The 61,461-nt window shown below is 31.0% G+C and overlaps 4 protein-coding genes and 1 pseudogene across 6 annotated transcripts; 2 read left to right on the top strand and 3 right to left on the bottom strand.

Moving 5' to 3' along the window:
• The first annotated feature begins 2,287 nt into the window (after positions 1-2,287).
• On the top strand, positions 2,288-8,522 carry LOC100814840 (phospholipase D beta 1-like; annotated as a pseudogene).
• Positions 8,523-17,912: 9,390 nt separating this feature from the next.
• On the bottom strand, positions 17,913-19,500 carry LOC100814309 (transcription factor TCP9). Its single transcript, XM_006576319.3, has one exon. It carries the CDS (start codon positions 19,245-19,247, stop codon positions 18,237-18,239), a length of 1,011 nt encoding a protein of 336 aa, XP_006576382.1. The 5' UTR covers positions 19,248-19,500; the 3' UTR covers positions 17,913-18,236.
• Positions 19,501-28,543: 9,043 nt separating this feature from the next.
• LOC100793724 (peroxisome biogenesis protein 16) lies at positions 28,544-31,744 on the bottom strand. The gene is made up of 8 exons (XM_003521359.4): positions 31,480-31,744; positions 30,925-30,982; positions 30,361-30,577; positions 29,949-30,244; positions 29,578-29,846; positions 29,348-29,415; positions 29,159-29,220; positions 28,544-29,036 (listed from the first exon to the last, which is right to left on the bottom strand). The coding sequence occupies exons 1-8, from the start codon at positions 31,546-31,548 to the stop codon at positions 28,975-28,977; spliced, it is 1,101 nt and encodes a 366-aa protein (XP_003521407.1). The 5' UTR covers positions 31,549-31,744; the 3' UTR covers positions 28,544-28,974.
• LOC100790551 (ubiquitin-related modifier 1 homolog 2) lies at positions 31,737-35,517 on the top strand. 3 transcript variants are annotated; one of them, XM_041014330.1, is made up of 4 exons: positions 31,737-32,081; positions 34,707-34,782; positions 34,865-34,947; positions 35,304-35,517. In XM_041014330.1, the coding sequence occupies exons 1-4, from the start codon at positions 32,059-32,061 to the stop codon at positions 35,419-35,421; spliced, it is 300 nt and encodes a 99-aa protein (XP_040870264.1). In that variant the 5' UTR covers positions 31,737-32,058; the 3' UTR covers positions 35,422-35,517. The 3 variants fall into 3 exon arrangements, 1 of the variants encoding a protein (XP_040870264.1); XR_005890867.1 differs by lacking the exon at positions 34,865-34,947 and having other exon boundaries at positions 31,892-34,782; positions 35,307-35,517; XR_005890868.1 differs by lacking the exon at positions 34,865-34,947 and having other exon boundaries at positions 31,892-34,782.
• Positions 35,518-39,352: 3,835 nt separating this feature from the next.
• Positions 39,353-45,582, bottom strand: LOC100788968 (ATPase GET3A). Its single transcript, XM_003521350.5, has 7 exons — positions 44,966-45,582; positions 44,637-44,761; positions 42,861-43,011; positions 41,507-41,617; positions 40,169-40,307; positions 39,947-40,062; positions 39,353-39,737 (listed from the first exon to the last, which is right to left on the bottom strand). The coding sequence occupies exons 1-7, from the start codon at positions 45,215-45,217 to the stop codon at positions 39,567-39,569; spliced, it is 1,065 nt and encodes a 354-aa protein (XP_003521398.1). The 5' UTR covers positions 45,218-45,582; the 3' UTR covers positions 39,353-39,566.
• Between the last annotated feature and the right edge of the window lie 15,879 nt (positions 45,583-61,461).

Raw genomic sequence — 61,461 nt, 5'->3', positions numbered from 1 at the left:
TATTTAGATCATAGATAATTTTTACTAAAGATAACCTTAAACTCGAGAGTTCTGGTTAAGATGAATAAAATTATTTACGATGATTCATTATAAAATGAATATTTGTGATAAATAATTATAAAATTGTGATAATAAATAAAAAATTTCATAATCATAAAAATATTTCCATAAAATCTTACCATATTATAGAAAATTAAAATCAATTTAAGGTTTAAAGATTTAATTGATTAATTCTATCAGAGTTGTTATAATCATCTTAATTACTATAATTAAATATAATAATATATTTTTATGAATTAAAAATTAAAAAATAAACTCAAAAATTTTACACAGAAAAACAATGAATATGGTGATTTGCCATAACATCTATCTATTTGATAAAACCTTCTTTTATAATTGATAATTGATTGATTGTATAATAAGATACATTTTAGTCTCAACTAATTAACCTGCCGTGTCCAGTCCTAAACTTGGAATAAAACACGTCTAAGAAGAATCCAATTGAATTTTTTGCCTTGTTGCTTGACAATGGTAAACAAAATTCCATAATTATAAAAATCTTTCCATAAAATTTTACCATATTATAGAAAATGAAAATCAATTTAAGGTTTAACGATTTAATTGATTAATTTTATCAGAATATATGGTTGTTATAATCATCTTAATTACTACACTTAAATATAATAATTGTAACATCTCTAATGGACAATTTCTTATAATTCTTTTTGAGATCTCAACGATAATAATTAAGTTTCACCTGTTTTTAGAATCTTCACTGACATATTTTTTGGAAAATTTTTTAAAAGATTGTTCATCTTATAGTTGTTTCAAATCAAACATGTTCAATTATTTAAGTTCTTAAGTGATGTGTTACAAAAAATAAATACATTTATTGGTTGGTATAAATCATATCAAAAATTAATTTATTAAGTCACAACTTTACATTCTATGAATCTTTGTCTTTCTAGTGTAATTTGTCAAAGTATTACAATAATAATATTTTTATGAATTAAAAATTAAAAAATAAAGTCAATAAATTTAGACAGAAAAATAATAAATATGATGATGTCCCATAACATCTATCTATTTAATAAAACCTTCTTTTATAATTGATAATTGATTAATTGTATAATAAGATAATTTTAGTCTCCACTAATTAACCTGTAACCTGTAGTCCAGTCCTAAACTTGGAATAAAACACGTCTCAGAAGAATCCAATTGAATTATTTGCCTTGTTTGACAATGTTAACAAACGCAGGGAGTTTATGTATCCAATTGTACCAATAAACTATGCAGTATGTAATGCCGTACTAATAAAGAATGGTGTTCATAATTGGTAACGAATTGTGGCAAGTGATTTATTATTCAAATTTTAGTTAATTTTTATATATGAAATGAATAACGTTGAAAATATTCTTTTTGTGCGTTCACGTTTTCAACAAATTAATCATCAATTTTTTACTAGAACTAATTGGTACCATTAGCATTTAAAAAAACTGTTTTGAGCTTTGACTCATACCCCAACAATTAACAAATACATAGAATAAGATATTTTTGTTAGTTCCAACTTCCAACTTTCCCAAAACCCTTTTCCATGTTAAAACAAAAGGCCAATCAAATTCAAATAGTACTTTTTATTTCTGTTCTATATAATCATTTTTTTTTTGTCTTACCAACCGTGTGGTGTGGTGTGCAAATGTTATTGGGTAACCGGATGCGCGGGTAACATTTTAATCCTAACTTGTTTAGAAGTATGAAATTTCTTAAAATATTTTAATTATTTGATTAAAAATTATTGAAAAATAAAATAAAATAAGTTTTAAAAAATTTAGATAAAGGTCTATTTTGTCAAATAAATTTATTTTTAATCAAAATTAAACTTTTTATAATAATTATTATATACTATATACGCATATGTTTTTAATGTCAATTTTATAAAATTTTAAATCTAATTTATCTATGAAATTAAACCTAAACTTGCAATTAAATTTATTTATTTCATAAAATCAATATGAATGAAATAATATAAATTTATTTATATATTTTTATTATATTTTTTATCTTCATTTTATTTAAATTCCTTTTTTTTATAATATGACAATTAAAATAAGACAATTTTTCTCTCACTAAATTCCCATTTTTTTATTTTCAAGATACTAAATTTGTTTGTTTTTTTTTTTCATTTAATACTTAATGTTAAAGACGCGTTGATTCAAGTTGCCAGTGTGTGGGACCAAGCTGACCTGCTATGTGTAATGTGTAATAAAAGAGAAAAAGCGATAGATCCATTCCCATCTCATGCGCTGCAATTGCAATTGCAATTGCAATGCATCTTCACCTTTTTCGTTGAACCTTCCAAATCATAAACCTTTTCCCTCTCTCACCTCTCACAAAAATCTTCTCTTTCACATAAGTTCCTTCTTTCCGTGTATTGGTATTACCATCATCAATCTCAAAAGTTTTCCATCAAATCTATGTTTCATTCTGCCGTGTGCAATCAATATCCTTTGTGTTAATTCCATCTGGGGTGTGACCCTTTTGCATGAAAGATCAAACCTTGAAGTTCAACTGATAAATAATTCAATTCAATTCTGAGTTGTTATTGTTGTTGTTTTGATCAATGGACAATTATGGTTCTTTACAACATCCATATGGGTATCCAAACCCTCCTCATGATCTATATGCACAACCACCATATCCATATCCATATCCACCAAACCCTCCTTATACTAACAACTTTAACTACTCATACCCCCCACCTCCTCCACCACCACACTCCTCATCTCCTTATTCTAGCCACATAGACTATTCCTCATACCCTCCTCCTCCATCTACCTCATCACATGGCTCCTTTGACTATCCTATGCCTCAACCACCTCACACTTATCTTTACCCTAGTGATAGTTATGACCTTCCTCACTCTTCTTCTGCTTACCCTACTTTGGATGATCGCATGAACAATGTTAGCTTGACACATTCCCCTTGACCTTCCTCCCAAGTGCACCTCCCTTGACATATTCCCCTCCAATTCTATATCCTGATAGGAGAGATGAGTTTTATAGTTATTCTAGCAACTCCTCCTCAAGTTTGGACCAGGAGGATCCTTCTAGAGTTTCAGATAATTCTGATGACTCAGTGCATAGTCAGAGTTTGCAGATTGTGCCGGCTCAGCTCAAAGGGTCTCTGAGAGTTATGCTCCTCCATGGGAATTTAGATATTTGGGTTCATGGAGCCACAAACCTTCCTAACATGGACATGTTCCACAAGACGTTGGAAGACATGTTCGGTAGGTTGCCCGGTAATGTTGTGAGCAACAAAATTGAAGAAACGATGAGCCGGAAGATTACTAGCGATCCTTAGGTGACGATTTCTGTGTCGAATGCTGTAATTGGTAGGACTTTTGTGATTAGCAATAGTGAGAATCCTGTGTGGTAGCAACATTTCTATAATGTTCCTGTTGCACATCATGCAGCTGAAGTTCATTTTGTTGTCAAGGACAGTGATGTGGTGGGTTCACAGCTCATTGGCGTTGTGGCAATTCCTGTGGAACAAATATACTCGGGGTAGAAGCTACATGGGACCTACCCTATCCTGAACAGCAATGGTAAGCCTTGTAAGCCAGGTGCTGTTTTGACAGTATCCATTCAGTATATTCCAATGGAGAAACTTACCATGTATCATCAAGGAGTTGACTACATTGGGCACATGTATTTTTCCGTTGAGTAAAGGTGGAACGGTTACTCTATATCAAGATGCTCATGTTCCAAATGGTTGCCTCCCTAATGTTGTGCTTGAAAATGGTATGTATTGTGCTCATGGACAGTGTTGGCTTCACATCTTTGACGCCATAAATGGAGCCCAGGGATTCTGAGGTCTAAATCATCAGAGGAGGGAGTAAGAGTGCTTCTCCTTGTTTGGGACGACCCTACATCAAGAAACATTCTAGGTTACAAAGTGGTTAGTAAATCAATTTTTTTTATATATTTTATTTTACCTATTACTATTACTGCATTTCTGTTTTGGGAAGGATTAGTTGTGTGTTTGGTAATTTATTCTTTTTTGGGAAGGATTAGGAATGTGTTGGATTAACTTGAATGTCAATTTGAGCTCTACCCATGGATATCCAAACACACTGTAGGGCTTGAGTGGCAATTGTCTGCACGTGGACATTTTTGCTGTGTGTTGTTATCATAACTATGTCATTCTATTTCTTTTGAAGGATGGTGTGATGGCAACTCGTGATGAGGAAACTAGACGATTTTTCAAGCACTCTTCTATGCAGGTGCTGCTTTGTCCTCGCATTGCTGGAAAACGAAATAGCTGGGTCAAACAACAGGTTTGGTTTGACAATGATTCTACTCATTGAAATATTTTTATTTATTGCCTCTCTTGATTCATTGCATTATAAGAATTTAAAAGATGTTCTCCTTTTCCCAGTTCGGTATACTTTATGATGCACATATTACTACTGATAGGGTGATCCCATTTGGTAATTTGCCTTCTTTTTTTCTCTCATAAATGTCAGAATTTATGACAAGGTTCAGTTTTAGTAGCTTTTATTATATTTACATGTTTACATTGAATCTCTAAATATGTTTTTGCATAGTTCTACAATTTCAGCTCTGGAACAATATATACACATCATCAGAAAACTGTAATTGTGGATGCTGATGCTGGAAATAACAAAAGAAAAATAGTAGCATTTGTTGGCGGACTTGATTTGTGTGATGGGAGATATGATACTCCCCACCATCCTATGTTTAGGACACTTCAGACACTGCATAAGGATGACTATCACAACCCTACTTTCACGGTAATATATATTACTGTTTGGTTGCATGATCACTATTCAATCATTTGATAAGAAATGAATGAACAAAAGTTAGTGTGTGTAGAATAAAGCCACAAACAACAAAGGTATATAACTTCAATTTTTAGTAGTTCTAGAAGAAACCAAATTACAACAAAGAAATATTTCTGTATTCTTGTACAGGGAAGATTAAAGAGATTATTTTGAAATGCATGCCTTGATCAGTTCAACACACTTTGAACAGTAAAACTAGCATTGCCAGTGATATGTATAACCTATTATGTAAGGTGTTGGTGGCTTGGTGCTACCTAGCTGGCATTTGAATGTGTAAATTTATTTCATATTTGTTGCACAACTAGAATTCTCCTGCTAATTTAGGACAGAGATAATATCCTATTTAGCTTTAGAATGTTGCAACTTAAGTACAATGGAATTATGTAGCTAGGAACCAATAAGTTTCAATTTTAAAACAAAGTTCAAAGCAAGAAGAACAATTTATTCTGATGATGACAGGGTAATACCGGTGGTTGTCCACGGGAGCCATGGCATGACTTGCATTCTAAAATTGATGGTCCAGCAGCTTACGATATTTTGAAAAACTTTGAGGAGCGCTGGTTAAGAGCCGCAAAACCAAAAGGGATTCAAAAGTTGAGGAGTTCATAAGATGATGCATTGCTTAAGCTCGACAGAATCCGAGGTATTATTAGTGCATCTAATGCTCCTAGTGTCGGTGATGATAATCCTGAGTCATGGCATGTTCAGGTATTTATTCAATTAGTACTGAATAGATATTTAGAATTTCTAGAAGCAATTTATTTTCTCATTTACAATAGTTAAAGGTAACCATTAAATATACATGCTTTGGGATACAGATATTCCGTTCAATTGATTCAAATTCTGTCAAGGGGTTTCCAAAGGAGCCAAAAAATGCATCTAGCATGGTGAGTGAAAGATTTTTATGTTTCTAAGTTTTCGTACACATGCTAGATTTCAATTCATCATACTTGAACCATCTTAGGTGTGATGATGGGATATTTAAACATTAATGTTTTTTTGCAGAATCTTGTATGTGGGAAGAATGTGCTGATTGACATGAGCATACATACAGCATATGTAAAGGCCATCCGTGTTGCACAACATTACATTTATATAGAGAATCAATATTTCATTGGGTCTTCATATAATTGGAGTCAACATAAAGACCTTGGTATGGAACTCCTCTTTCTGAACACATGTTGCTTTTTGCTTCAAGAATTCCTTCTTTTAGTGTGCTGAAGATTTTGTAGAACATAAATAGATTATCCCAATATCCCGGTATATCAGCTTCTGTATGGATAAAGCATCCAATGCTAAAATATCTCCTTTCAATGTTAAAATTGCATGTTTTTGCAGGTGCTAATAATTTAATTCCTATGGAAATTGCACTGAAGATTGCTGCAAAGATAAGGGCAAACGAGAGATTTGCAGTGTACATTGTCATTCCAATGTGGCGCCAGAGGGTGTTCCAACTGGTGCTGCCACTCAAAGAATTCTATTTTGGCAGGTATGCTACAACTCACAAGATAAAGGCCAACTTTCTTTCATATTATGCTACTTGAATTCCTGCTAATAAATTGAGATTTTGAATGCCCAGTTGACCTGTTGATTTGTCTACTCATCAGAATATAAGAAATTACTTAAACTTGTGTGAAGCTGGAACAACTTATGAGTGGGTTATAGTTATCTGAATTCTGGCCCCAGAATATACACTAAAAGTATCGTGTCTTCCTCACTTCTCTGACCATTTTAGTCAAAGATGTAATATTGTTTCCAAAAAAACTCAAGTATAATTTTCTATTTTATAGTTTCATACTTCTTACTATGAATTTTATCTTAAAAAAATTCAGCATAAAACAATGCAAATGATGTATGAGACAATTTACAAGGCTTTGGTTGAAGTTGGCCTCGAAGCAGCATTCTCTCCACAAGACTATTTGATCTTTTTCTGTCTTGGCAATAGGGAGGCCATAGATATGTATGAGAATATCACTGTGTCTGGAACTCCTCCGCCAGCAAATAGTCCACAGATATGAATTCTATTCTCTCCATTCCCTTTTCAGTTTCATTTTTCTGCTTGCATAGTGCCATGAAACAGTGTGTTCTTAAAAAGTTATAGATATCTGGAACCAATGAATAAAAAAAGAGTTGCTTCCAAATTGCTTGTTATAAACTGTTGTTTTGTTGTGTAAACGGCGAAAAGCAGTTTATATTCTCTATCCAAATGTCTTAATTTTCTTCTTAATTTGTGAAATGTGTTTTACAAGTAAAACAAATATTCTAGCAGTCATTATAAGCATCTTAATCGTCTGTTTTGTGGCATGCAATCTCCCTTTACGAATGCAATTGTAAACTTGTGTGCTGATGCTCTTTATCCAGGCATTTAGTAGAACCAATCCACGTTTCATGATTTATGTTCATTCAAAAGGCATGATAGTTGATGATGAATATGTCATATTGGGGTCTGCAAACATCAACCAGCGCTCTATTGAGGGAACAAGAGACACCGAGATTGCAATGGGTGCCTACCAACCTCATCATACGTGGGCAAGAAGGCAGTATTATCCTCGTGGGCAGGTAAGCATATTTTAAGTTAGTAGTACTCATGGCTTCTCACGTTTACTTTAAGCCTTTATGACAACAGTTGATTCAAAAATGAATAGTTGAAGTTTAGATAAATTACATGTATAAAAACTTCGTACCCCATTAGGGGAGGTATGAGGGAGGGATGTTGTACGCAGCCTTACCCTTGCATATGCAAAGAGGCTGTTTCCGGATTCGAACCCATGACCAACAAGTCACCAAGACACAACTTTACCGCTGCACCAGGGCTCGCCCTCAGATAAATTACATGTATAACAAATTAAAATTCCACGCTCTAGCTTCTAAAATGCACGTTTCACCTTTAGAGGAGTTAAATCCAAGCAACCAGCCAACCTGGCCTTTATGATCATCAGGCCACAAAACCACCAACTTTGGCTTTATTTTGGTTTCTCTAGTTCTCTCATTCCCTCGAATACCAATACCAATATTCATTTGTAAATGTAACTTTGAAGGAACTAAAGTCTAAAATTTCTTAATTTAATTAGCTTCTGGTTTACTAATATGTTTTTGGTATAGTGAAAGAATATGGGTTGTGAATAGCTACAATAGTGTTTTGCACTGTTATTTTTACATTTTTGTAATATTAATACATTTCCTTTCCTATACCATGCGGTACTATTCAAGAGTGCTTCTTACAACCACAGAGCCTTGAATGCATGTGTTGGATTACAAGTGTGAGGTGAAGTCTCACATCGAGTAGAAGTGGAAAGGTTGAACATCATATAAGTGAGGAGAAGACCCATAGGTGTACCCCTCGAATCTCCCCAACATTAGAAGGGTTAGAATAATGGGTGAGCTGAACTGGTGTCGAAGTCGATCAAAAGGGTAAGGTAAGATCCCTTCCAGGCCATGAAGAGTTCCCGGATGTGGGAGGAAAGATAGTAGGATCATTCATTGCCATTCAGGAGAATCTAACCATTTGATTGTTTCTTTTACATTCACATTGCTGGCCATTAGGATAGGAATAGGATGAATGAATGTAAATTACAAACAATTTTGAAAGGCAATATATATAGTTGAAGAAACACTAAGTCCTGTGTACATTAATAAAAGCTTTTTCATTCTTTTTTCCTTTCTTGTATACATACAAAACCAGTTGCTACTCTGTCAAAAGAAAAAAAAATACAATTGCTACACATTATCACTCACTCCTGGTCTATCAGGCTACATTACGACCGGGAACACCATGTTATGCAAAGTTGTAATTTAAAGAGCTACTAAGTTTGGTATGAAATCAAATCATGATCTGGATTGTGTTCCATTTTCTGATTTCAGCACTTATATGTGGATCTGTTATTTTATTTATCTCTTAACACTTCTTTTTTTCTCTCTGAACAGATGTTTTTACATTATTTAATTCATTTACCTTTTTCTTGATCAATTGCATAATTTCGCAAAACTATAATATGAATTCCACTTAGTTTCTAATAACTAACATCAATGTTTCTGTTTGAAAGGGATAAAGTGAGAGACTTGATTAGAGACACTCAAATGAAAGAGGTAAATTTTCTACCTAAATTTCTTTGATTGATTGATATTTCGCTCCACCTAATAATAAGGAAGCCCTTTTGTTATCTTACCACCAAATTAATAATAACATGTGGCGTGGCGTATTAATGCCTACTTATCCTTATGAATGTGACATTGGCATATATTATTAAGATTTGAGAGCAACTTTATTGCTCAAGCACTTTTTCTTATTGAACATACACATCTTCTCGCAAAATATCATTAAAGAAAGCTAATGACGGGTTCTTAATAAGAACAGATTCCTCATTTAAGGAACCGTTCCTTACATTGAAGAAGGAAGTTGCACTTTTGAGTCTCACTAGTTGTTTATATGTTGAACTTTTATTATCAAAGTAGGAGTTGATATAACACATGCCACCAAAAAAAGGTAAGAGGCAACAACGTTACATTAATGGAAAAAAGGTTGCTAAAACTATATATATACTGTAAGAAAATGATGCTCACAAAAAAGTTACAAAAAATTAAGTTAAGCAACGCATTAATCTTGCATCGTGAAAGATACTCTAAGTCCATCCTCTTGCAATACAATGTTGTCTAACTTTCAATCTTCATTTAGATACAAACTTGGTTTTGCTTTGACTTCTCTGACCCCTTCCTACTAATATACTATCATATGAATTTTTAATTGTGAAAACAAAAATAACTAAAATCCCAGCAGTTCAATCTAATTGGGATTTGAGTGTGTTAACTCTTTGGTCTGTTTGAGGTTCCATTTTGTTTTGTGTCTGGACTTCGTTTAATATTTTATTCAATGCTCTATTACCTTTAGAAGGGTGCTACTATTAGTGAAGATTTCATTAAATTCAATTGAGCTGAGAGCTTTGATTGAATTGAATTGAAAACACAATAAAATAATAAATGCAATTGGGTTGAGAACAGCATTTCAAAGTCAAAAGGTGAAATGAAACTATGAACAAGTTGTAAGAGAAAAGAAAAAAAAAATCCACTGCCCTTTCTTCCATCACTTTATAGTTTTTTTGGTATGTAAACATTAGATTTTTTCTATATAAAAAAAAACAGTTAAGCATTTCGTTATTTTGTTACATAGTTAAAATTTTCCTTTATAACATTATTCAAGATAAAGCAAAATATCTTGTTAGCTATTTTTCACTTCACAATTTTTTTCCTTCATGTTGTAGAGTTTAAAGTATTGGACTAAAGGTTATAGAAATATTTTTTTATAAATAAATATTAATTATTAGTTTTTGTTAATAGGAGGGATCAAACCAATCATCTTTATTTTTTTTTAATCATCCAACTAAACTTAAATCTTGTATGTTATATAGAAATTAGTACCATTAGCATCCGGATGGACCCAAAGTTCATCCACTAAGTTGGGCCACACTAGCTTCTTTAGATTTATGGTCAGTAAAATGACTGCCAGAAAAACCAAAATAAAAAATGGCCTACAGAAAGACACAGCAAAGTTAACAAGCCAAGCTCCAACTCTAAACTATTGCAACTTTATGAGGAAGATAACTAGACCCGTCTAGTGGCAGCAAATTTTCCAGCATATTCTCTGCTACCACATGGGCCATTTTGTTTAATTTTTTGAGAAACAACCCAATTGCAAGACCAATCTTCAAATGCAAGAGTTCTCATTTGATATTGAATAATTGCCTCTATATTCCTGAAGGATTTGTTGTGACACCTTTAGCGTGTGGCAGAGGTTTGCATTATCTTGAATGTTTAGAAAAATAACTTTCTAAAATTGCAAGGACTGTCTGTGTCAGAAGGATGGGCATCTCATGCCACAAAAATTTGAGTTAGCTAAATATTTTCCTGTGTGTTCCACTAATAAAAGGATCATTCATGTGGTCTCTTGTCACCACCGTTATTGCACCCTGACAATGTTTGCTATAGAAAGACATCACAGTTGAGCTTATATGCTCAGTGCTTAAGTGGAGATCAACTTTCTGGTCATACTATAGTTATGAGTGAAAGGATACTATGGTGTCTGCATGTGATATGTTAACCACTAGCCTTACATGGTATTCTGAAAATGGTTGGTATAACTATATATGAGTACTTAGACTATACTTATGTATGAATACCTATCAACATTGTATAGGATGGTTGGCAAATAATCATGCCCTTTAACTATGTGATTAAAGGTTCAATCCTCAAATTTGTGTGTATGAAATAAGTTAAGAAAAGTCAACTTCTTAAATGTATATTAGTATCTCAAATACAAATTATTACCTACCCCGTACTCAATAAATCACTTCATGCAAAACATAAATTTGTTGAGGAATTGTTTACTTTGCTACCAAACGAAACAAAATGTTCTTTCACTCTTTTTCATCTTAGGTGTTTTCTTAAAAAAAAAATACTTTTGTTTACTGAAATTAAAATGTTAATAAAATTTATATTTTGCCATGTGTCCATGTCATATCCATACTGTAGTTTTAAATTTGTTTGTTATACTCCATTCTTGTACATGCATAATGCATTCATGCAATTTAAGTCATTGACCCAACAAACAGAAATTTTGTATTGTTTGCTTTAAGCTCTTCTAGCCAATCAAACGTTTAGGCGCCAAATTCATTTGTGTTCTGGCCCTTTGGTAGCAATTGCAGATCAGAACCGTACTAAAACGGTTCAGTGTAACAACATGTAAGAGTGTGTTCTATTATTCCTAACTCTTTGGTGACAAAATGGTCAACTAGCAAGGACTTTAAAGTTTTAACAACTCTTTAGTTCTTTTTTACAAAGGATAACAATCATAACATCATGACAATGAGAGGGAATTTTCTCATGGTATAATCTAATTCAACTCAGATTAGTCAAATATTCAATAATATGTGTGGTTATAAACTAATACACACCCACGTATATATCGCGAGAGAGAATTTGGATTTGATTACCTAATTATAAGTTAAATCAAATACTACGTCGTTAAATATAGGAAATTATTAACGTATACACTTATTTATTTTAATATGAATATGTTATCTAATTATAATTTATTAACACAATCACTCTAAAATAAAATATGTGTAGTATAGTTAGTCAATCCCATAAACATTTGTTAACATATTTTAGTATGAGTGTCTTAGAAATTACACCATTAAAATATGTGTGTGTAGATTAACAAATTTCATATAAATCCACCCATAAAGAAAAAAGTGATAAAGCACAACAATGGATTTGACAATGTTGAGCTTTTAGATCAACCTGGTGCATAAAGCTCATACACTGACTAGAATATTTTATATATAGAGTACTATACAATTTTATGTTAATATAATTTTTTGCAAAATATAACTTAAATTATAAGAACATTTAATCTAACAGAAGATTTTGAGATAGAATTATTTTGTAGAAAAAATTAAATAAAACAATTGATGAAATGTATTCTTTCTGTCTCTATTTAGAAGATATAATTAATAAAAAAAAATTCTTATTACAAGACTTTATTGGAAGAAGATAAATAAATTCTCAATTAAATTAACAATAAATTTTGAAAAATATTATAATTATAGATAAATTTAATGTTAATAACCAAATGGATTAATTTTTTTCATTAACAAATATTAATTATTAATTTTTTTTTGTTGGCATTAGGATTTGAAGTCACAATGTTTTCTTTCCTTTTCTCCTTTAATATCAAATCAAACTTATAAATACTAAAATTAACTAACTTTTTAACAAACATAAATTAATCAATTATACGTTACAATTAAGGATGAAAAGAGTATAACAGTGAAATTTGATTCCTATTCCATGACTATAGGAGTTGAGTAAAGATACATGACATCTCAAAATGATAAAAAAAAAATATATTTTTTTTTTTTTTTTTTACCTTTAGAATTCCGTTTTGGGTCCACAAGAAACTAGTAGAGGAGAGGAACATGATATGAGGTTGAATGTATTGGACCCTTCTGTCTGCCAGAATAGATTCCTAACACATAATTAACATCCTCAATGAAATGTCAATCATTTCTGTCGAAACTCAAGAGTTGGAGACGATCCAGTCCGTTCATTATCTGCGGCTAACCGAGAGAGAGATGGGGTCCGTCCAGTGGATTGTCTCTCTGAGTTTGCGGGCCCCACCACTTGTTTATTTCCTTTCCTTGTAGGATACTAATTGTATTTTTAACTTTTCAATTTTTCATAACAGAAAATATAGCTTGTGAATAAATATTCGAAAACTATAAAATATTTATTTTATATTATCATTCCATATAATAAGTTAATTTAATTTTAAAATATTATTTTAAAAAAGTACATTAATAATAACTTATAATTTTAATAAGATAAACATATTATGTTAATATGTAACACCTTACCTTTTAATTTTATTTTCAAAAAAATCAAAATGTGATAAATTTTGTTACTGGCATTTGGACCATTTTTTTTTAAAAAAATTGTCATAATAAAGTTCAACTTAACTTATATATTAACTTAATATATATTTTTCATTATAAAAAAATAATTAAAATAAATACTTCAAATACATTAAAATTTATATTTAATTTTTTTACTGAATAAAAATATAAAAAAACTTTATACTGATAATACATAAAAATTAAACTAAAAATAAATAAATTGATTAACCTTACTGAGTCGTCATTATTGTTTTGTGTCTTCATATTGGGTTATTTTTCGGAATCTAAGGATTGGGTTGTTAATGGTGGCAGATTAATTTGGTCATTGCATGTCGTGGGGCATGGGTAGAGGATTTTCATTGCTTCACCTCCACGAGAAGAAGACTAGAGTTACCCTAAGGAAAAACTAACGAACAAACTTTGGAGCTTTTCATGAGAAATTCCATGCATGCATGCTAAGTTAAAGTGAGGTTAAGAAAGTAAGACCACAATGATTCTCCCATAATAAGTGGAGAAGGGAAAGACTTATTTCTCTAGGATGGAAATATTGATTTGATATAGTATATCAAATTTATATTCAAATTCAAAGTGATTGAATTTAAATTATAGTATTTAAAAGAAATAAAAAAAATATAATATGGTTAATATATAAAATATGTGAAAATTAATTTACTAAAAAAGCAAAATGATCTTAAAAATATTTTTATTTGAGAATGGATAATTAAATTTATGTATAATATGAAAATGAACGTGATGTTAAATTAAATTATTTAGTGCACTATAATATCAACGTTGTATTTACTGCATCTAAATCCATCATGAGTGGTGCTTATTCATGCTTATCACTACTTGATTATTATGCTATTTCCTGTCACTGTGAATGAATTTCTTTTTAAAATAAATACTTGGTGTAAAAGAAATCTACTTTTTGAACTTTTTTGAAAGCACTGCAAAAGACCATCCCTTTCTGTGGGTCTAAAGAAAAAGTGTCGATTACGAAAGGTTTGATGCATAGTTAATCATCCTTATATAGAAATTAATTATTTTTAGGGTAAAAATGGACAAGAGATATATATGACATCAAGTTAGAATGCTAAGATCGATATGTGTAGAAGAATGAAAATGTTAATAATGTGGAGAATCAGGGGGCGCAATTCCGAGCTTCTTCACCTTATTGTTGTTATTTTTATGCCTGTTGGCTGTTGCTTAGTGCACAAGCCGTCTTTCCCACTCAAATTGATGAAATAAACAAATGACACTAAAGCTGATACTATGGTATATCTGCGTTAAATATTTAGGAAAATAAATGTTCAGAGTTATTTTACTTTACACATGCACTTGATACTATTTTCTGCATGTAGATAATATTTGGGGTCTCCTATTAAAAAAAATTGAAATTATGATCCATTTACTTGTGAAAAAAACAATTTCAATACTCATATGTTAATTTGTTGTTTTCATAGAAATTAAAGGCAACAAAGAATGTATATCTTCAGATCTTGCTCATCTGAAATTAAATATGTTTAGTTTAGTTTATTTTTAAAATAATAAAAGATTCTCCCCCATTTCTTAAGAAGATTTTAAGAAAATATACAATTTTTTTAGAAAAATTAAAGGATAATATATATTTTTTGTTCCAGCAGAATATTCTATATTTAGTTTTAGTCATCTAAAACAAATTTATCCTATTTTTGTCCCTAAAATTTGAAAATACTCCATTTTTAAAGTGGTTGAAAATTTTTAGAATGGCAAAAAAAAAAAAAACATATTTCACCCAAAATTAAATTATTCCAAATAAACACTAAATATATCAAAATATTAGTCTTTTTAAGAAAGAGTTCAATTTTCATATATTGTTATTGTTAAAAAAAAATAATCATCAACTAAAAAAAATCATTTTTATATGAGTTTTAAAGTAATTATTATAAGTGAAAAAAATTACAATACATAATAACATGTAATTGAATAGCAATATAATTTTTTTTAGACTATCATACTATTCTAGCTAATTAAATTGTTGAAGAAATCGCTATTCTTTTTCTTTGAGAAATTATATTTGCACAATAAAACAGAGAAAAAAAGAAGTATAAAGCATGATTGATATTTCATAATTCTTAGGTGACTGTTATAATTCCTGAGATCGCAAGTGTTATGAGTGGAAGGTCAGTGGTCGGTACTCGACCATCAAGAGATAGATAGAAAAAGTACTTATCAATGACTACTAATAAGGTACATAGTCCCTTAATTAACCTTGAGACCTAACCACAAAGGTAGAAAAAAAAAAACTCAAATTAAAGTTCGATAAGCTAAGGACAGATGAGTTACACAAAGATTTTAAGAAATGATGGTAGTTTGCGGCAATAAGGAATATTATAGGTTCTTCTCTCTATTGTTGATGAAAGAAAAAACCAAATTAATATGTGTACCTCATAAAATGTGAAAACTATATTATTCGTACCTTTGTATGTGTCACTTATTAACTACCTCAAATTAGAAAAACAATTGGGATAAAATTCTCTTTGTTTCTCTGTCTATGCCTAAAAGTAATTGAAGTTAGACTTATCTCCCCACTAGAGAGACAAAGAAAACATCTCTGTTTGTTTTCTCTAATGAGAAAAGAATTCCTAAATCCTAATCCCAAATTAACATGATTTTCCAGCAGATACCACAAGTTTAATTTCAATTTTAAGAGAAGTGTGCCCTTGGGGAGAATATGTTACATATATGTCAACGGTTGAAACATGGGCACACACGCTTACATTTGAACTTAAAAAGATTACAAGTTCAAATATACAGGTAGTAACATCTGGGAAAACCATAACTAGAAAAAACATCACATCCCATCTCACAACTCAAGTTCAATACGACAAAGCTCTTTTAAAGAAAATTTATTCTCAATTTAAATAAACATTGTCAGATCATGGGCAGCTTCAATTCAATTCCCCTCATTACGCATATCATTGTCAAACGCAAAAAATAAAATCTGAAAATTAAATGAAGGAAAAGACGTTACAAAACGTGTTCATTTATTGCGAACGGTGCAACAAAAAGAGCACTCAAAGTAGCCCCCTCCAAGGGCCAAAATACAAACACACATAACATAACAGCACCATCCACAACAAATCTATGCACACTACTACTTAACCATTTTATCATGACCCAATAGCTCTATAAAGTTAAGCAAGAAAAAGTTCCTGTAACTTGACTTTTTTTAAGTCTTTTTTACTTAAAAAAGTTTACTAAACTATATTTATTTTTAAAAACTAAAACATACAAAACTGTAAAAACACGAAAGTAAAAAAAAATAAAAAATACTAAATTATAAGAAAAAATAAATAAATAAGATTTCATGCATCTGCAACCGATACCATTCATTCTCTCTCTTTCTATCTCTATCTTTTATTATGTTAATCTTGCTTCACGTTTTCTTCGGGCCTAGGAAACTAAAACCAATAAAGTGGCGTTCGTGTCCAACAACGTGGGACCCCTGCGAAACCTCCACGTGTCGAAGGGTAAAAGTGGTGTCCCACCTGTCGACGAGCCAAAGGGTGACACGTGTCCTTCTGGACTCTCTCGCGCAGGAGGGATCACTTTGGAAAGGCGGCGAACGGACCTGATTTCTTTACTATTCCGGTGTTATTTCTTGAAAATTACACAATTTTAAATTAAATCACAAAATTAAATATTAATAAAATTAATTATTAACACAAATTAAATGAAATAGCTGAATAAAAGATAACCGAGAAATCTATTTTCTCACGGTGCATAAACGGTCCCGTGGGGTCCACCCATTGCCCTCACACTCCTACCCTTTGGGTCCCGCACTCACCCTCCCATGACCAATTGACCATCCCATTTGGTGGACCCATCCCACCCTCACCAACAAAAAGAAAGAAAAGAAAAAAAGCACACCACCTCACTTGCATAAGTTTCACCTTCCCTAACTCTAATTTTTTTTTTAAAAAAAAGAACTTTTGGTGCTGTTTATTAATTAGAATTAAAATTTTACGCATGATAAAAGGTTGAGAAAGGTTAAAAAATTCTTTAAAACAATTTTTTAAACATATTTTTTTATCAATTAAAATTATAAGTCTTTGTGAGTCTAATATCATATTTAATTTTCTTAATTTAATAAATTTTAACCGATGAAAATGTTAGAAAAAAGTATTAAGGAGTGTAACTAAAAAGTTTATATTAAAGGATAACAATAACATTATTAAATATATTCAAATTCCAATTCTCACTTATTCCTCTAAATTAAGATAAATGTATCTATATATATAAATGTTCTTTGAATTCATAGACATATTTATCTAAATTGGGGCGTCATTATCACCCCTAAATTTATCACTAAAAAGAAACATACAATAGATTACTTAAATAAAAATTTAATTTCAGTTGAGAAAATAATAGTACCAAAAGTTTTATTCTAATAAAAGCCGATATACATTAATTTTATATTATCATTTAATTATAAACTATCATATCATATATAATAAATATTTTGTTAAATTTTATGAATACTATCTCAAAATTCATAGTTGCCTTAGTTTTAAATTGTGACAGTCAAATTTTTTTTAGAAAAAAAAAATACTAGTACATGAAAATTAAAGTCTAAAATTTATTCTAATTAATTGTCATGGACATTATTATTCTGAGAAATACTAAAGAAAAAACTTCTCTCCGTAGTTCTGATCTTCTGGTGCTGGTTATGTAGTACCCCGCACTGGGTCCCCACCATGCCCTCCACTTTTTTCGTGTTGACCCACACCCACACACACACACACGTGGTCCCCACCATTTTTTAATCCCGCCGCACGTGCGCACGTGCTCTTCCTCTCTCTCCCGCAGCAACGACGTCGTCGTCGTCGTCGTTCATGGCGGAAACGAAGATACAAACCAGATTCAACGTTCTTCTAATTCTCTCAATGCTTGGAAGACGCGCGCGACATGAACTGCAGCTCCTGCTTGTCGTAAATCTCCAACGAGAAATCTCTCAGCATCTGCCTCGTGGTGGTGGTGGTGGTTGTCGGAGCCATGACGGTGGCTCTCGCCGGGGACTTCGACGACGGCGCAGTGGAGGAAGCGTTAGAGTTAGTGTTGGTGGAAGAGTTTATCGAGGTTGGTTGAAGCTGAACGACGGGTGTGACCATGGAAGAGACAAACTCGGAGATAGGTCTCGCTATGGTGAAAAACTGAGGTTGATGCTGAAACGACGCCGTTTGAGGAACCACAAAAAAAGCTCCTGCAGCCGGAACGACGGCGTTTGAAGGGATGGCCCACACGGGAACCATTCCTTGCGGCAACGGAATTGCTGTATGTTGCGGAATTGCCATCGTTGTCGTCATCGTCGTTGCTGCGTTTTGGTTATTATTATTAATAATAGAGCTTGCGAGCCCGGCCGAGACCGAAACGGCGGCGCCGTTTATGTCCACGTAGGCGCTATTCGCGGGTCGTTTGCGCTTCTTCCTCTCGGGCGGCTCTCCGGGTTCTTGATCGGAAGGTGAGGTGGTCGGAATCTTTAACGTTCCATTGACGGACATCGCGATGGCGGGGACTGTGCCGGTGCCGGTGGCGGCGATGATGGCGGGCTCGGCGTGCTCGAGGAGCCACCGGATGGTTTCGCCGTCGGATTTATGACCGAGCTCTCGGGTCAGCTGGAAGATCCTCGCCGCACACGTGGCGGGCATTCGGATCCTTCTGCCTCGCCCCTCTACTTTGGTGTGGCGGTCTTTGATGGAGGCCCGCTTTTGTGGTTGGGCCTGTACCTGGGCCTGGGCCAGAGCCTTGGACATGGACATAGACATCCCCGCCGGCACGTGCACCGCCACCGGCATCACACGTATGGCGGACCCCTCCTCCGTCTCGGGCTCCTCTTTAGGCCCCTTGGGCTCTCCCAACCTTAGATCAACATCTCCAGAAGCTTCATCAGCCATAACTCAACAACAACGTAAAAAAAGAAAAACACAACCAACAACAACGTATGAAACAAACTCACAGTTTCAACGTTAAATTGAACAAACACACATTTACATGCACGTTTTTTTGAAAAATAAAAATTTGAAATTTTTGATTCATGGGTCGTTAGGATCTTCGGTAAACCAAAGAAGCACCAAGTGTTTAAGGATGTAAAAGATAAAAGTTGGTGTTTGAGTTGGGTTATGAGAGTGGGAGTGTGAGTGTATAATAATTATGTAACTATATATATAGGGAGAATGAGAGGGGGTGGTTTTGTAGGGGGGGGGGCCCTTACCGTCCATGACTTTTTACATGGAAAGAAATCTACGGTGATCGTTGATGGAGCCCATGGAGAGGACTAGGACTATTGCACGTGATGGGGCCCATGTGGTAGGGGGGGGAGTTTTGGTCAATTGAGTCACTTAATTTGGCAACTGCAGAAAACGTTAAGATGGAAAAGAAGAAAAAGAAAGAAAGGGAAAAGATAGAAAAAAATGGTATGGAAGAATGGAACTGAACTTGATAAGATTCTTGCATGATGAATCGATGATGGCGTGAACTATTTGGGGATAAGGAAAATGATTCTTCTTTTAAGGGTAAAATGTATTTTAGTCGTTTATCTTGTTTTATGTTTTCAATTTGGTGGAGTAAGTTTAAGAAGATTTTATTTTCTTGTTTAAAAATGTCATTGCTAGATTATATTATTAGTCTTTCCATCTGTTTTTATTTTTATTAATAATATTAATTTTGATTGACATAATAATTACACATTTGATGTTACATCTTACATATAAAGTTTGTTTAATGTTATCAAGTTGATCAATTAGCGTGTTTAAAAACACATTAGATCAACGTTGTAGCAACAAAATCACTTCAAAATAGAAAAAAACGTAGCAAAAGTTATATTTTGTCTCTAATGTGATTTTATTTTAAACATGCACTAAGTTAATGTGGTAAACTTATAAAAGGATCGTCTTGATCTTACAAAAATACTTTAAAAGTTGAAGATGAAACCTTTTTTGTGTGATAAAGGAAAAAAATTTAAATTATTTTGGGTAAATTTTAAAAAAAAAAGGCATTTTAGCCCCCTTTATAAATTTTTATATTTGGATAAATTATTTTGGAAAATTATAAATGTTCACCCACCTTAGGTTGGAGAAATAGAAAGACAAAAAATAAAAATAGGGAAAAAAATGATAAATATAATGAAATTGATGAGGAATAAAAGATAAAGTTACTGCATATCAATAATAATTACTCAATAATTTTCATGAGACCTCATACATAATGAATGAAACTGGTATACATAGCTTTTATATTACGAAGACGGGAGTTAAAATCGTAACGCTACTTGAGAGATAATTGATCCCAGGCAAGTTGGAATTGTTTTGAATAAACAATATTTGCATGCAAACGATAGTTTTGTTTGTAGAAGCTAGCAAGACCAATTTAAAATTTCATTGGACTAGACACCTTACACGTACCCAACATCTTAAAAAGAAGACATATTGCCCATACCCACTAAGTTTAAAGGCATGGATGCATTTAATTAATCATACATATCTAATGGCCAACAATAGGAGAGATTTATGTTAAAACACGAAATATGTACCACATACTTAGCCGAAATATGATTATATGAATAAAACTGATGATATTTCTTGGTGAAAGAAGAAAAAATAATAAATGAAAAGTGAACAAAAATGATTACTCAAGTGAGAGAGAATTCAAATTTAAATTTGATCTCCCTATAATAAATCCTTGAGAATGAAACAAAAAAAAATTAAATGTTAATAAACATTAATTTAATATTAATTTTATAATCAGTTCAACAGTTCAAAACTTATGGAACATCTTAAATATCACTTATAGTCTAAGATTCTAATCATGTTTATAATCAAATAAGAAGTGATCGAGGGGAGTTTCCTTTGTTATAGAGAGGATTAAGATGAGCAAGAAAGGAGCAATGACATCATGAAACAACGAGCTTTCACTTTTGGACTGAGAAAAGTTTCTGTCAAACAAATTATATATATTCAGTGAAAGAAAACAAAGAGCACAAAGAAAAAAGAAAAGAAAAGGGAAGTGAAATTAATAATAATAATAATGAAAGACAGCGTGCAATGACGAAGACTTGAAATCGAAAGTCAATAGCATGAGCGTGTGCTACGTGCATGTGTGTTTTGTATCATAGGACGTGTGAAATAGTGAATGGTTCAGGAGAGAGGGTGGGTTTTCTCCGGAATGTTTCAAGGACTTTCATATATATATATATATATATTCTACAAAACTCAAGTCAATATACTTTTAGAAATTCAACTATTCAAGTTGAGTGTATTTGTGGGGTTTAACTTTTTAATATTTTCTCTTTTCTCTTTTCGTTTAGATAATATTTTAGGTCTTAGTTATAATATAGAATTGTTTTCGTTTAGGCGTTATTTTTCTTATTTCATTTTAGCTTTTGTCCCTATTTGCTTACTCGTTAAAAAAAATGCAAGGGATTGGTGTACTGTGATATAAAAATCCACTTCACGTTAGTTAGAATAATCTACTTAAATGTGAAACTCATGTTCAATTTTTATTGTACTTAAAATTTTCTTGCATCAATAAAAATTATATATTATAAATAAAATTAATCTCTAATCTAGTAAAGTGAGAAGTATTTGTGATCTCTCTCACACTAAAAATAAGTGTTATTAGCATATGTAATATGGGTTGGTTTTGTGGTGAGAATATGATAGAATGAAAAAAGATACGAAAGTAAAATAAAATAGGAGTAACGAAAGTTATAATTCCCTTTAAATAAAAAGAAGTTATAATTCTATTTCATATTTGATGCACACAAGATTACAAATCAGTTAAAATTATAGTAGCAACTGAAATACAGCATTCCCTAAAAAAAACTGAAATACAACTTAAGTTATCTTTTCTTATATTTGGTAACTTACTGGATATAAATTATGTGCAAATGATAATATTTTTTCTTAAAAATGTAGCTTTCAAATTTTACAAATTACAAAAAATTATATTTTTACCTAAATTGTACGTAATTCTTTATATTTTATATCTACTTTTCTTAAAATTATAAAAATATATAAGATTTTTAAAATTTGTATTATTGTTCAAATATATTTTAATAATTATTGTTACAATTTTATATTTTAATTAATAATAAATTTTAAATTTAAAGGTCAAAATGCCAAATTATTATAAATATATATAAGATATAACATTTTTTAAGTCCTTCAATCCAAACTTAAAAATTGGGTCCTAAACATAACATTACTTTCATATTAAAATGTTTCAAAAAGGAGATATAAGATTAAGTGAGTTGATCATGAATGATAAAAAAGAAAAAAAGAGGATAAAAGTTGCAGTGGATTTGATCTCTTCTAATAACATTCTAATAATAAACTAATATTTCTCAATAATAATAAAAATACTAAAATGCTTCAAGAATTTGAAACCTTACACTATTTTTTTATACCTAATTTTAAAATTTTTTAAAAAATATTGATCCAGTACACCAGTCCACCCCAACCCACTGTGAGCTCGTTTTTGGCATGCTAAAACATGGGGATCCCCTAACAGGTTGATGGGTTGAATATCCTAGTGCAACTAGCCTAATAAAGTGGTTTTAAATAATTGACTTGTTGAGCCAAGCCTTTTTGGTCACCCACATGTACAATCATACATACATGGATGTCATGATTAAAGTTAGTTGTCATATGAACATTTAAAAAAAATTATATTTTAATATTTTTAATTTTGATTATTTAAATATGTTCTAATAGTTTGTATTCGTAGTTTATTTTTCACAATCAAAATAATTTTAGTTTGATACACTCCTTATGTTTGTAAATTCTTTTTATAACCACAGCAATTGAAAAGCCTAATATATTCCCATAAACTTTAATATTTTAAACCAATTGTAAGATTAGTTTTCAATTCGAAACTTAATCACATAAAATTCTTCATCCCTCACTAAAAATATATTGTATGAGAATCATATATTTTATCTGAGCTTACACTTATTAACTTATGTATATGGTTGGGATATGATATGCATGTTGTAATCCTTAGTTCTGGTACCTTTTTATATAATACAAAACTTATTTGACGATTAAAAAAAATAACTTATGTTATGCGCATGGCTTACGTATGATTTAAAGAAAATCAAACAAGTTTAAATAGTAAAAGAAGAAACCTTGTTAAGAAAATTCTGTACTTAAAGGGAATATAGATCTCACTCCAAACCCAATTATCAATTCCGGCTAGAGTAATGCTACTATTCGAAAAACAAAATCATAAATTTGATAGTATTTAGTGATAGTTAGGATGAAATAAAGTGATAAGGACTACTCACTCACTTAAGAATCAATAAGCATGCCATGTCATTATGATGAAAAGCCAAACAAATAAATTCTAACTCTTGATTCATTTTCAGGACAATACAACTCTTACAAGTCATAAGTGATTTTTTTTTCTTTTTTTTTCTCTTCAAAATCCAATTCTTATGCGACTTTCTAATGTTTATCATTTGACAGAATAATTTTCAATATTCTTGAAAATATATAAATATTCATACAGGAAACCAAGGTTAACCATCTGCTTCCTTTTCTCTTCTTTTGGTATAGAAGGCTAGTTTAACGACAGGATTATTATGATAATCAGCAGTATTGTAGTAGTATTACCAATTTTGAGGAGAAAAATGTTATCCTCTTTAAACTCTACAAGCTCACAGTAACACTAATAAATAATCCAATAATAAAACCTGCAGCATAAATCTAACACTATTTTAATGAACACAAAACAAAACTATATTTTGTAGCAAACAAGTAAAAAGCAGAATTCCCAAAATTAACTGAGACGATCGAGAGATATTGATATAGCGTTCACCTCTCATTCTCATAGCTATTATGTCACACAGTAGCTGGCAATTAAGAAGCCTCACAGTATCCTAAATTCCTAATTCAATCCAATACCAAAAACAAGATAAAGTAAGATAGTACAAAACTCTGTCATCGATCCATCACTTGCATAGTTAAGAAAATATAAAAACAAACATACTTATAAGGTAAATGATTGAGTTGGTAGATGAACTTAAAAGTTTGAAGTATAAGTCAACAATAAGGTCTAATAGGATTGGTAGATGACTGAATTCTTTAATTCTTTAATCATGTGTATAAAAAAAAAATTGTTACTTTGATAATATGCTTCGACCTAATTTCTCACTGTGAGACACCTTAAAAAAAAAAAGGAAAATAATACATGCTTATTAAACTTGTAAAATCATACAACTAATTTTTTAGTCATAGTTTGTCTCACTATCCACGTACCCATGATGTAGAAAGTGATGGGTGGGTCCATATTTCTCCATGCACCTTTTGGGGGCCAGGAAGGGGTTGAAGAAGAGAGGGGTGCATTGGGGCCTCAAGAGTGTGTGGTGGTGGCGCCAACAAGCACCGGTGCGCACGCTGAGATGCTAGCCTGGCCCATGGGCCCACACACAGGCCCACTTTATCTTCCAAATCACTCTGACTCCTCTCTCTCTCTCTCTATGGCTCTGGGTGCGCACTGCCCTCCCGTGGGTCCCACTCTTCCATCAATCCAACGGTCCCTCTTGCTCCCTCACCCCCCAAGTGGGCCCCACCACCCCCAAAGATATAGGGCCATGGGCTTGCTGTGCAGGTTTGGTTGGGACTTGGGTGCCTCTGCCCCCTCACTTCACTTTCTTTGAAAGTGGACCACAATGGGAGGAAAAAAAAAAAATAGTGGTGGCCCCTAAGTGGGTCCCACAATTATCACACTCCCCATCTCCCACCCTTATTGGGACCCTCTATTGGCAAATTGGGTATTGACCAAGACCCATTTTCTCAAGTGGTCCCTACTTGTTTTTTCTATAATTTTATAAATTTTTATTTATTAAGTTACTACTACCTCTTCTCTACTGGCTTCTGGATGGGGGACCTTTGGAGGGAGGTGGGTCCCTATTTCCTGCAACTTATGGTGTAGGGCACTCCTTCTCACAGTCTCACTTCTCTCACACAAAGTGTTTCTTTTTTCCTTTTTTAATTTTGCTCTTGATTTGTTTATTCTTTATTATCCTACCAACTTTTGCCTACTCCTAATGACGTAATTGTTTCGTTTAGGTTTTTTTTTTTTTTATGTCTTTATTTTTAGGTTGAATGTAGATGGTGTTTATTATTGTGAATGGTGGGAAGAACTATTCCATTGGATGAGAATGGGGTTTGCTTATTTCTATGGGATAGGAGGGGCCCCCTTCTAAGCTTGATCCACGATGCTTGTTGGTGAGTGGTGAGAGATAAATGGGCATGACAGCAAGAAATGAGTAATTTTAGCATTAATATAATCCTGGTAAAAACAACTTTTATGCATTAGGGTTATATTTTATTTGCGCCAAGACATTAATTCTTTTCCAAATAACCCAAAGTATTTGGGCAAGAGAGTATGTGCTCGATTTTCAAGGCATATCATTCTTTTTAGACATAATACTCACATATGGTACATAATATTATTTTTTTAAAGTATTGTGTTAGAGGACACTCATGATGTCTGATTTAAAATAAAAATAAAATCTTTTTTAATATATATATATATATATATATATATATATAAAAGATAGTTTTATATTTTACATTAAAGTAATTTTTTACACTTATCATCACACATGTTTAAAAAATTCATTTATCTTGTAGTATGAGTATGTTGGATAAAATTAGTTTAGTCGAAAAGTTAAGTAAATGTTTGAAAGATAATTGAAAAGCTAACAAGTGGTTGAAAATTAACTAAAAGTTAAAAAATTATCTCATTCAATCACAAGTGTTTGATATAAAAAAATTAACCGGAATGTCTTGAAAAACACACATATATATTAAAAAAATCTTAATAGAATTGTTTTAATATTAACTTAAATTTTTATCTTAAAAAAACATAAATTTTTAATTGATTATGTTTAATAAACATTTACTTATGTAACCAAAAATACATACTTATGCTAAGATTAGGTAGCACAGAAAATTTTCCTTCTTTCATTTTTTCATCCAACTACTTTGCCAAGTTGAATTCTGTTTTGTCTGCTTTTATTTAATCTTCTTAAATAGTGGTACATTGTTTTAAACCCAGATGAATGATGAATGAATTATTATTAAATTCCACGCCTTCATCTAGCAACTATAAAATACTACAAGATTTGACTCATCTAAATTGATAATGAGAAAAGGAAAATATGGAGTTAAAGTTGTTAATTGAAAAATCTGTTCCTGAGATAGTGATAGTATGTGTTATACTTGTGTGTGTGTGAGTGAAGTTATTAAAAAAAATCTCTTTAATTTTTTTAATCAATATTTTTTTTAATAAACTTTTAATCAATAATCATGACCATATATTTTCTTCTTTAAAGTGTGGACCTTAGTTTAGAAAATTAAATTCGTGACATGGATACATTAATATCTTAGATTTAAAGATGACTTAAATGCATAATTAAAAATGTATGTTACTATCTTTGACATGTTTGGTATAATAATTGAATTAGGATGATATTTGGTCCTAGATTTAATGAACATCCACCCAAATTACTCATAATAAGATAGATTTTTACCTATTAAATGAGCATGGGCATAATTTGCGATTACATATTTATCATATTTTATAATAAATATATGAATGATCTTCGAATATCTTCAAAAAAAAAAAAGATCTTCGAATATATTTTTTAAAAATTACTTAAATGATAGCACTTTCAATTACTGTTTTTTGGTAGTTGATTTTAGCATTAAAATAGTGTTTTTTGTTACCAACAATGGTTCCATATTTTTTTGGTTACCATATGTTTACATGTATAGATATTACTTGAAATAAGCATGAAATTTTGGTATGAGAGAAATTTCTCATGTCCAAGTTTGGGAATTATGATCCTAGAAATCATAAATTCCGAGAATAACATTCTTTAGAATAAATAAAATTGGTTTGGTTGATCATAATATTCTTGAAAAATATTTATATAAATTTATTAGGAGTTAAAGAATTATGTGATATTTTTATAAATTATTTATAACATTAAATAATTTAATAAAAGTAATGTGATATTTTTATTGCAATTTTAAAAAATATTTATCTAAAAAAAGTTAGATTTTAATGTTAGCTATGAGAGAGTTTTTATCAAAAACTAACTAAAAAACTTTTCAAAATGTATTGTGTGGGAGAGGACCTGAGTTGGTAATTGAACTACACTCATTATTGGATTATAATAGTGGGCATGGGCATATGAATCATGATCAGTGGACTAGTTATGTATCCTCTTTGGTTTGAATCATGTAGAGGTTTAGGTCATTTAATTGTAGATTTATGCGGGTTCGTTAGCATGACTCACAAAAACAAATTTGTTTTGTGAAATTACTGTTCGACTTATTTGCCCACATAAAAAATACTTATTTTTTAAAATTTTCTTAACAATTGAAAGTTTTAACAAGAAATTCATTTTGGGCTAACCTAAAATTAGTTGGTCCAACCCACACCAGTCAAATACAATGCAGCACAAAATAAAATGTAAGCATATGCTGACTGGTCCATTTTAATCATAGGCCAATGTGAACTATTCCGTTTAATCACAGGGTTAAGCAAACTGATATAATTCAAGCTTAGTTAATGAAGACAACTACTGTAAGAACAAATATAGTAGCAGTGATTGTAGTGATAGTAATGACAATGAAAAAAATGATAAGAAAAATAGCAAAAATGGGAAGAATAGTTTATACTGTGAGAAGGTTTGGAATTATAATTTTAAACAGTAAATATTTTTTTATGGAAAAAACAGTAAATGTTAAGAAATGGGAAATGTTACTTTAAAATTATATAAGAGTTTTATGAAATTAATCTTTAAAAGTTAAAATCTTCATTTAAATTCTCAAAAACAATTTTTAAACCTTATTATTATATTATAATAATTTCGAGTTTTGAAACGAGATTGGGATTTCAGTCCCAAACTATATGAAAGTATAAGATATGTAAGTATTATAAACTATATGAAAGTATTATTACTGCAAACCTTGTTCCAATATGAAAGTATTATATATAGTTTTCTTACCAAACTATACTATTACAGAGACATTGAGTAGTTTACAGTAACATTGGACTATAACATATGTAGTTTTCTTACCAAACTACTAGTTCATATACCTTCTTTTGTGATAAAAAAAATAGAGCATAATTCAATATACATTTGATCACACATGGATGCTGATGGAAGATAGGCTTAAGAGTTATAACTGTTAACAAGTTTGAATATAATATAATTTTCTGAGTTCAATAATCACATTCTAACTTGCCAATTGATGCTCAGAACTACAAGTGTAATTCTCACCCACCTCTATTTTGTGAATAGAAGTAGAACAAAACCTCCCAAAGAAATATTCCAATTTATATTGAGTTGTTGATCGTGTAGCCATCCTTGCAAACAATTTGTACCACACATGGGTTGCAGCTTAACACCTATGTTGGGAATTGTCAAGCAAAAGAAATGTTCAAGCTTGCATGGTTTGTTATTTTTCAATCATAATAGTAGCAGGTTTGATATCTCTTCATCATTTGAAAAATTTGTAACAGGAGATAGTGTGGCAGAAGAGTAAGGATATCTATCTTCCCAAAGTCTTGGAGGGCAATTAGGCCTTTGTTCTGGATTTTATGTCATGATCCTGACATGTAAGTGTATCGTGTTTGAGCTCCAATTATAAGCTCAACAAGCTTTGCTGTAACATACATTGGAAAAACAGATCAGATGCTTAAAGTAGTCTATCAAGCTGAAATGATGATGACAAGAAAGTAAGGCACTAAAAGGGAAACAAAGCAAACAAATAAGTATGAAGCTCACCTGTGAGAAATCCCATGACAGGTATAGGTTCCAAAACTTTCTCAGTGCTTTCAAGTCTTTGCCTAAAACATTTTAAAAAAATTTAGAATAATTTTTTCTCCAACTTAGAAGGAGCACGTTGCAAAAAATGAAGCATTAAAAATGTTAAAGAAATGGAAAAAATGAGAACACAATTTAAATCATTGCTACCTAGTATACTTGCTGAAAAATGGATCTCTCATTAGGTAGAGAACAAATAGCAGCTTTCGACGTTTAACCTGAAGCAAAACTAATTAAGCATTAACTTTTCAGTGGGTAGAACATTACTAGAAAATAAGACAGTTCAGAATGCAGTATTAATGGCCAAGATTTAATGCAGAAGACCATTAAGACCCGTGCATCTTATGTGGTATGGTTTTCTGTCTAAAAGAAACACAAACCTCATCCTTTTCTGGGGCAGACAGATGAAACATTCGCTCCTTCCCACCAGCCACAGGCGATGTCATCAGTGAAAGAATACTGTTTCCTATGCAATCGATAGCCAGTGAAAGAAACCAAGGGGTCCATGACCGAATACCATATTTTCGAATAAATAAAACATAAATAAGTGGTCTACTAATAAATAGAACTTCTCCAATCAAAAACAGAGCCCCACGAAGACCCCTTTCGGACAATATGGTGAGAAGTGTTGGTCTATCTACACTTGAAGCTGTAGGAATGCAGGGGGAAACAAATATTAGTTGAATATCTCATGCATTATAATGGTTTACACTTGCTAACTAATGCTAAAAATATCTATAGAACAGGTTACTTGTAGGCTCCATAGTTGCTTGTTGGTGTTCAACCCTGCGTAACCACACTGAATCTGATCCCTTCACTTTTTCTCCAAATCTAACTAGAGCAGATAGTGCTCTTCCTTCCAGATTCATTGGGTTTGCACCAAGATTGTTTTTCATATAACCAGGCCTATGATGCACATCGGGCTTTAAGCCTATATGATGTTGCGAGGTAAAACTATCTGAATGCTCCTCATCATTAGGAGTTTCCCCTCCTTGTAGCAGCATCTTATATCCACTCTTCCGAAACAAAGATAACCGAACCAGTACCCTGATTTAGAGTGACTCAAGATAATGAGATAAACAGATAAATGACTACAGATATAAATAATGACAGACTGAGGATATTACGAAGAGCCTTATGCTAAATTACATTATTCTGCTTACTTGGTTGCTTCAGTAACAGCAAGGAAATTCCATTTCTTATCATCACCATAGTATTGCTGTGCCACAACTTCAACTAATGTTTCCAAATCCTTTAATGCAGATAAGCATAATGGATAAGGAAACGAATAAGGCTTGACAGAGCCTGTAATATTTTGCTTAGGAGCTGTATCAATTATATGTTCATTGAGAGCTGTGATGATTCCCAGAATGGTTGTTACTGCATGAAATCATAGATCTTCTCAGCAAGGCACAAATTTCTATATCATAAGCCAAATATAGTAGTAGAAAAATAATTAAAGAAATAGCGAGGGCAATTAAAAGTTGTTAAATTTTAAAGAAAATATAGGTAAACTAGAAGAATGTTAACATGACTTTTGAAATTTGCAACAGGTAAACTAGGTTAGGGATACACATGGCTTTGCAAAGTAAATTTATTTTAATTAGCTAGTTAGTATTTTCAAGATCAACATGAACAAGTAATTGGACATCAAAGCTTCTACTCTGGCCGAAAATAACAATGAAACTCAAAAGATGTAGCCCAAAGTTATAAAAAATTCACAATACCTGCTTCAGGTCCAATCTCTGATTCAGAAAACCGTTCAGGAAGAAGCCATGTCAATCCCTGTCCACATTTTCAACCCCTCAATAAGATAACTATTCACAAACACTCTACAACAAAATATGCTTCAACACAATGCCTCCATAGACTTGAACAACCAGAAAACAACAATCATAGCAAAACAGGCTGTTTAATTTATTTTCTAACATCACTTTCACTAAATATATTTTTACTAACAGCCACAAAAATTCCAAATTTTTAGATTTTACAAATGAAACAACGAAATCATGATCATGAGTGAAAAAAGTAAAACAAAATAGCACCTAATGCAACAACTATAGCCAACTTATAAACCCACGAAATTCTTATCAGAATCACCATTTTCCCCAGAATTTTGTGTGCTGTTATAAATGTCACAATTAGTAAGTAGTAGCAAACAACACAAAGACCTGACCTAATTCAAAAATTCCCTTTGGCTAAAAATTTCAACAATGGAATGATTACATTAAATTTAACAAAAAACAATATTGTCAAATTGATAATCCAAAATGGAACCTTACATTGGCCAAAGACTCCATGGAGTGCACAAACTCTTTGTTCTGCCTCACCCATCTCTTATAAGCCTCCATAGCTTCAGAAACTCAACGAATTTTCCAAAAGCACGAAACCCAACCAAAATCTGAAGGTATTGGAAGCGACCCAGTTGGCCAACATGTAATCTTTCGACACAAATTGCCTAAAATAAGGATGGGTTCAAATTTTCAAACAGAAAAAAAAAAATCAATCAGAAAAGAGAAAACGAGGAATCGATGGGATACGATAACGTGGGTATTTTGGGGAATTCAATGATTTTGATCTTAACCGTTGATCTGTACACATTCTTTCTTGTAAACCGTTGGATGAGAGTATTTTACTCTTAAGAAAATGGACGGTTGAGATTTGGTGATGAGCATTGATGGTGCGGTTAAGTTTGTGCTATATATATGTTGGTTTCTGTGGTTGCGTAAGAATAAAAAGTGACGGCTTTTGAAGTTTGATTCTGAAGAGGGAAGAGGTTGTGCTGCTTCTCTCTTCCTCTCTCCTCTTTAGCTTGTTTCTCTCTCTGGGGTTTTGGGGGTTCTGTGGAAACGTTGTGAAACATGCAGCTGACACTTGAATTCGGGTAGTTCTATGCTGTATCTGTTAAAAGTCACTGCTTGTTATGTTTCTTCGTAAAGTTTAATTTTTATTTTTCATAAAAAAACAACTTTTTTAAATGGCGAGATTGATAAATGTGATGGTTTTCTCCGAGATTGATAAAACTGTAATTTTTTTATAATTTTTGGTGATTGGTCTTTTTGACTATCTGAGAATGTGAATATTAATATTGGGTGAAATTTTAGCACTTCAAATGTTACTAATGTTTGTTAATCCTATTTACTTGATCTCTCATGTGATCTGATTTCCTTTTATTCCTTGGCATTGTTCTTTGATTGTGTTGATTATATGGTGCGGTATTTGGATTACATATATTCATGTATAACTGGTTAATTTGCATAGGGGTATGCTCAGAAAGATTTTGTTATGTATAAAAGGAATTTTATGGAGGATATTTCTGATCAAACAAACAACTGGAGCCTTAATGATAGAGCTATGTTTTAGGTGGGGGTAAATTTTTTCCGTTTTGATGTAACAAAGGGAGCCTAATAGAAGTGATCATTCTGCGTATGTTTTGGAAACATTTATGGTTTCCGACATTTTTTTTATGGTTTCCGACATAATATGGAAAGCAAGTTCTAATAAGTAAGAGTTCCTTCTGAAAAGTCACAATCTTGAAAGATATAAGCAAAGATGATTCCGGATATTGAATTGATGTTCCTCATTCAGTTTACCAATTTTTTGTTAATAAAGCTACAAGGAAACATTTTTTGTTCAGGTTTCTAGTTATTCTGTATAACCTTAGGCATCGCTACAGTGATTCCTTTAGGCCATAAGAGGTCTAATACCGTGAGAGATTAAGTAAAGCTGTTTTGACTGGTAGTGTTTGGTTACTTTCATCTTGGGTGTATTTGAGATGAAAATTTTAGAAATTGGTGTGGGTTGCACATCTATACACTACTTTAATTCAAATCTTTCATCTCTTGTCACTTTAACACCCCTTTCATTCCTTTAAACCAAACATACCCTAAAAGTAAAGAAATTGATAGTGCTAAATCGGCAGAGGGAAAGGTCAGGAAAGATTCTCCCTCTTTTGTTAATGTTTAACTATTTTTAGGATTGATTTTTGAGATTTGGAGATTTCTTGTTTCTCATTTGATGCAAATACCATGTTGAAGACCCTAGGAGACTTTTGCTGTTCAACTCATGTATATTTTTAGAAGCTTATATACATTACAAGCCTGGTCTTTAGGGCTAAATATTTTTTTGTGTACTGACTGTCTGCCATTCACCACGATTTATAGTCGTTAGATTAATCTATATTGTTCAAGCTTATAGTAGCCTTGCTTCATCAGATTTTGCACTCTAGAGGTCGCGATGAATGGTGATGCAGGTGAGGTGCTGATGTTGGTGGCCTAGAGAGAGTTGGAATTGCATTTACTTTAGCAGGTGGAGAAGATCATAGGTTACAAATTCTGAAGCAAGAAGCTTCTAGAAGAAGTCCTTACTCCTTCATCGATGAACTCATAAGAAAAGCCCTCAAATGAAAGAGGAGTGAAGGCTTCTTCTAGAAGCCACTTGTTTTGGAATTTGTATCGTATTATATTCTCCACTTGTTCAATGAAATTCAATTCCAACTCTCTCTCCTTTGCACTATCTGCGAAGGAGAGTTGGGATTGCATTTTCTTGAGCATGTAGAGAAGATCACATACTACAAATTCCGAAGCAAGAGGCTTGTAGAAGAAGTCCTCACTCATTCCTCCTTCATTGATGAACTCAAGGAACTTGCAAGAAACACCCTCCCTCAATGAAGGAGGACTGAAGGCTTCTTCTAGAAGCTACTTGTCTTGGAATTTGTATTGTATTATATTCTCAACTTGCTCAATGAAATTCAATTTCAAGTCTCCTTTGCTGGCAGTGACAGAGAGTTGGAATTGCATTTTCTTGACCATGTGGAGAAGATCATAGGCTATAAATTCAAAACAAGAGGCTTCTAGAAGAAGTCCTCACTTACTCCACCTTCATCGACGAACTCAAGGTACTCATGAGAAACGCCTTTGATGAAGGAGGAGTGAATGGTTCTTCTAGAAGTCACTTGTTCCAGATTTCGTATCCTATTATATTCTCCACTTTCTCGACCAAATGCAATTCCACTTGCTCTCCTGTGCACCTCCAGCACTCGTTTGTTGTGGCCTCCATTGTTTCCTTTGCCACAATGCCCCTTCCCCCTAGGGACTGAGTAGAATGCTTCATCGACACCATCACCCAAGAGGATTATTCCGGGGCATGGTGGATTGGTTAAGGTGCCCAAGGTCCTTGTTGACATCATTGAGTCCATTGCTGACACTTTTTACATCGATGTCAATTTCATCCTTTAAAAACTATGGGTGGGTGATGGTGGCATTTGTGGCAGTGGTGGTTAGTGATGAAGAGACAATGGAGGAACAGCTGGAGATTGGTCGAAGAAGAAGGTGAGATCTGCGGAGGGCAAGTCTATAATAAGCCTGTAATAGATTAATCTAACGATTGTAAATTGTGATGCATGGTGAATCTCCTATGATGGTGGTCCACCTTACAATCTGTCATAATATGTATTTGAGGTTAGACTCTTAGTTTTTGTCTTATTTGTTAAAATGGTTGAGACATACAGAGGGGGATTGGAACTTCTTTGTGATTCCAAGAAGATTCATAATGTCAATATTGAGCAACACAATGGAGAAGACAAGGTACTATATAACTCAAATATTATTGAACAATAATAAGGAACATGCTTAACATTCTTATAAAGTTGTCTTCATTCTTTCTGAGTTAATCATGAAAGATTTGCTTGCTTGGGTACGAACCAACTTGATTAAGGAGAGGCCTGAAATGTTCATGAAAGGAAATACTGTGTAAGTTTTATAATCTGAATACATTTGGATTAAGCATTGATAATAGGAAGGAAGATCTTCTAAAGCTAGCTTGTTTATGAAGAGAGCAAGGGTATGTTTACCATTGATTTAATCTGAAGTGTATTGTAATCTTAACCAGGTAAATGGTTTAATGTGAATATGCTGTTGCTCACTTTAAAGGAGTCTTTTCCTGTGTAGTAATTAGTTAGGTTCCTCATTAGCACACAGAACAGGCATTTAATTGGACAGGAGGAGAAATTGAGGACAAAGAAATATTTTTGCTTAAGCTAATTTAAGATTACCTATGATATTATGGTGCTAATTAATATTTTGGTTGCATGCGATTTGTTGTGGAGGAGACCTGGAGTTCTTGTCCTTGTGAATGATTGTGATTGGGAGCTAAGTGGTCAGCTCAACACATCACTGGAAGACAAAGATGTGGTGGTTTTTATATCAACCCTGCATGGTGGTTAGGGCATAGTAGTGTTACCATTGTTTTTATGAAGTCATGGTGAACTATGATAATTAAACAATGTGGCTATGAAATGAATGAATCTAGTTAATAGCCTAGTATGCAAGGTGCTCTTCACAGTCTTTAATTCTACCGAAATCAAATTTGGTTATTAAAATTTACGGATTTTGGCAAGGATGTGATACTTGTCTAACAAAGTAACATTTACTTGTTTGATCCAACGGAACTTGGATGATGATGTATGTATCTTTGGTTATGGCGTTGTATACCACTGTAAGGTCTGATCCATGATTTGCTTCACTAATGAGTTAAGAATCTTTGACCTTTGCTCAAATTATTAGCTCCAAGAAAATTAGGATGATGAATATCTTAACGGTATAATTTGGTTTAAGGATTTTTTTTACTCGTAATTGTAAAAGTATTATTATAATGTTTTCAACTTGTTTCTTGCTTTTCATGAAATGGTGTAACTAGCAATAAAAGTGAAAGAAAATGTATTTCGTTAAACTGAACGGTTGCAATTCTTTTACGATAAAATAATATATGCCTTAAAACTTAACAGGATAAGGTTACAAGGTCATCCGATCATAAACTATTTTTTTTTTTTAGATCATAAACTGTTATGAACGGCAAAATTGCTATTTTTTAAGATTACTATCTTTAAAATTATACTAAAAATGAGTTTTTATTAGTTGAAAATATATAATATAAAAAAATTAAACTCAATTCAGTAACCCAACTTTCACAAAGTTTGGAATCGGTTACATTTTTTTTTTACATTCAAATTCATTTTGAATGTGTGGATCTAAGATATTGTATTTTGAGCTCCTCCAATAACTGTGTTTATACTTTATACTCAATACACATAACTTAAGTACTTTCATGATTTCATCCCTTCCAGAAACTGTTTATTTATCAGTTTTTTTTTTCAATTTTAAAGATTTCAACTTTCCAACCTCTAGGTGAAATGAATACTTAAATTATGCAATACGTTTTTTGTCAGCTATACAATGCTTTACACTGAATAAAATATTTGAATTTTGAAAAAGATATGCAAGGTATTGTCTGTAAAAAATTTCCGATATTTTTACCTACCATGACTTTTAAAATTGTTATAACAGTAAATTTATTATACATAATTTGTAGTTAGATGACTTTTTTTTAAAAATAAAATTGAACATAGCTTAGTCGGTAATAAATTAGTTGTTTTAATAACCATAATAGATAGATTCGTTAATTTAAAAGAAAAATATATATTTGATTAAAATCATGTCATTAACTGTTACAGAGAATATGTTTATGGGTGAACTTTTTTTTTTATCCAAATGCCTTAAATAGCTTAAAAAGTGATAATTACTTTGACATAATTATGTTAAACAAACTTTTCAACAAGGGTTTGATGTTGTTGGAGAATGAGTTTAGAGTTTATATATGAGTCAACTCACATAAGATAAGTTGTTAACTCGTTGGCAGGTCCAAGTGTCGAATCCACAGAAACTTTGTATTTATATTGATGTAAACTCAATGTACAAGTAAGAGATAAAGAAATAAAATAATAGATAAAGAAAGATAAGATAAAGATGTGAAAAAAAGATAAAAGATATAAAGATAAAATATTTAAATTAAAAGATGATAAAAAAAATAGAAGATAAAGAAAGGTAAGATAAGAAAAATAAAAGATAAGATGAAGATAAAGAAAGATAAATTCAAGATATGATAATGTTGGGACCTAACTTGTCTTATTTGCCTAAGATGTATTATTGTATATTTTTGTGAATTTTTCCTACTCACATCTATTAATCTCAACCCGGATCCTACATGATGAAGAGCCTAATTTATGTATTCTCTTTCACAAATCCCTTTGTAAAGATGAAACCATAAAAAATATAAAGATGTATGCAGAAACACAACAAAGTTACTCTATCCCTAGCAATGCAATGTTGAGATGTCATTTTCTAATTCTTTAGACATTACTATTTCCCAATGAATAACCCTAAAACTAATGTATGTAAGACTTTCCTTGTATTTCTATTAAGGATTACCGTCTCCCGAGAGACTAATCCCTAAAGATGATACAAGAATGAATGATATATGATTAAAATAAGAAAGGATAATAGGAAAGAAAACACCTAATTGCATAGATAGATATGAAACATTACAATACATCTGTTGGTTTTTTAGGCCTGTCAGGTCCTAACTAAAGGGGATTTAGCTTCTCATTGTCATGAGAAGTTTTACACTGTATGTGATTGATGTGAATGGAAGAAGATGATGGATGACTAGTAACAAAAAAAGGAGGAATGACTAAAGAGAGGGTTTCCCTCAAGGGATAGACCTTGTGTCACGCTGACTTCACACTGGCTTTCGCGCTAAGCACACCTTTGGGCTTCTTCGTGGACCTTTTTCGCGTTAAGCGTGTATTGCGTGCTGAGCGAGAATGCGCGCTGAGCCTATCTTGCGCGCTAAGCGGACTTTCCAATTCTTTCAATTTTTCTTCAAGGCTTTTTCTTTCCGTTTTTGCATCAATTTTTCCTCTAAAACACTTGAAACCTTCTTCTTTTGAATTTTGCTAATAAAAAATAGCAAAGATGTTAATTTCTTCATTATTTCATTAAAAACAATAATAAAGTAAAAAAATTACACCCCCTTATTAATCTAAATTGACTATCAAATTAGCTTATATTTCACCGTTATCATAAGTAAACTCATAAATTCATAAGAATTAACGAGTTAACTCGAGAGTTTGATAATCATACTTTTTAATCTACCACTTCCTACACAAGATTGATTTAGGTTTTAATTCATCTAGCCTGTCTTATCATCTACATAAACATCATATTTAGTTTGCTTTAATAACTAGTAAAGTAAAAATGTTAATTAATACATGACAAATTTATTATACTATTGTTTTTCTTTTAATTTATATAAAATGAATTTGAGAGATAATAGAACACTCTTATTATGCAACTTGGATTTCAAAATGGATAGAAATTAGAATTATTGTTAATTGTAAAAAGCCAAAATTAAAAGATTTATTTTCGTTCTTAAGTAGATTTTACACTTGTATGTTGTGTGGATTTATTTTTATATTTGTAACTAATTTTTAGAATGTGTACATGAATAAAATTAAGATTTTTTTAATTAGATCAAAATTTAGGATAATTTATCTAGAAATTTTTATTTTTGATTATTATTTTAGTTTTAAATAAACATCAATAAAAAAATATATTTTGTTTGAATATAATAATAATAGTTTAAACTACTATGTTAAATTTAAAAATTAAAAATAATATATAGTATCGTGAAATAATAATAATAATAATAATAATAATAATAATAATAATGTAAAGCATACATTAATCAATTCTTCTTATAAATTTAAGGTAATTTATTTAAAAATTACAAGTTATCATTAATATATTATTTGTTTTTTAGTATATTTGATACTAATTTAATATCATCAAGACTCATAAGTTGTATTTCAATTACTATTTTTTAAATACTACCATGGACCTTTTCCATGACATCAATGTGCATCATTTCAATGTGAAATTTTAACATTCACCCAGAAAGAAGATGATATATTTATTTATACGCAAAGAGCTAGCAACCGAGACCATATCCACAAGTATGGCAAAAGTGCTTAGAAACTTAGGTCTTTTAAATATGACAAGAGTTAGATCCCTCACTTTGCGAATAAAACAACACCTGTAAATAGAAGAATTGCCCTTAATTGTGTTAAAGCCCCCCTTGGTTACAGAATCAAGACATAGGCGAGATGTTGTAGACCAAACTCAATTGCGCTAATAACATACTATAGTTTTTTTCATGGAAAATCGAACATTTTAACATGTCATCTTTACTTGAAAAGTTTAAAACAAAAAAGGAAGAATGTTGATAAGAAATTATCCAACTCATAATATGAAAAGAATATTCGTGAAACAAATTAGGCTAACCTCAGCAATATTTTTGGGGGGTTACATAAGAAAGCTCGCTGTGCCAATAATTAAATAAAAAACATATAGGGAATGACTTGTGTTGGCAGCCCAACAAAGAAAAAAGATGCTTTATCAAATTTAAGCTAAAAAATAATGTGAACCAAAAAGGAATACAATGACATATTATTCATGAATGGAGGCCATCAAACCTAGTTGCCCCTTTTGAGTCTCTCCAGTTCTTCTTCAGCCTCATGTAACTGGCGCTGTAGTGCTGATACTTTACGCTCTAACCGTTCAACCGGGTCTCCTTTACCACATAAGCCTTGATATGGTGATGTAAAATGTCTTGAAAATGCTTTCAGAGCTTCAATCCCAGTAACCTATCAATTTATACTAGATAATTTAAAGGCTAATAATACAAACAAGCAGGGACTAACGGATGAAAGAAAAGCAACTACTCACACGGTTTCAGTGGTTTTACAAATAACCACAAGGGTTTTTACCACCACCGCAATGCAAACATGAAATTTTGTAATTATATATGTAGTAAACATGTATGCATCTGCTGAATATGGAGAATACAACTAACCTCCTCTGGGAGCAATGGCAGCTTGGTAATGTTAAAGTCATCATACAACATGTAAAACTGGTCCAGATATTTCTGTTGCATTTTCATCCTTGCTTTAAGTAACTTGGATTCAACATCTACAAGGATGAATGGATTAGAAGACAATAATATGATACAGAAAGAAATAATAATAATAAAAAAAATATTTAAGATATCAAAGGACATGACAAGCATGTTAGTTACCTTCATCATCAAAGATAACTTGATTGATGATGATATTGTGAGTGTCAATTTCAAACTTTGTAAGCTCCTGAACCAATCTTTCTGTTTCATACAGAGAAAGGAATTCAGGAATGCACACACAGACAAAGGTTGTCATGTCCTGTAAATAAAGAAATACAACAATTTAGTTATTGAAAGGGGATTGGTAACTAGTACAATAGAAAATAAAATCAAGCGCATAAATATACAGGAATAAAATTCAAAGACAGCACAATAAATAATACATACATCTTAATTGATCGTACTAAATTATCAAATAAAGGGAACATAAACAATAACAACAAATGAGTAGGACAAATCTAGAATTCAAGTTAAAAAACAACAAACATGAGAGTATTATAAGAATAACTGAGGAAAGTAAGCCCATTCTTTTGATCAAAATTATACGGAGATATTGCTTTTATGCAGGAAAGGACCTTCTTAGCCATTGAAATTGATCAAATCCAAACCCTAGTAGAAAAATGCTTCAACTGACCTTAATTTTTTAAGGTCCTCTTACATATATTTATTTTTCAAAGGTTAATACCATCTAACAACTGAAAAAAACAGTTGTTGAGAAAATATACCTAAATATTGTAATTTGAAAATAAACAAGTTAATTTTTAGAATTTTTTGTTGTTTCAAATTTTTAGGATATTATTTAGATAAAGATATGTATATTATTCTTGTCATTTAGATTATGTATGTTATCACTTTGATTTTAAGATTAGGATAATGTTAGTATTTGAATTATGTTACACTTATGAATAAAAGTTTATTAAGCTCCTCTACATAACATATCTTCTTTTCCAAAAAAAAATCTACAAAAAAACCAACAACAGTTTTAGTGTGAATAAATATAATACTCCCTCAGGACCTAATGAAGGACACTTTTTTTTTTTTTTGTAGAAAAAGGATTGTTTTTTTAAATGTCATTAGAAGAATTAAATGACATTAACCAACTTTCTTGATCCCCGTGTAAATTAGTTAAATTTGATTATATTTAGGTCCAGGGGGAGTATTTCATTACAAGTATAAAATCCATGTCATCTAGGGTTTTAAATTAATAATATGTCAAAACAAGATATGTGCAACTAGCTATATGTTCAACATTTTTAGATCCTAACCTTGATAGTTTCTAAGAACTACAAGGTCAAATTCTTTCATGAATATACAAATTACAGTCTAAGGTTGTAAAAATAATAAATAAAAACTACAGATAATAGATCTAGAAGAATATAGGCCACAATTTAGTGAAGGAAAAACAAGAAATCATCATTTTTAAAACAATAACAAACAGAAATTAAATGTAATTCTTACAGGATCTTTGAATTGCTTATTAACTTGTTCAATTACATCCTTCATGCCTTCAAGCCTCCCAAGGATTTGATCATCCCCAAAATCGTCACCCATGCCAAACATGCGAGTCATCTGTGGTTAAAGTTCAAAATGGCTTCCAATTACACAATAGATATTGAAACAAAACGCATCATCTCATGAATAATCAAAGAAGTTTGTTCCAAGTTAGGTACATAAATAGTTATGTTACAAGAATAATATTTGACTATTATGTTAGCCTATACAGTGCACAGGATACATATTTATTTTTATATAATTAAAATTAGTAATAAATATTTTTTAAAATATATAAATTGTATTTTAGATTTACAATGAACTATTTAAATTGAAAAAAATGGTTAAAAAAATAAAGTATGCAGATGAAGATAAAAGGAGGTTAGTTTGAGATAGTCGAGAGAAATTATTTTACTAGTAGAAGTGTGTGAAATACATCCAAATGAGAGGAGAGAGAATATTGAGAATATCTAATTGAAAGAGTGAGGAGAGTGAGAGTCCCACTCTCATGTATTATAACATAATGTATAATATATGAGTAGATCGGTGGATGTTATACAAAAGGAACAAAACAATTGATTTTTCATGCAGAAACTATTTAAACTATTAAATGCATACATTGGTAACCACAACTACAAGAGTTCATTTCCATTTTTCAACATTGAATGCGATGAGTAGTGGTAATATACAAATTACTTCCAGAGGCATCAAATGACAATCATTTAATTGAATATGAAGAATGCAACTATCACACAAGACTGATCAGTAGTTTTTGACAAAATCAAATAGGTCTCCAGTGATTCAATTCTAAAACAATGGACAACAGACGTCCACACTTCCCATCTCGAATCAAAGCACAAAGAAAGACAAAAAATAGTTATTTAGAGTGGGATCACTACACATACAGGACCAGAATACATCTCTTTTGTATGGAATGAGACATCTGGGAGGAAAATCAAGGAATGGAAAGCAGTGATGGAAGTTGAAACTGAAACAGTAGGACCTCCAAATGAAATGAGGATTTGTTTCTATACTTGGATCTACTAGCCAAAGAACCATCTAATGAACGGGGGCAGGGGGGGGGGGGGGGGGGGGGATCTGATGGAAGATCAAGATCATGGTATTAAATAAGTCTTCTATGTATGTTAACAAGAGATGAGAGATGTTATGGTTATACTGCACTGATTCCAGAATCCAGATCCACTATGAGGGAATGTATTAAAAAAAATTTGAAGATTATAGTCCATCGAAATTCTGAAACTAAGCCTAGTTAACTTTAAACTATCTTATGATGCAAAAAATTTCATTCCTAAGTTCATACCTGATTAAACAAACCACCAAATTTATTTTTCAAAGACATCACTTTTGCAAGGCCCTTTTCTAAAACCGATGGGAATTGCAATAGTCTGAGTGTATGGCCAGTGGGAGCAGTATCAAAGACAATAACAGAATAATCCATTGTCTGAACCAATCTGCAAAATTTTTATAGATCAAAGCACACAGTTAATAAAAGATAAAACTAAGTTGAAAAGTGACATTTCAATGAAAAATGAAAAATGGCAGCACCACATACTTGGTTAACAGATTTCTTAATGAGCCAACCATGGTTAAGCATGTTTTGCAAATCAATAAATAAATAAAAAATAAAAAAATCCACATAGCTTAGTTGATACAAATTACACTTCCAACTTTAGATTTTGAGATTACCACATATTGATGCCGTTTTAAAAAGCAAATAGGCTCACCCTTTTCTTGTATACAAATCAACAGTCACCCTAAGAAGTTTTTATATTTGCTTTGACCTTAGACCAATAATCAAGTATGAACTATGAAGGTAACATACACGTGATGGGAGTGATGCCATCTCATGAAGAATATGCCTACAGAATACTGTAGTTTTAACTTATGAATCTGTAAGAACTCAGCACTTGCTATTGCTAGACAGAATTTTAGAAGGATTTTTCAGAAACCAACAGTAAAACCTCAACAATGTCTAAACTCTAAAGGCTCCCGGTACCAGGCTATCTCTGAAAACATATCTCCACAAATTTACACAGACGACAAAATTGAAAATAAATCTTTCCTTTTGCTTACCCACCTCAAGTGACATAAGGATCCTGAAGAAACAGCGTAAGAACTACGACCTAAATCAGGACATTCACTATATCACTGGCAGAGGTGACAACCAAATAGGTCACCACGAGGACAGGTATCTAAAGAAAAGCAAGTTTCTTGCAACAAATTAGAAACATACACAAACACAAATTGTGCAGTTCACATGAAAAATATACAACTAAACACAACAATCTTTCCCCTTTTATCCAAGTCCCTATTTTCAGGATTCAGATCTCAAAATCTGTTTCCCCAAGGGTTTTCTGAAATCATGATAATATGTTCATACCTTCACGTATCATACACTCTATCAACACTTATAATTTCCCTCTACCTCTCCCTTCTTATCACATCATATTTACACCTTTCTCTCTTCTTTCCCTTTATCTTTCTAGGCGGTAATTAGGGTAGTGGCATCCATTGATAATTTTTCTTTTCAAAAAACTCTCTTAACAATTCTGATTGATTAATTAAATACAATAATCACCGATCCATAATCAACCATCATTCCTCTTTGCTCACCTCAAACCCAAACCAATCCACTGATCTGGTCACAAACATTAATAATTACACACACCCAAAACAAGTTAAGCAAGATTGAATTGTCACAGTTATAGCTTCCACGTTTCTAAAGCAAAATTGACACTTTTTTCCCCTTTATAACAGGCTTCCAAGCATGCACTACATACAATCACCAGTCCATATAAACCAACCATCCGTCATTCCCCTTTCTCTCTCGCACACCTCAAACATAAATTGACCAGCTTACTAATCTTTTTTTTTTGGTGAATAAAAGTTTCGGGGGAGTTGAGTTCTAGGGGCTCACCAGGGTAAAACTCAAGGCTCAAAGAATACTTACAGATTACTCACCAACTGGACCAACCTTTGTTGGTTTCAGCTTACTAATCTTATCACAAACATTACACAGGAATCAAAAACAAGTTGAGCAAGATTGAATTGTCAGTTGTCACAGTATTATTCTTACTTCAACATCTCAGCAAAGCTCATGGCCTCGTCAATCCCGGGAATCGCGCCGGCGAGCTCAGAGAACAAGGTGTCCATCCCATCAGCGCCGCCCATGTCTTCATGCTCAACAGTAGGATCCACCTCCTACAATAAGACATCACAACATGCAATAACAACAACAAGACATCAAAACAATTGAATGGAAAAACAAAGCAAAGCAATCCTTAAAAGTGAGGGTTTTTTAAAAATTTTTTATAGGCAAATGTTAGTTGTTAGTTTTCTTGTTAGCGGAAGGATTCGAATCGAACCGGGCACCCTAAAAAAAGTTGGAAAGTGGAAGAGTAGTACCATGGCGTAGAGATTGGAGAAGCCATTGACGAGGGTGGGGGTTTTGGTGAAACGCTGCTGGAAGGCGTCGCTGAGGTTGTGGGCGGGGTCGGTGGAGATGATGAGGACGGAGGAGCGAACGGTGGCGAGGAGAATGGATAGGATTGAACTGCATGTCGTTTTGCCGACGCCGCCTTTGCCACCAACGAAGACCCACTTCAGAGTCTCCTGTTCCAGAACGTTCTGCACCGTTCCCTCCACTTGATCTCCCATTATTCCCCCTTCTCTCTCTGATTAATCAATGAATTAATCACAAAACCTAATTGCGCGGATTCAGATACACAGCACAGCACAACACAACACAATCACCACGCAAAAACCCTTTATTAATTCACCGAAAAGAAAAGAAGACTTTGCAGAACCACGATGAGATGAGTGACGCTGGTTTCTTCCTTCTTCTTCTTTTGCTGTGGATGTGTTTCTCCTAGGATTTCAATTTTCAATAACCTGCGAATTTGGGTTTTGATTTTATTTGATGTTTTCTCAGGAATCCAAATCTTGATCTCATCAATTACTCAAATAAATATACTGTTTTTGTTCCTCGTTTATTTGTTATCAAATCAGTTAACTTTCCTTTTTCATCTTAAAATAAATAAATTGTGAGCAATTTAGTGTCCAGACAAAAAATGTATGAGTCAAATTATTATTTAAGTTTCATTATTATTATCACTATTTATTATGATAATGAAGAGTATATTAAAAGATGTGTTGGAAATATCAATAATTTTTTATATTTAAAAATTAAATTAAATTAGAATTACTACTCCTTCTCCTTGGTTCAAATTAGGTACTCAAATCTTAAGATAAAATGATAACAAATCTAAAAATACGAAAAATGATATGAAAAAGATTTAGAAAAACACTTATTCCTTATAATTTATCCTCTTTTATCTTTATTTTAAATCTCAGTATTTTTTTAAATGATAATAGTTAAAATAATCTCATATTACATTTTATTTTTTTATAAAAATCATGATATTCCTTGAACAAAAGTCGATGACTAATCTCTATAATGTTAACAATCATTTAATGGATTAATATCTTATATTTATTTCATAATATTTGTTGGAATGATGAAACTAGTGATCATATTTTGAGGACAAAGTTATATACCAATCATGTTACATTAAGTTGATAACCTTATACACTCCATATATTCCTATATAAGACTTAATTATCTAAATCATTAAAATTAACAAAAGTAATTAATTTAATTGATAATAATAAATTTATTTTAAATTTATAATATTTTTTTCAAAACTATCGTTTTCATTAGTATTTCTTTTTTTCTACTTGTTTGCCAAGTCATTATCTTTCTTCTTTTAACGAAGGAGTCTAAAAATAATTACTACAAGGAGTATTATAGAATTTATAAAAAAAAATAATTTTAAATTTGGATCTTATAAATAGAAACTAGGAGAGTCAAATTTATATAATTCATTGTAAGTCTAAAATATAATTTATATATTCAAATATAATTTGTGTATGATATTTATAATTAAACTAAATTATAATTTTAGTCCTTCTTTAAATCTTGATTTGTAATTTTTGTTCTCCTATATTTTTTCGCTTTAGTCTTGACAATTTAGAAAATTCACAATTTTTGTGTAATTATCAATTTTGCATATGTTATATTTTTTTATTTTGGTCTAGTTGAATCCCAAAATCTAACATATTTATTTAAGATGTAATCAATAAAAAAATTTAATTAATTAAAATATATAATAAAATAAATGTATGCAAAATTAAGAATTTGATCAAAATTTTAAGTTTTTTAAAATATCAAGCCTAAAATTGCAAAAAAGGAGGATAAAATAATATATTAAGAAATAATGAGTGACTAAAATTATAATTTAGTGTTATAATTATGATATTAATTGTATATTGAAAATATTTTTTATAAATTTTAATTATATAAAATAAATATTTTATCTTGTACACGTACAATGTTCAACTTAAAATATTAGCTAATTTAAAAGTTAGAGTTTGATTTTTAATTGGTTGATTATGAAAAAAAATTACATTGATAATATATGAAAATTAATTTTTAAATTTTAATTTATTTTTTTATGAAAAAAAATATTTATCAAGATTGAGTAGAAGAAAACACGTTCGCCCTTTTCAAATATTTTTCTTGAATTGCAAAAAATTTAGAAATTGAATAAAGATAAAATGGAGTTTGAAGTTTTAATTTAAGTACTAACGAAACCGTTTGTGTTTTTTGGGGTCGATGTTTAGAAACTAGAGCAATACTACATCCTTCTATTCTATCCTCTTAAATTTCCCGTTATGGTAAATATTAAATAAAAAATAAATATATTTAATGTTTTGGCAGTATAAAATACATTTAAAACTTACTAGCTATGAAAGATAATAGGATGATTTGTTGAAACTTGTAGTAAGAGGATTTAGAGTTATTCAAGAAACTATATCAACATTTTAGGTGTTATTAAATTTATTAAATAATATTTTTTTATATGTAGGAACTAAAAACAGGAATTACCAACAACTCAACCAACTAGATCCCTTACATAATTTTATTAACTAATATAACAATACATTGTAATATATTTTTTTATTTTAATTGAAATTAAATTTATTAAGTTTTGCAATTAATTATAATTAAGAGTAAAAATAAGAAACATCGCTAGACAGAGGCCTATGGTCACACCTATGTTAGGCTCGACCAAGCTAGCTAGGTTTTAAAAAAATAATTTTAAATCCAGACAATAAAAAACAAACTTGTTATGAAGCTGAGATACTAATTAAAAACATAAGTTAAGCCTTCTATTTATAATTATACTTAGTCACTAAAATTTCCTAAATTTCAAGTCTCCCCCATATGAACATTTTTTTTCTTCAAATTTTGTTTCACAAAGTTTTTAAAGTTATTCATATTCTTAATTTTGATTTTCTAAACCAATAAAGTTATCATTCCTTCCGAATATACACTTAATTTTGATGTGGGTTGGACATGACCCTAAATAAAATATGCCTAAATTAACCTCAAAATGTAACACAATATATCTTAGTATAAATAGTGAAGGAAACCTTAAGATTATATTTGATAAAACTAGCTTATAAGTTATAAGCTAAGGGCGGGATATTATCTAATTTAACTGAAAGTATTTGGTAAGATTAGTTGATAAATTAACTAATAAATATCAAATGATGTAAATAATATATTCAATTGTGTGTAGGGTTTAGTTAACAAAAAAGATATTTTTGCTTTGATGAATTGAATCGATAAAATAAAAAACATGCAAGGACACAAATTAGAGAAAAAAAATAATTTAGTAAATAATTGTAAAATTTATATGATCCAAAATAATTTCTAACTTTTAAGGATGGTGTAGTGATGATAATTGATGAGTTTATTGTCGTGTACATGTAGGAATGTAAAATTAAATATTAGGATTTTTTTAGATGGCAAACAAAAAATATAAAATAGTTTTTAAATTGAATAAAAATGATAAATTGAATTTCAAATAAAATAATAAGAATAAAATTAAGAAGATGAAAAAACTAATAACTTGTAAGATAGTTTATTTTTCATAAGCTACTTTAAATAGTTTATCAAAATAAATTACTTAAAATAATTTAAAAAATAAGTTACTCAAATAAGTTTGTATAGTAAATAAACTTATTTAGATCAAAAGAATTTATAAGTTAATCAAAAGAGTTTATAAGTTCTAAAAGACAATACCAAACATAGCCCACCAAGCATAGGGTGCAAGCTAAGTTTCTCAAGGAAAAATGTCATCAATATATAACGTCGAAAATGGAAATAAACCCATCGTCACCCATTATAAAACTCGTGTGTATATAAGACGTTTTCTATCTTCTGAACCCAATCAATCCTTGTATATATCTAGATATATGAACCAAATTTCCAACATAAAGTTTATTGTTAACTCATTGACAAGTATATCAAATTGTTACAAGTAATAAAGTAAAACGGAAGTTCGAGTGTCGAGTCCACATAGACTTTGTTTATACTTAGATTGGTACAAACCTAATTTTCAAGCAAAAGATAAAGAATTGAAAGTGGAAAGTTAAAGGGAAAAGTAGAAGATAAATTCAAAATTTAAATGTGTTAGGACCTAACATATCTAATGACCTTTGATGCAATGTTAAGGTGTTTCGGTGTATTTTTTTTTTTTTTGCTTCCTACTTCTTTTATAAGTCTAAGGTAGCTTAAAATTCACGTGACCTCATACTAAGTGAACCTTCTCGGCTTAGCGAGTATGACAATGTGATCACGCGCTGAGCACGGCAGCATATGGGCTTAGTGAGTATGGCGACAATCACGCACTTAGTCTAAGGTAGCTTAAAATTCACACGATCTCGCGTTACGTGGACCTTCTCGGCTTAACGAGTATGACGGGCAATCACGCGAGGAGACATGCTAAGCTTGAGCTGATCCCTGAGCGAGAAGACACGCTAGTCTATTTTGCACGTTAAACTAGTTGTCTCAAACTTCAACTTTTTCTTTACGTTTTTGTATCAATTTTCCTCCAAAACACTTATTCTTCTTTTGAATCTTATTGGTCAAAAATTAACATAATATTAAATTTCTCATTATTTCATTAAAAAAACATTAAAATAAACAAATTATAATTAATTTTAGTCAAAATTGACTATCAATTAAACCTAAATTTTTCTGTTATCACTTGTATTTTTGGTTTATTTTGTTTATTTGATACTTCTATAACCTTGATGTGGGTTGAACATTCCCTAAAAGATATAATTGCCAGGAAGGAAAGAATATGTGAAAAATAAAGTGGATGGAAACAAGGAGGGATCGAGTAGTTTGTCATGCCTGTACGCTAATATTTGGTTTTAATTGGCCATCTTTGATTGGTTGATAAAAAAAGAAGAAGACGGAAACAAGGAAGATGAATGAAAATAAAAGAGAAACAGATAAAAATAAAGAGAATAATAATATGTGAATATGAGAAATTATTTTTTATCCAGAACTCTACATCAGTCATGCCGCCGCCCACTGATTGATCAAAATCAATATGACTCACGTAATGATTCTGGATCAAGAAATAACATTCCTAAATCTCTCAATCATATTCCTCTTTTACTAAAGTTCAAAATAGGTCATTAAAATTGGCCTAAAATATAACATCAAAAATCAAAATATAACCATAAGGCAGTCAATTATCTTCATGTAAAGAGGGATATGGATAACTTAACCTGCTAAAAGGGAAGGTTAACGTGGCAAGATAACTCATGTTTCGCAGGAAAATTTAGTGTCCCCGGTATGTATCAACGAAAGCGGAAATAAACACATGCATGAACCCATATAAAACTCGGGCGTATTCAATGGAGGTTTCCATCTTTTGAACCCAAACTAGTGAAAAATACTAAGAGTATGTTTGGATGGAAGAAATAAAAATTTTGAGAAATTTTAAATTATAAAAAATTTAAATATTTTAATTGAAATTCTTTTATTTTCAAAATTTTATGTTTGAATAAAAAAAGTTAAAATTATGAGGGTGAAAAAAAATGAATGAAAAAAAAAAAAATAGGATTGATGTGTTAGTTATACGTGTTCTTTTATACTCAGACTCGATCGGTGTTCCACCACAATCTCATAGGGTATTTCTTGAAGAAAACTGTAGAAGAATTTCAATTTCTCACCTTTTAAAAAGAAATTGAAATTTGAGATTTTTAGTGGTTTAAAATTCTGTTTTAAAATTCTAAAATTTTAAATTCTTTAAAAAAAATATCTAAACAATAAATTTTAAATTACAAAATTTAAATTCTCTTGATAAATTACTTTCTTCAATTAAAATTCTATTTTCAAACATGTTCTAAAAGTATTTTGAGCCACATGCATGAATAAAACCAAAACAAATATTGTTTTTAACGAAAAGAAACTGCACAAAGTCATAATGAAACTTCTCGTGATTTCTGTCAAATAGACGAGTTTGTTTTTTTACTTTATGAGCGGTGATAATTATTTATAAACACTCCCTCAAAGTCATAAACATTTCTCATTTCTTTTATATTTTTTTATCACATTATATCACCAATCATTTATTCCTATGGATCATTTTTCTTTCTTTATTTAACTACCATATAACCAATAAAACACTTAAAACACGTGTATTCGTGGGGACTTTTACTGTTCTTTCTCGTACTAATTAAATCTAACATATACATCCTTGTATCAAGGTATATTAACCAATTTTTCAACATCATATCAAGCTTGTATTTCTGTTTTTTTTATATATATAAATCTTTCTCTTATACTTGTTTCTTTGTAACAAAAACATTAATTAATTAGCAACACATTTAATACATTCTTTATTTGGTTTTTTTAACAGCTTTATTTGAAACTTGTTAAGACTCATAACATGCATGGTGCGAGTTTCACTTCTTTTTTAAGTAATTAAGTATACCACTCTTTTTTTTTTGTAATTCATAGTAAATTTCAGCAAATAACAAAAAATTCTATTAAAAAGAATATATAGTTAAAATTTGTGTAGTAATTCTCTCAACTCTCAAGGTCAAGGGATTCATACGTAGACCAAATATATTTATCAAGATAGACTCAACGGCCAAGATCCATAACTTCCTCAGTCCTCAGCCACAAAACATATAAGCTTAGTTTTATTGCATATAAAACAAAATAAAGACTTGCAAGAGAAAATTCGTAAATAGACGAGTATATTCAAAACTTCCATGGCCATATATATGAAAATTGTTTCTTGACAATGAAAGTTTGGAAGTTTGTTCTTCAAGCTTTTCATCAACCGCAATATTTACCAATTTTGTCAACATTAGACCATCATTTAACCATTCACACTTTACCGTTCCAAGTTTCATCGCTAGTGAGACAAATCAAGAACATCTAGCCGCTAACGAAATCGTAACGTTAATTGATATATATAGTAGTATAAATCTACCGAAAGATTCATAACGTTATTATTTTTTTTCTTCTGAATTTTATAACGTTACAAAGATTAGCAGCCTCTCTCGATAAAACTTATTTGATACCAATATCATGGTTAATAAAAAATATTTTTTTTCTAAAGTATATTAAGTATATGCTAATTACTTCTAGACCAACAGTTATGAAATTAAAAAAGAACAAAACTTAATTATTATACTTTTTTTGGTATAGATCAAAATGATCCCCAGGCCTCAAGAAGGCAATTCCAGATAGACTATAGCATATAAACCATATAATTTTTCTACACAATTTATTTATACAAAAAGGGAAAAAAATTGTTATTATAGACATGGTTCCAATTTAATGTTGATTTTGAGAAGATATAAACAAGAATCAAGTTTATGTGTTGATTTTGAGAAGATGTATACAAGAGTCAAGAAAGGAACAAAGTTAAAAAAAGGTTATGACAAGAAAGGATATATTAATATTCCTCTTACATGGATATGCAAATCGATTTTTCCTTATATAAAAAACCCTTAATTTCTAGGTAGAAGTAAGGGTGTAACCTCGATAACAAGGCCAGGGAAGACATCATCAGGGTCATGGATATGAGGGTTGTTCTCAACTATAAAAGGGTCACCACACTTGTCACTGATTGTGTGAAGCGTCTCACCTTCTCCAACAACATAGATTTCCTCGCACGGCCGTGACAAGAGTTGGTTGTTGGCATGACTTGGAAGCATCATGATGGAGCTTCCTTTGAACATGCTAAGGAGCACGAGTGCCACGAGAACAAAGGCACAGTACCATGAAGCTGCATCAGCTATGGCCTTTGAAGAAGTTAGGGTTAGTCCCTTTCTAGGGTAATTTGAAGCCATCATCATTTTGAGAGAGAGAGAAAAAGATGGTATGGGAGAGAAGAGAGAGCTTGTAAATGGAAGTTATTACAAAAAAAAGAAAGGTGGGGGCGTGAGGGGTGATTGACAGGGTCAGTTTTGGCGGTTATATTAGAAGAAGGGATGCTGGCAGAATAAAAGGAGCAAAGTGATGTTACGTGAATCATTTTCTCCCTTTTGGGCCATAAACTAGTACTTTTTCTTATAATATTCCGTTTTGTCTTAGAAATTTCTTTTGGGTTTTCACTTTTCAAAGTCATTGGAATTATTATTTTTTATTGATAAAACCATTGGAATTATATATCGTAGGTGTCCCCAAATTCGCTCATGACGTGTAGGGAAATCTAGTATCTACGGAACATCTAAAAATGGCCGAGGAATCATGCACTATGAGTAGACATGGTAAAGAAAATTCGTACCCGTGGATACTCGCCCGAATTCGTTTTAACTTTGATGGGTAATATCCGAGTTGACCGAGTATGGGTTCGAGTTCGAGTTTTTCCCGATAACCAAAAGTCGGATACGGGTATGGCTATGAGATTACTAGACCTGTCTCGACCCTGAACCCAAACCTGCCCCGCCACTTAAAATCTTTAGAATTTTGCATAATTTAATCAAAAGACACATAATTTTTATTACTAGTTAATTTTATTTTAAAATTTTTACATAATTTAATATTATTTTCTTAACTATTTATGTAGGCACACGCGTTATAATAAATTTATTGATATATAAGTAGTTAAAAATAAATGTTTAACAATCAATTTATTTTTTTTTAAAATCAAATTTTTAATATTTTTTTTATAATTTTTTTTTCCTAAATGGTGTGTGGAACGGGGTTGGGATACCCGATACCCGACAGGTACGGGGATAGGACAATAAATTCAAACCCGTCGAATATCGGGCACGGATATGGGGATATGTTGAGGAGTCGGGGTAAGGGATTGAGGAGACAATACCCCTACCCGACCCGCCCCATTGCCATGTCTAGCTATGAGAGCCTATATATTACCAATTGACCACATATAATATTCATATAGATGTTAAAAGAAAATTGACGAATAATATATTAAACATTAATTAGTAGGTAAGTGTTATAAATTTTTTATACTTCCAAAAAACATCAATTTGATACACTTATAAAATAGTGAGATAAATGAACGTTGTAAATCACTTGCACGGCGGCTTGAGAGTCATAAGTTTTGTGAATATTTGGCTTAATTTATTTTGAAGAAATAATCCTTTATTTTTTATTTTTGAAAATTATTTTAAGAAATAAAAATATATATATATATATATATATATATATATATATATATATATATATATTGTTTGTCATTCAATTACAAACCTGAACATAAATTTGTTGATTTTGATTAAATACCTTAGAAGTAATATGAATATAGTAATTTATGAATAATTCATAGTGCAAAGCACTTAATGCATAGAAATTAAATTCCAAAAATTAATTACAAGATTTAAAGAATAAATAAACAAAATTTTAAAAGTGATGTTTTTTAAATATGAGCTTTCATTTATTGGCAGTTGTAGTGAGTAGTTGGTCAATGACTGAGGGATCATACATGTAGAATGATAGGATTAAAAAAAAAAATAGCCCAAAAGCAAATATATAGGATTAAAAAAACAAAATATCGCAATGATATGCATGTTGAAAATTCAGCCGAGACAGGCTTAATTTGGATTGGCTGGTGTTGGTTCATGGCTTAATGATTACTTAAACCTTGGTCATGCATGTTCAGTGAAAAAAAACTTGAAAGTTAGGAAGTTGATCTAGATCGGAGGTGTTATACACATATTTCCGAACATGAAACTAGAAACAATGCTAACCCATGATAAAATCAGACACACACTTGCTCATTAATTGTTAACAATATTAATATAACAAAGAGAGATACTTGATCAAAGGAAAATGGTCCCAAAGGGCCAACAAAAATACAGACCCCAATCAAATAAAGAGGAAAATCGATCATATGCAGTAGTATATTTTTCCAATTCTATCTCCATACAAACGAGACTCAATGAGATCAGGAGGAGATTCAAAGACTCTAATGCTCTGGTCTTTAGACAAGGATAACCCATGTTTAACAAGACCATCTGCTACCGAATTAGCTACCCAATTAGTTTCCCAGTATACATGGTTCCAACAAATCCGGTCAACCATCCGAGTCATGTGCTGGATAGAAGATCGAAGAAAAGCACCCTTGTCAGCATTAATGATCTGGATGGCTTCTAGAGAATCACTCTCCACAATTAAATTTTTATACCCCTTGCCACTGCTGTTTGCATTCCAATCTTGATGGCACATAATTCAGCCTCTAACGCGGAAGAACACTCGATCAAGGCATCGGAAAAACCAAGAATAAATTCACCCTTCCAATCCCTCAGAACTCCTCCTGCAGCTCTTTATTTCCATGAACAGTGAAGGCCCAAAAACATAGCATGCCAACAAAAGTTGCCTCCACATCTGACCATGAATGTAAACTCCGGCACTTGTCACCCGAATCTGCAGTTACCATTCATCCAATCGGTATGCAAGAACATGAAAAGATATCTGTTGCATCCCCTAGTTTGCCAATAAGCATAAGTTGATGATGTTGTCCCATTCCCTCCAATTTCTTGAGTCATTATTGTTATCTTTACATCCATGGTTTATTCGAATGAATGACAGCAGATAAAAATCAAACACGAATTCTATCTTTATAAGAATTTTAAAGACTCCTTGGTAAATGTACAAGAAGCCAGTAGTAGAAGACGTGTCCAGAACAAAACAAACTTGATTGATGAATGAAAACACAGGAGATGCACCTAGGTTAGAACTACTTTTGAAGGGTAATCGCACACAAAATCTTGAACCTTTTCCCAGAATGATAAAAAATTTTAAAATTTTATGTTGTACTTGGACTTGGAAAGTCAAAACTTTAAGGAACTTAAATCCGTAGCATTTGAATTGTTTTTATTTTAATTTTCTTTATTTTTTAAATGTTTTTTTTGTATAAATTCATTTAAATTTTATTAAATTTAAATTTTTTACTTGGATGGGGCTATTTAATTTTCTTTATACCCAAAATTTCAATTTTTTATGTTAGATAGATAAAATTTTAATACTAAATTTTATAGAAAATAAACACTATCTAATTTTGAAATATTAATTAAAAAATAATTTTATAAGTTGTTTTTTTTTTTCTCCACTTCTAATGAAAAAACTTGTTTTTATAATTTATCCACCAACCTTTTTAATAATTTTAATATATCTATTTCTTTCAAAAATTTAATTTATAAATCATTTGTTTTTCTCCTAAAAGTTTAGTTATATTTTACTTTTTTTTCAGTTGATAATTTTATTTCTTTATAAAATAATTTTTAAAAAAACTATTATATTTTGATGATCAACAAAAAAAAAAACCATCTTAGGAGTAGTAAATTATTCAAGGTTCTTTATAAAATTTGTTCCCTTGTACCTAAGATTAAGTTATAAGTAAAATTTGGTACATAAATTTGAATTAAAGTCAAAAATTATTTAAAGTCGTTTCAACTCATGATGAAATCTGAATTTTTATCTAATATATATAAAATAAAAAGTGTAAAAAATTATTTAAAATTATTTTGAACTCAGAATCAATTCTTAAAGGTGAAATTAATCACGCAAATGATAGATCAAACTTATCAAAATTTAAAAAGATTTAAATATATTTTTCGTTGATGATAAATAATTGAATTTTATTTTTGATTCCTATTAATTTTTGTTGTTTTTGGTTCATGATAAAATATTTTTTTTATCTTTTCTTTAAATTTAAAAATGTGATTTCTGACCATTTTCAAAACTCCTAATATTTATTTCATAATTATACTTTTTTATGATTTTAAACCTGCTAGAATCAATTAAAATATAAAAAGATGAAATAATTAACATTTTATTCGGGTTTAATTTTGTGAACCTACAAGAAATATATATAGAATATAGAAGAATAATAAAATTTAAATTATTCTATCAAAATATAACTGATCCAACCAATCCGAGAAAAGGTAACACAAAAAGCTAACACTCAACTTTGAATGACATTTGAATCCATCTTGTTCTAAGAGAATAAGCTGTGTTGCATAGTAGAAGAACAAAACAAAACAGAAATTATTATATAGAAACCAACCTTTCCAACAAGTGTGAGTGTTATATGGAATTCATTTCAAAACCACTCATAATAGATATATTACACATATCCATATCTTGAATATAATCTCCACATTTTATTATCGAAAAGAATAAAAAAACTTACTAAGGGTAAGAAAAATGTGACTAAGTAGGTAGTTAGGCAAGCAAGGAGCATGTGACAAGTACCTTTTAGTAAACATGATCATCCACGAAAGTGATATCTTGTACATTTTCCATAAATCATGGTATGTATGTGAGAAAGTGGATCATTTATGACATCAAATGGGATACATACTCGGAAGGAGGTCTTGAGTGTAATTTTGATAACAATTAAAATCTATTTTGCATTTGAAATATACAATAATATTAAATTAAAAAAATATTAATTTGTGTATCTAGATGTGCGTTTTTGAAGTAACAAAGTTTTTGTTCAATATAGCGAAGACAAGATTTAAAATAATTTGATATTTTTTTATCTTTCTACAAATAATCAAAAGATCTTTTTCTTTTGTGGCTAGCAACTTCCATGATATTTATAAGTATAATATTTTAATTAGTATTAAGTATATTTTATAAGAAAAATGATTATTTTAATATAATTAAATTTATTATAACAAATAAATATTTGTAAGTATATAAGTTATATTTTAAATTTATAATAAAAAATTTAAATTGTAATATAATTTTTTATTTATTCAAAACATTTAAATCGATTCTTAATTGTTTATTATAATATAGTTAGGGATGGGTAAGCCGGCTGGCATGCCCCGCGTAGGGCCCGTTCGCATAAACCCGCATTGGCAGCGGACCGGGCCAGTCTGCCCCGCTTCTTACACGGATCAAATAAATTGTCCGCCCCGCCCCGTGGACTCCGTGGGTCAAACGGGGCGGTCCGCGGGCTTGGTTTTAAAAGAATTTAAATTTTTATAAAAATACAATACAATCAAATTAAGTTTAATATAGATGTAAATAAAATCTCAATAATTAGTCAATTACATCAATAAAATAAATAATGTCTTAATAAAAGAAAATCCAAACAATAAATCTAAAATATGAAATTTAAACATCTTCAAAAACAAATGATTCCATATTTGAAGTAGCTTGAGTTTTCTCCATCTCCACATCTAAGCATCTAAGAGTACAACAAAATCAACCCCAACAATAGGATACAAACAAAATTCTAGAGAGAGAAGAGATGTACTTTGCGTGGTGGAGAAAAATCGTGAGAAGAAAAAGTGTTTTTAATCTGCTACAATGATAAATGCTAGAGCTATCTTTTATAATAAAAATATATTGAAATATCTTTAAAAATATTTATTTAACAATTATTTTTAGCTCAAATGATAAAAATTGATATTTTTATTATTTATGTCTTGCAGATATGGATAGATTAAAAGAAAAAAAATCAAAAAAATATCAAAAAGTAAGATTTTTAGCCTGTTATCACTTATCTTTTTATCTTAATCTTTTTTTTTTTATCTTTATCATCTTTTAATTTAAGTCTTTTATTTTTATCTTTTAAATTTTTATCTTATCTAATATATTTCTTTATCTATTATTTAAAAAAAAGTTTAAAGTGAAAAAGAAAAAATCAATTGGGTCAGGATCACACAAATCAACCCTAATGCGAGTTGCGGGCAACTCACGGACGCCACGGATCGCATAGTCAGCAGGTTAAACAGGACGGGCCAAAAATATGACATAACCATGGACCGTTTAAAAAATTAATCCGTAACCCACGCGGACGGTGGGTCTCGCGGGCCACTCTATGGACCTAAACTCGTTTATCCACCTTTAATTATAGTTATTGTAATTGAAATCTATTGGCTATTATTTTTTTTCCTAAATTCTGTTAAAATTTATTTTTATTTTTTAATTCAAAAGAAACACATTTATATTAATTAATTATTACAAATCCTTGAATAAATGTGAAGTTCCAAACATATATATAGCTAGAATAAAAAAGCAAGTCAGCCATTCATATTATCAAAGAAGGTCCCCAATGATCAGACCTCAAATCAAGTTTAACAAAGAAAGAAAAAAACTTCAAAATAACGAGGTTTATCTAGACCGGAGGTGTTATACACATATTTCCGAACATAAACAAGAAACAATTTCCCGTGGTACAATCAGACACACACTTGCTCAATTGTTGTATTACACAATGCTTTTTTTTTTTTTAACAATATTAATATAACAAAGAGAGATACTTGATCAAAGGAAAATGGTCCTAGATGGCCAACAAAAATACAGACCCCAATCAAATAAAGAGGAAAATCGATCATCTACAGTATATTTTCCCAATTCTATCTCCATACAAACAAACGAGACTCAATGAAATCAGGAGGAGATTCAAAGACTCTAATGCTCTGATCTTTAGACAAGGATAACCCATGTTTAGCAAGACCATCTGCTACCGAATTAGTTTCCCTGATTCCATCAAATCTTGTCAACCATCCCAATCATGTGTTGGATAGAAGACTGAAGAAAAACACCCTTGTCAGCGTTAATGATTTGAATAGCTTTCAGAGAATCACTCTCCACAATTAAATTTTTATATCTTAAATTTTTACTGGATGGCCCATAATTCAGCCTCTAATGCGGAAGAACACTCGATCAAGGCAGCCTCGGAAAAGACAAGAATAAATTCACCCTTCCAATCCCTCAGAACTCCTCCTGCAGCTCCTTTATTTTCATAAACAGTGAAGGCCCCATCACAATTGAGTCTAAAGAATCCTCTCGGAGGTTGTGTCCACCAAACAAATCTGGTAGGTCTTGGGTTGTCCTCCCGTGGAAGTATTTGCATGTTAGCAAAAGTGAATGAACGGTAACAAACTCATTACATCCAAGGCCAATCCAACAAAAGGCCTAAATCAAAAATTAAGAGGGATTTTTTGTTTTGTTGTTGACTTTAAAGAAAAAAGTAATGTTGATGGGCCTAAAACCTCTGGATTTGTTTTGCTCTTCAGCATTTGGTGATTGCAAAAAAAAAAAAAAGGAAAAACATACCAAGAAAACATGAAGACTCCTTGATAGATGCACAAACCAGTGCAAGCCGTGTGCAAAAGGAAATTTTTGAGTGATGAAAACACAAGAGATGCACGGTTTCGACTAGGGTCGTTGCATTGTACCTTTTGACAGAATGATATGAAATCTTAAGATTTTACCTTGTTTTTGGACTCAGAAGGTCAAAATTTTAAAGAACTTAAAATGTCTAAAATTTGACTTTTTTTATTGGGAGCTTTTGGCGGAATGATTGGGTTTGGACTTTTGAAGGGTCGTCACACAGAAAGCGGAATGATCGGGTTTGGACTTTTGAAGGGTCGTCACACAGAAAACCTCTTGGCGGAATGATTAGAAATTTTAAAATTTTATCTTGTATTTGAACTTGGAAAGTCAAAATTTTAAGAAATTTGAAATCAGTAAAATTTGAATTGTTTTTATTTTAATTTTATTTATTTTTTAAATGTTTTTTTTGGATAAATTGATTCAAATTTTATTAAATTTAAATTTTTTACTTGGATAGGCCAATTTAATTTTCTTTATACGCAAAATGACAATTTTTTTTATTTTAAATAAATAAAATTTTAATATTAAACTTTATAGAAAACAAACATTATCTAATTTTGAAATATTAATTAAAAAATAATTTTATAAGTGGCTTATTTTCTCTACTTCTAATGAAAAAACTTGTTTTTATAATTTTTCCGCCAACCATAGCTGAAATAACAAACCTAGTCAACTATTTCATTATATTAAAAATATCCCCAATCAAAAAGCTCAAATATCTATTATAGTTAACAAATGAAAAAGTAACTAGGTTTTGAAATTCACCTAAACTGAAGCCTATTATACACATATTATATTTCTGGAAGTCAAGCATTAGAAAAAAGGATTATTTTGCGGTATAACTTCACATACCAGAAACTGCAATTATTCGGATGCAGCACACAAACAAAAAATGCAATTTATTTATTTATCTGCATGATTGACTAGAGTTGCAGACAGAAATAGTACGGTTGGAGCCCAAATTTCCAATGAAAATTCCAAAAGCATGATTGATCTCCAAGCCACTCACCTTGTTATGAGAAAACAGATGAAACAGATGTTAACAAACAAAAGCAAAACAACTTTAACCGTGGTTTCCACAAACAGAAAGAAACAATAAACTCATCATTTTTCCTCTTCTCCAAAAAACATAAAAGACCACGGCTTATTACAATGGTTTTACAGATTCAAACCACCAAATGATATTGAAGAAAATTAACTCAGTGCAAGTACATATACCTTATATGGTACCTCACATATGCCATTAACTAAATAATTTCATTCTTTATTGGAAACTCTTTATGTACCTAGTTTATTTAGGAATTTAGTTTCATTATCTAAACTTGATGTTACTGGATACTCTTTTAATTTGGTAATGAATGTTTCAATTTATTTAAGAATAATCATCTCATTGATACTAGTATCCTTTGTGATG

The sequence above is a fragment of the Glycine max genome, chromosome 3, assembly GCF_000004515.6.
Source record: "Glycine max cultivar Williams 82 chromosome 3, Glycine_max_v4.0, whole genome shotgun sequence".
NCBI classification, from domain to species: Eukaryota; Viridiplantae; Streptophyta; class Magnoliopsida; order Fabales; family Fabaceae; genus Glycine; species Glycine max.
The sequence above is the reverse complement of the archived record's forward strand: the minus strand, read 5'-3'. Positions and strand labels throughout refer to the sequence as shown.

Bases quoted from the DNA above. Each gene is read 5' to 3' on its own strand.
- LOC100790551 (XM_041014330.1), top strand. From the start codon at position 32,059: ATGCAGCTGACACTTGAATTCGG. The intron at 32,082-34,706 runs GTAGTTCTATGC...TGAGACATACAG, and splicing joins CAGCTGACACTTGAATTCGG to AGGGGGATTGGAACTTCTTT. The intron at 34,783-34,864 runs GTACTATATAAC...ATTCTTTCTGAG, and splicing joins AACACAATGGAGAAGACAAG to TTAATCATGAAAGATTTGCT.
- LOC100793724 (XM_003521359.4), bottom strand. From the start codon at position 31,548: ATGGAGGCTTATAAGAGATGGGTGAGGCAGAACAAAGAGTTTGTGCAC. The intron at 30,578-30,924 runs GTATTGTGAATT...GATTTCATGCAG, and splicing joins AGAGATTGGACCTGAAGCAG to TAACAACCATTCTGGGAATC. The intron at 29,847-29,948 runs GTAACCTGTTCT...GCATTCCTACAG, and splicing joins AGCAACTATGGAGCCTACAA to CTTCAAGTGTAGATAGACCA.
- LOC100814309 (XM_006576319.3), bottom strand. From the start codon at position 19,247: ATGGCTGATGAAGCTTCTGGAGATGTTGATCTAAGGTTGGGAGAGCCC.
- LOC100788968 (XM_003521350.5), bottom strand. From the start codon at position 45,217: ATGGGAGATCAAGTGGAGGGAACGGTGCAGAACGTTCTGGAACAGGAG. The intron at 40,063-40,168 runs GTAACTAACATG...TCATCCTTGTAG, and splicing joins AGTTATCTTTGATGATGAAG to ATGTTGAATCCAAGTTACTT. The intron at 39,738-39,946 runs GTTAGTTGTATT...ATAAATTGATAG, and splicing joins TGCCATTGCTCCCAGAGGAG to GTTACTGGGATTGAAGCTCT.